This window comes from Vicia villosa, linkage group LG1, assembly GCF_029867415.1.
Source record: "Vicia villosa cultivar HV-30 ecotype Madison, WI linkage group LG1, Vvil1.0, whole genome shotgun sequence".
NCBI lineage: Eukaryota > Viridiplantae > Streptophyta > Magnoliopsida > Fabales > Fabaceae > Vicia > Vicia villosa.
In genome coordinates this window covers 42465375-42537463 of record NC_081180.1, presented here as the reverse complement: position 1 = coordinate 42537463, position 72089 = coordinate 42465375, and the positions used below count along the sequence as shown (strand labels likewise).

At 33.8% G+C, this 72089-nt stretch overlaps 5 protein-coding genes across 8 annotated transcripts; 4 read left to right on the top strand and 1 right to left on the bottom strand.

The window, feature by feature from the left end:
* Positions 1-23869: 23869 nt before the first annotated feature.
* On the top strand, positions 23870-27046 carry LOC131635590 (protein NRT1/ PTR FAMILY 4.6-like). The gene is made up of 5 exons (XM_058906227.1): positions 23870-23956; positions 24042-24147; positions 24287-24504; positions 25259-25705; positions 25853-27046. The coding sequence occupies exons 1-5, from the start codon at positions 23954-23956 to the stop codon at positions 26822-26824; spliced, it is 1746 nt and encodes a 581-aa protein (XP_058762210.1). The 5' UTR covers positions 23870-23953; the 3' UTR covers positions 26825-27046.
* Positions 27047-32801: 5755 nt separating this feature from the next.
* Positions 32802-35306, top strand: LOC131604985 (hypersensitive-induced reaction 1 protein). 2 transcript variants are annotated; one of them, XM_058877402.1, is made up of 6 exons: positions 32802-32929; positions 33779-33809; positions 33980-34289; positions 34389-34480; positions 34557-34653; positions 34819-35306. In XM_058877402.1, the coding sequence occupies exons 3-6, from the start codon at positions 33980-33982 to the stop codon at positions 35178-35180; spliced, it is 861 nt and encodes a 286-aa protein (XP_058733385.1). In that variant the 5' UTR covers positions 32802-32929; positions 33779-33809; the 3' UTR covers positions 35181-35306. The 2 variants fall into 2 exon arrangements, with proteins under 2 accessions (XP_058733385.1, XP_058733379.1); XM_058877396.1 differs by lacking the exon at positions 32802-32929 and having other exon boundaries at positions 33652-33809.
* A 7691-nt stretch (positions 35307-42997) lies between these two features.
* On the top strand, positions 42998-43738 carry LOC131622295 (uncharacterized). The gene has a single exon (XM_058893353.1). It carries the CDS (start codon positions 42998-43000, stop codon positions 43736-43738), a length of 741 nt encoding a protein of 246 aa, XP_058749336.1.
* A 20130-nt stretch (positions 43739-63868) lies between these two features.
* Positions 63869-66558, top strand: LOC131635564 (hypersensitive-induced response protein-like protein 1). 3 transcript variants are annotated; one of them, XM_058906212.1, is made up of 7 exons: positions 63931-64023; positions 64526-64588; positions 64847-65045; positions 65136-65256; positions 65363-65454; positions 65532-65628; positions 65733-66558. In XM_058906212.1, exons 3-7 carry the CDS (start codon positions 64857-64859, stop codon positions 66092-66094), a joined length of 861 nt encoding a protein of 286 aa, XP_058762195.1. In that variant the 5' UTR covers positions 63931-64023; positions 64526-64588; positions 64847-64856; the 3' UTR covers positions 66095-66558. The 3 variants fall into 3 exon arrangements, with proteins under 3 accessions (XP_058762179.1, XP_058762195.1, XP_058762188.1); XM_058906205.1 differs by having other exon boundaries at positions 63950-64023; positions 64510-64588; XM_058906196.1 differs by lacking the exon at positions 64526-64588 and having other exon boundaries at positions 63869-64023.
* A 41-nt stretch (positions 66559-66599) lies between these two features.
* On the bottom strand, positions 66600-68422 carry LOC131635581 (mitochondrial outer membrane protein porin of 34 kDa-like). The gene is made up of 5 exons (XM_058906217.1): positions 68295-68422; positions 68114-68200; positions 67743-67804; positions 67417-67643; positions 66600-67317 (listed from the first exon to the last, which is right to left on the bottom strand). The coding sequence occupies exons 1-5, from the start codon at positions 68341-68343 to the stop codon at positions 67011-67013; spliced, it is 732 nt and encodes a 243-aa protein (XP_058762200.1). The 5' UTR covers positions 68344-68422; the 3' UTR covers positions 66600-67010.
* Positions 68423-72089: the final 3667 nt, after the last annotated feature.

Sequence of the window (72089 nt, the reverse complement as noted above, 5' to 3'; positions counted from 1 at the left end):
GGTCAATTTTTTTAAAAATATTTTTTTTATATGGAGGGATGTGATGTGACCGTTTAAAAATAACACAATCAAATTTTTAAAGGGTGTAAAGACCCAAGATATCTGATTTTTTGAAAAAATTGATAAAACATTTAATTCACACAAAATATTTTAAATTATTCAAAAAGAATAAATACCTTATTTTTTAATGAATTATCGGATTTTTAGAGACTAAGAATTTTTTAATAAAATTTGATTAATTAAAAAATTAAGAAAATATATTTATTATGAAGATACGTGAGATGCCCAATATAATAAAGGGGTGCCAAATAAATTTCTCATGATGTCAACATTTTCCACAATGGTCCATAATGCCCACATCATCTATCTTGGCACAACAAGATAGGTTTGCTAAATACACCCGAATACTTCCCTTTTGGTATTATTTACTAAAGAAAATTCATTGCATTTAACTGTAAATATATTAATAAAAATGTAAAAGGAATTGTAAAAAAAAAAGTAATATTTTGGCATAGTAGAAGCCTAACCAAGGATTTGAAAACAATATTAGTATATACTCACAAAAGAAACCTTGCTAGCGAGGGACAAATTTAAAAAGTTACTCCACTATGTTTGCAGGGTCGAATAAAAGTAATATATATTTTTAAGTTAAATATTTTTTATTTATTAAATTGTGATTGAAATAATAATACTCCACTATGTTGCAATTTGTAAGGATAAATTTTATATGAAATATCTTTACGAAAATGGATATCTTATTCATTAAAATAATCTCTATAAAGTAGAAATAGGGACTATAAAAAGTAATAAAACTTTTTTGGAAAAGTAGAAATAATTTTAATGAATAAGATATCCATATGACATTATAAAAAGTTCTTGATTTAATAGGTGTTTTATATGGCATTTTTCTATCTCAAACTATTTGTTATTTTATAATATTAATGCAACATTTAATATTTTGTTTACTAATCTACTCTTATAATTTATCTATTAAATTTTAATTCTACTAATTATTATTAATAAAATTATTATTTTTAAACTGACTATCATTTATTTGATTATTTGAATCAACACATTTAATAGTTATTTAAAAATTATGTAAAATTCCAAAAGACATATAATTTCAATATAAGAAGTATGAGTGGAAGATGAGGCATATGTCATTGTTTGCCTCTGTGTAGGGCAGGTAATATCGTCAGACGATTTTGATTTAAATGATGACAACTCTTTTAATAGTTTTTAATGATGACACTAAACAAGAAAGAGATGTCAAATATATTACCAATCAAACGTGTCAAGTTCTAGTTGAACGTGCTAGACAATCATTCATCAAGCAAAATAATTTGAAATCTTGAAGTTATGAAGTTGTGAATTTGAAGATCTAAAAGTGTGAAAGTTTGTCTGATCATGCGCTTAACAATTTAGTTTTGAAGAGTTAATTATAAATGAAGAAAGAGTAAGTCCTTAGGTACTAAGAAAATACACACACACACTCACAAAGTATCTAAAACTTCTCTTGTCTTTTGATAAAACTTCTTAAAAACTAATCCGACCTAGTGCTTAATAGATTCGAAGCTAGTTCAATCATTTAGGAAGGTAAAATACAGGTTAATTGATTATGAGTTTTTTCTAATCTTTTAAATCAAAGTGTAATGCCTTATAATCGGTTAAGGAGGCTGGTAATCAATTAAGTAACATCAAATATTCGTATTTTAGATTGGCTGATCGATTAGTACATTATTTTAATCTATTAAGTCAATAAAAATATCCATGAGTTGATTATTTAGCCATTTTTTTCTCTATATATTGGAGGATTCTCCTCATTTCTAAATGCATCAGTTTTCTGAATAGAAACTTTCTTCTATCTTTCTTCTCCCATTATTTTAAAAAGTTATTTTTTACTATAGTTTCCTTAGTGCCAAGAGAGTGAAAAGTTTCATCTAAGAGTTGCATCATCAATAAAAAGCTTTAGTAGACTTATATAAAACGCCATGACCTATTTAATACATGACTATAATGACTACATATACCTCTCAAAAATGAGATTTTTAGCTATACTCACTCATCATAGTTGTATCAGTAATCTCGCAAAGCTGAGGTTAAAAGTTTATCTCCCCTATCACTTGAGAAACACTTCCTCCTTCAAGTTTCCTCGATTATTCTTATATTATAGACCAAGATGAACCTACTTCAATTTTTAATACCTCACTTTTCCAAAACTCCATTTGAATTGAGCTGGAAGCCTTTATTTATATGTGTGGATTCAGGGCCCTTGCTAGGCGCACGACCATTGCGCTTATCGAGCTTGCTTTCTTTTGGGTTAAGCAATGCTAATTGTATGACAGGTGGACCTAGCCGCATTCCCTTGCTAGACGCATCGCCTTTGTGCCTAGCTCATAAACCCTTGCTTCACTATGAAGTACTTTAACCTAGAAGTGCCATTTGTCCTCTTGGGCTCGCCTATGCTCTTAGCCTTACGAGCCTTGTTTTTCAAAGTTTTTCTCTGACTTGGTATTTGCATGTTGAATTGTGATTTTTTAGTCCTTTTTACCTGTTTTAGTTAATGCAAGCTATGAAAGTCTAAACAAGTGTTTTGTCACTTTTCATAGACAGGTTCGGGGATTTTTATATTGATTAATTGTAAACTTAGTAAATAAGTTCCTACGTATTTTACATAAATTTGGAATTTATCATTATTACTAGAGGAAAAATATTGTTGGTGATTTCCCTAATATTTTTTCTATCCCGAAATACGAGGATTGGCCTTTCCGATTTTGCGATTGAAGTATTTCCTTCCTTCTTGTTCACATCCATTAGTTCAACGATCTTTCTTTTCATTTTGCCCTTGGATTGGTTTCTTACCCTCGGGGCACCTACCATGATGGAAGCGATGTACTAACACTTACCCCTTTGTCCTTTGTCCTCCCCTCTACTCACTTTTTCCCATAGACATGGCCTATATGGCTTTCTTTGGGGTCTCATTCTTCTTGGGGGAGTATTCGAGGCCTCTTTTGTCTTCCTTAGTATATTTAGATAACCGCCTTTTCTTGATCAGTTCCTCAATAAGATTCTCCAGTTGGATACATTCATTGGTATTATGGACACGACTTTTATGGAAACAACAATATTTGAACTTGTCAGTCAGCGCAGAATCTATGACTGTATATGGGTTCCTTATCTCGACCTCCTTCATTCCATATTATCACACCCTTCAAAATCCTTTCCCATGAAGTGCTCAATGGAGTATATGAGTCAAACCTTGAGCGGGGTGTGTGTTCGCTTTCTTCTTGTAACCTCCCAAAATCCATCTTGAATGGCCAGCTGGAACCTCCATTTCCTGGAACCTGGATTCCTCCTTCATCCAGGATCATTTCTCCATAGTTGATGTATGATTGGACCCTACTCAATAAATCATTCAAGTTATGGACTTCTTTGCTCCCTAATTTTTACCGCAACGCATAGTCATACCTAAGGCCCTTTTCAATGAGCCAATTCAAATACTGCTACCTCAGTGAAGCGTTCAATATACGCATTTAAGGTCTCCTTACCCTAAGTTTCTATGTTAAGGATGACCATGGTAGTTGGTTGTCTTTTCTTGGCAGTTAAATGGACGGTGAAAGCATGCATAGATCAGACCACAAATTTATGCTTATATCCAAAAGGGACTTATATCAGGCTAGAGTTGACTCGATAAGGTTAAGTGCAAAGAGGTTGTACTTTACATCTTTGGCGGCATGATAGTAATTGATCAGTGCATTTTTATGCACGTCCTTTCATGTTTGTACTCAAGCGTTTCCTTGGTTTGTTTTGATTATTTTTATGTTTTAATGTGTTTTTATATTTTATTTTATTTTTAGCTTTATTTAATTTTCGCACTTTATTTTTCAGCTTTGGCAGCTTTCACGGAAACGATCATAACTGAAGTTCTAGGAAACCGATTGAGGCGTTCTAATAATCACCGGAAAGCTAAGAGAGAGAGCTACGACTTTTATGTTGGAGTCGAAGTCAGATTCGGAACCTATAATTCTCAGATTTGCGTTTGAAGCTGCAGCACTATTTTATTTTCAGTTTTTGGGTCGTTAAGTAGTGGGCCTGGGTTTTGTAATTTGACCCAGTTGGGTCATAAACCATTTGGGGTTGTTCTCTCTATTACCTAGCATCCGTGGTACTGTTCATGTTAGACAATATTCACGAAGAAAAACTTTTGCTTTTACGATTTTTTGCAATGGAGAACTAATCCAAAGGGGCAATCTACCGAATTCGAATTCCACAAAACTTTGAGGTTATTATTACTTTTAATTTAGTTCCTTTCCAATTTGTTCTATAATTTCGTTTGCTTAATTCGTTCTTATAGAATGTATTGGATTTAATTCGATTGATGCGTGTTCCTTACTTTAATCGCGCTTAAACTTAGCTTCTTCGTTAATTCGCGCTATCGATAACCGTTTGCTTAATTCGGTGAACCGTTTGCTTAATTTGGTGATTAGGATCATAACTCGTGTAGTATTGTCGACGCTTGTTTCATCAATATTACAATCGAATAGGAATTGGTACTGCTTAGGGGAATTGAAATTGTAATAACCGATGATAAGTTGGAAGTAGAACCGGTAGATTAACCGGTTAAAATCACTTATTTCAATAATCACTTATTTCGACTTTTGTCAATTTGATTCTAAACCAACCAACCCCCCGTAAATTTATTTTGTTCAGTTAATATAACACAAGAATCCTTGCGATACGATACTTGAGTCACTTGTCGCTATCTCCGGTCTTTTCAAAATAACTCGTTTTTTATCCGCACGCGACAGCGGATCAGTAATCTTATTGGTCATCCATGTGCTTGGTGTGTTCATTTAGGTCTTTAGTCTAGATGTAATTATGAAACTTTAAAGGTTTCTCCAGTGACTTTAGGATCCTACTTTCCAAAATGCATACGTAGTAAGGACTCTTCTTCCACGGATGGACGGTATCATCTTATTCATGGATTCATGTCTTAGATAGATAATTCGTCCACTTTCGTCAATTTTATGCAGCTATAAAGATAAGAATTTCCAAGACACTTTCTTCGTCTCGTACTCAGCTGTCTAGAATTCTGCTACCAGGTACCAAAACATACCCTTATAGTGTATGATTGATACCTGAATTATATTTACTTTCATCAAAGACATGCTTTAAAAATTCAGAGTTTTAAATAATTACTAGCTTAGTTTCTCATAGTAAATGATAGAGGGTTTAATTTGAGATATGTCACGAGAATTGAGAAATTCCTCATGACCCTCTTATTAATGGCAATGCAAATCGGGCAGTGATCTGAAATATCCCTCTTATAAATTAGTTGACCAACAACACCCTAACTATCAATCAAAGCATCGACAAAAGAAAGTGATAGACTCTGCTCATAGATTTTTCATCACCACTAAACCCGTTGAACTTGTTTCCTCTACAAGGGATATCTATAATATTGCAATCTTAAATAAACCCCGAGAACTTCCTCATCTCAGCTTCCCTGCCAACTAGATACCTACCCCTTCTTTCCCTGATATTGGTAATATAGTTGAAATCGCTTCCCAAAACCCATTCCCTGTCTGTGTATCATGATTTAAACTCCAACAACTCCTGCCATAAAATTCTTTTAGATTTCAAAGAACAAGGCAAATAAATATTTATCTCATAATAGAACCTCTTTCTCCACTTCAACTTCAGACCTAGAAAGCCTCCCCCTTGAAACAGAAAATTTCTTCAAAAACTCCCTCCTTCCACAACGTGATTAAACCACCAGATTGACCTGCAAATTTAGAATAAGACCAACCCACGTTTTCCTTACTCCACACACTACTAACAATTGCAACATCAACTCTAGATATTTTGGACTCTTGGGTAAGAAAGATATATGCTTTGCCATGACATATTATATGATTAATTCTTTTTCTCTTCACCAAGTTATTCCCCATCTGATGTTAAGAGAACCTATTATCATTTGACCGACTTAATTGACACCTTCAAAACCTATTTTTTCTCTTTATCACATTTCTCCATCTCTTTAATCTTCTTCTTGTAATCTTTTCCTACGCCAGAAGAGAATATACCAAGATCTAAAATCGCCTTCCAAACTTTTCCGCCAACATTAGATTCAATGTTCTCCCAAAACCTAAAATTGCACTAGACCACATCCGAGTCTATTGTCTGGTCACAACAGAGAACCGCCCCTGTAGAGGAAATACCCTTCCAATGAAACCACAAAAGTAGTTGCACAATTAGGATGAGACAAACCTGGATTGTTGGTGACATGAATGGATGAAAACGGGCTTCGCAAGATGACTGAGTTGAAACTAGATCACACACTCTAAAAGAAATTTTCTTGGGCTGGCGTTTCTTAACTGAAAAGGCCTGCCGACCTCATAAATCATTTTGACTTTCTTATCCTTACTCGAATTAATATTGATATTATTGCCTTTATCTTTATTCTTGAAAAAAGTGTCGACAGAATAATTATCCTTTGAGACCGGTAAAGAGGGAAAAAGAATGATACCCTTTGAGGACCCGCCATCTCTTAACCTCTGAATAAAATCCTCCTTTAGTGCCTTTCTAGCTGCGTCAAAACTTCCACCTACACTGCTATTACCCAATTTACCTACAAACTTTGACCCAGCTTCACTAGAAAACTACTTCCCCACGCCAACAGATGTGACAAGCTCATCTTTCTTTGGACACTCACCTGTTTCTAAGCTTGAATCTGAGTTCTTGGATGAGAACTCCATAACCTCATCATCACCATTTGACGAATCCTAATTGAACTAGCCCTTTTAGAATCTGAAGAGGAAGATTATGAAGAAGAAAGCATTATCTTATTTTTTATTCAACATAATGTGCATACGAACATGATAATCTTCTGACAATTTAATCCTGTAAAGAACTCTATCAATCTTTACATTCATTGTCTCATTCAGAATTCAGGTGCGGGATGTTCTAACCATGATCCTTGCAATGTCCATGTTCTCCACCTTCAAGGTAACATCATTGGAGCAATCATAATTCCCGACTATGTTAGCTAATAAAACGAAAAAAAATCGACATTCCACTTATGGAAAGGGATTCCATAAGCCCTTAACCAAGTGACTCTCTCATTGTAGACATCATCTACCCTTCATTCCCTAATCTCGGAAAACCACTTATTCCACCAACTCCTTTATTCTCTAATCAAATCTCTAATTTCACCCTCTTCGGCTTCTTCTAACAGGCATATATTTGCTCCAAGAGCCATCACTTTGATTGAAAAATACCCATCAGTCTCGGAACACGATTAAATATTATAAGCCATTCCTGGATTGATAACAATACCCACAAAATTCGTCTTACATCTCAATAAGTATTCCTCTTTGGATTCATAACTCATATGGCATGAAGAATTCGTAACAACTGAATTTATCTGTTTCACTGTGTTGTTCACCCCCTCAACAAAAGATCTGCTTCCTATCTTGCTTCCCACCTTTCCTTCACCACTAAGATTGTTCCATTGATAAGATCCTGGTGATTTAAGAGGAACAACTCTGGGTCTGACTCCTAAGCCTCCCTTACTTGATACTCCACCACTCCTAGTGAACTGATGAACATTTACATGTATCTTCTTCCCTTCGATTAACACAATATCCAACTTCACAACAAGGATTCTTGCATCTTCAACTTCTTTAAATATCTCAAAATCGAATCTCTTCCCTATCTTGTTTCTTTTGGGCGGGATCACCGCCTCCATGATTTACCAAATGCAACTGAACAACTCAAACACACCCTTAACTATTGTCTTATCTAGAATTTATGAGAAAAAATGATAGAAATATTCTCTTCTCCTCTCCTTCTTGGACCTTCCTCCCCGTCGGATAAAAATCTCATTTTATAAATAAATTCCTAAACCCTTTCCTTTTAACTTTGTTGCATTCCATAGTGCCAACTAAAGAAAACCTGTGGAAAAATAATCTGTTTTATCCCTACACATGAGATTGTCGCCACTTGCGTAATTTTTCTTTCTGGTGTATCTTAATTTATATCTAAAGTGCATAAATTCAAATTTATTTTAAGGAGAATGTTGTTGTATTATAATGACTTTCTAGAGTCCACAAGCACTTTCCATGATCCAATTTAGGCAATTTATTTTTACACCCATGTACTTTCTTACAGACCCGTCGTAAAATCCCTAAAATACTTCTATATTTCGGATGTGCATATCCGAAGAATTTATTTCTAAAAAAATGGGATAATTTCGGATGTGTATATCCGAAGACACATTTTTTTAAGAAAAAAGTTGACTTCGGATATGCATATTCGAAGTCATCATTTTTTTTTGAAAAAGGGGTATCTTATGAGATGAATATATGAAATATTCTAATTTTTGGTGTTGAAATTTTTCGGATATGCATATCCGAAATAACTTAATATTTATTAGTAAAAAATTAAAATCAACACATTATTTTGGGTGTCTTCGGATATGCATATATCCGAATTAATCAAAATTCTAAATTTTTGTAAAGTGTCTATGCATATCCAAGGATATTTTGAAAATATTATGGATGTTTTTTATCCTATATGACTGCATAAAAAAATTGCCTCCAGTTTAAGTCGCAATTTCCCTGGTTCTAGATGCATCATCGGTACAAATAGAACACTAGGCCCATGTCCAGCAAAATTTAGTACTAGGTTACACGTTATGGGCTTCAAAAGTCAAGTCCATTGCTACTTTCGTACAAAACATAATTCAACAAACGAATGTGGTATGTGCAAATGCAATAGAGGAAATGGAGAACAAAAATATAACTTTGTCATCAGCGTGGGTGCATGTTTGGATTTATAGTAAATTTGACAAAGTTGTTACCAATTATGGTGATTTTGTCAAATCATCAGTGATTTTAATCAGAATTTGAATCCCATATGTTCATAAATCACACATTCCCATTCTGTCTTTTTGTCATTATCTCTATCAAATTTCATTTCCCTCTAAATACTGTAGAGTCATGCTAAGAACTTATTTGATCCAGCTTCTTTTAAGTCTTAAAATTTTTTTTAAAGTTAAAGTTAAAAATAAGAATTTTTAAAATAAAGTTAAAATTATTTGGTTATGACAATAATGATTTTTAATAATAATATTATTAATTTCTTAATAATATATATATATATATATATATATATATATATATATATATATATATATATATATATATATATATATAGGGGACGACTCAAGTGAGAACACTTGGTTATTATGAGAAATGAGAACAATGAATCACGACCATTAAATTTTGATTTTGTTGATTTTAATGGACTGGATGGATTTCTCTTTCTATGATCCTTAGTATTTATTTTAAATCAACATAGAAAGAGAAATCCATCCAGTCCATTAAAATCAACAAAATCAAAATTTAATGGTCATGATTCATTGTTCTCATTTCTCATAATAACCAAGTGTTCTCACTTGAGTCGTCCCCTATATATATATATATATATATATATATATATATATATATATATATATATATATATATATATATATATATATATATATATATATATATATATATATATATATATATATATATATATATATATATATATATATATATATATATATATATATATATATATATATATATATATATATATGACATATCATATGAGAATGTCTTCGAAAATGTGAGAATGAATCTGAATCATTAGATTTTAAAATAAATGGTGGAGATAGTATTCTTATATGAGAATGTGAAAATGAATATTTTTTTCTCCTAGATCATTTATTTTAATAATGGAGGAGAGATAAAAAAAAATTCACACATAATTTCCAGTATTTATTTTAAAATCTAATGATTCAGATTTATTCTCATTCTTATATAAAGAATGCATTCTCATATGATATGTATTCTTACTTCAAGAATAAGTTATCAAGACTTACTCCACATCTTGGCCATTAATTCATCTTAATCTAATTGTTAAAATTAATAAGTAATTAAATATATAGAGAGAAAAATCAATACTCATTCATTTTAACCATTAGATTGAGATGAATTAATGGTTAAGATGTGAAGTAAATCTTCTTAACTTACTCTTGGAATAAAAATATCTCTTCTCAAATATATATATTTTAGAGTCGTTAGATACGTTTTCCGTGAGTGTTGTGGAGTGATGGAACATAGCATATCAGAATTCAATAGAATTTAACTCAAATTTTAGATTAATGTGAGGAGTTCATTTGCTAGAAATAAAATATTTTTTAGGATTTAATGAAAATACATCGACAGTGTAAAACAATTTTACACTGTCAATAAAATTCAAACTAAAATATTTTTTAGGATTTAATGTAGATACACCGACAGTGTAAAGCAGTTTTACACTGTCAATAAAATTCAAACTGTTAATTTTTGTAAACGTTTAAATTTTTCTTTAAATCATACATAAAGTATTTATTTTTAAAAATTGTGATGCACTGAGTGTGTAAAAAAATTTACAATGACCGTGCACTATTTTAAAGTGAACACAACAACAACATATTTTAGATGATAAAATATATATACATATTCGACTATTTAAAAATTGCAGTTAGTATTATTTAAAATTCTAATTAATCTTGTTAAACTGATAATTAATAAGTTGGGATGCCTTATTGTATAAAGTATAAACTTTTTGTATAGAAATTTAAATTATATATGCAACATCAAACTTACTTAATAGAAAGAAATATTTTCACATAGAGAAAATTATTAGAAAACAAATAAATAGTAAATTAGCATAAAATATGTCTGCGTGTGTTCATCACAAGTAAAAAAAAAATCAAAATTGGTTGAAGCAAAATAATTGATGTAGTTTATTTTAAGAAAAACTAGTTCTTCATCATAGATTTTTGTTTTTAACAGTATTGATGTACTTGTTTTTCCGCATTATTTTGATTATCCATTGGAGTTGTATTATTTTGATTATTTATTGGAGTTGTATTGTCGAAGGTATTTTTTTAAATTGTGGTGTATTTGTTTTAGACTTTTTTTTTTAATAGGACTATTTTTAATCAAGATATTGTTTAAGCCTTAAGGAGATTATAAGAGTCAAATTTTAAACCCTCTTTTTAAATAATATTTTTTTTGACATAAATTAATGTTAGAACTAGTTAAAATAAAAAGACTAGTTAAAGTAAATAAAATAATTTTCTATATAAAATTGATTTTTTTTAAAAACTGGTTTTAAATTTTTTTTTTATATAAAAATACTGGATTTATGAGAAACCAATTAAAACTGGTTTTTGTGAATAACCAATTTTTATAAAAAACCGGTTTAAAATTAAATTGATCCACATGAAAACCGATTTCAAAAAAATAAATTGATTTTAATAAAACAGTTTTAAGATCCAAACCAAATCATATATATAATTCAATTTGATTTGGTTATAGATCGATACACACCCCCTAAAAACAACTTACGAAATACCGAAAGACGATTATATTGGTCAACATAGAGGAACTATTACATAGTACACCAATAAATAGAGTTGGGTAAGTGGCAGCATGTGCCAGTTGGAAATGCTGGATCCTAGCCACCCAACTTTGAGATGCACAGCTCAAACGTTAATCCATCCACAAATTTTTTGTGATCAAGAATGGAAGGGCTCACAGGTGGTCCAGAAATATATACTCTAACCAGCAGGGAATACTATTCATTACGTAATTGATATAATGAAATGGGTACTATGTTACTGTTTGATGATCCAATAGATGAATATTTGAGAACTTCAGTCCTCTTCAACTTGAAAGCTTTGTAAAGAAATTTTAATGGGACAAATAAAATTCACATGGCATGGTTAGATAGCTACAGTAGTAGTCAACATCGACTTTAGATAGCCAATTGTAAGCATTAGTTTAGATTGAAAATATGAGGTTTGTTTTAAAAATGGTCCACTTTTGTTGTGTTCGTCTCTCGTACGGAAGGATCAAATACAAGGTTCTTTTTAGAGGAATGGTATCCCTAAACCCAAAGGTTACAACTATACCGTATAATTATACGGTTTAGTTTTTTTTAATTATTTTTATAATTAATGTTCGCTTTTTTCAACATAAAACAACACATGTCTTGTTGTATTTTTTATGGTATATGTACATGGTGTAGGAATTTTAGTGTAAACATAGCAACTCTCTTCTTACGCAAAATACAAAGATATAAGAAGTTTTTATGATATTTTTTGGTTACTACTGTATATAACTACTTTCGACTAGATTTAGATTTATTAAGAAAATTAAATAATACACATGCTTTGTATTGGAATTAGAATAAGAGATAGATGTACACTTGCAATGTTAGTACTCTAACTCCTAAGTTATTGAATGAGTGATAAAATAATTTGAGTGTGTTAGTGAATGGATATTTGAAATATTGCGAGTTGTGCCTTATATAGGACTAACACTTAAAATCGTCTTCATAAGATATGATGTCTTATGCGAGTGACCGTTCGATCAGATCCAACAATGAGAAGTGTGCTGGAGGAAGGAATCACGTGCGCTTTTGGGGTGAAGTCAAATTTGTTTTGCGCGTTGTTCTGCACGCATTATTGCGTGATGCGCATTTGGGTTTTTATTGTGGGTCTTGTGAGTGGTTCAAAAGAGTTTCCCTCAAGCCCTAATTCACACTAATCGAGTTTGATGTGTGTGTCTTTAGTCCGACTTGTAGTAGAAGGAAGTGGAAGAGATTCGATGGGACGTTAGTAACATTGACAACAAGCGCATTAAATATCTTCACCATTGAATAACAATCTAGTAGGGGAACCTTGACGCCTGACCCTATACTTGACAAAAATGATTCCTTCTTGTATTAGAGTATTATAGTGTTCTCACCAACAAGGTCGTCTCAACTCTTAGGCCAGTAAAGCCCTTGCTTTAGGCCCTAAAATATTGATTTTTTTAACTAGTGTATATATATATATATATATATATATATATATATATATATATATATATATATATATATATATATATATATATATATATATACTATATATAAATAAGATGTTTGATTGAAACTAGCGAAGTTAACGACGAATCTAAAATAAAGAGTGAAGTTGAATGTTTAGCAACTTACGAGCTTAAAATTTTAAGTTTTTGTTAGGAATGACTATTTGGTATGAGATATTGTTTGCAATTAATTGAGTTAGTAAAAATTTTCAATCTAAGTATATATGTATTGATGTTGCTATAGAATAATTGAAAGGTCTAGTTACATTTAAAAAAAAATAGGGACATGGTTTTGAAATTGTTCTCATTTCTACTAAAGAAATTGCTTTTGAAATGAATATAGAACCCAAATTTCCTGAAAAACAAAATATTCGTATAAAAAAATAATTTGATGAGAATATCGTTAATAAAGTTGTTAAATCTCCTGAAGAATTATTTAAAACCAGTTATTTTTTATACATATTAGATAAAACAATTACTTTATTTCGAAATAGGCTTGAAGTTTGAACAATTAAAATTGTGTAATGATATTTTTTAATTTCTTTTTAACATTGAGAAAATATGGTCATTAGATACTGAAAAATTAAAAGAATATTGTCTTAATCTTGAACATTCATTAAAACATAATCAAAACACAGATATTGATGGATTGATTTTATTTATAGAGCTAAACATATTTTAAAAGTTATACATGTAGAAAATGGTACACCAATTGAGATATTTAATTATGTAAAAAGAATTGATTCTTTCCCAAATGCACATATTGCTTTTAGAGTAATATTAACAATTCTTGTAAATGTTGCTTCTGCGGAACGTAGTATTTTAAAATTAAAATTAATAAAATCCTATCTAAGATGAAAAATGTCTCAACAAATATTAAATGGGTTGACTTTGTTATCTGTTGAAAAATAAATTTTACAAAAAAAATTGATTATGATAATTTAATAAACATTTTTCATCTCAACAAACTCGAAATATAAAACTTAATAAATTATTGATGTAAAAAGAATAGTTTTATAAAGGACAAGTTCTTAGAGTCCGCTTTAGGCCTCAAAATTGGTTGAGATAGCCCTCTTGACCAATCTGAAGTACACTCTCAACCGTTGGTGTTGCGATTCGAGCTTTCTAATATATACTTTTGTGGATTGTACGATCACTTTAGTTGTAAGATTTATGGAGAGCCCTTGACTTACCATCTCCTTTTTCGTTGCTCTTGGATCTCGAAGGCTCTTCTTTTATGTTTACAGTTTCTTTCATCTTCGTTAACATCATTCAGTCGTTTATTGCTTCAAACCATTTGTGCGCCTTTTCTTGAGGAGTGTTTAACGTGCAAGCTTTCAAATTTATCTCTTTCAAGGTAACACCTCAAAACCTTCCTCTCTACTCATTTGTTAGATCTGGTAGGGTTTCCGGAGAAGGGAAATTTTGAAGGAGAAACTAACCATAAGGTGGAACATTAGGTGGTGATATCTAGTTTAGGAATATGTTAGGGTTTATGTCATTTACGAAATTCTTAGTTATTAATGACTTATGATAAGAATGGAAAACTTAATTTTATATCAGCTCTGTGATTTTACTTATGGTCGTTTCTTTTTGTATGTTGACAAAACTTTTAAATGGATAACTTTTCTCTAGGAAACCATGACAGTATAAAAGATAACTCAGTCAAGTGGGTCAATCAAGAGACATTGGATAATTGTCACCGTCTTCACCGACAAGGGTGGTATGGATCATGCCTTCAGCGTCGTGGGTCCTTCCTCAAGCTATAGAGTGCTTCCCCAAGAAGGGAATAAGAAAGTATGCAACAAGTATGGTGGGTATTTCATCCCTTTCTATAATTGCATATTTTCTTTGATAGGTTTATGCCATCCTTTCAATAACTTTGAGTTGGGTGTTATAAATCACCCTACAATGGCTCATTCACAACTGCACCTGGTGAGATGGGCTTATGTTAAAGTATTCCAGTATTGGTGTGAGTATAATAAGAGTGTGCCAACCTTGACACTATTTATTCATCTAATTAAAGTCCAACATAGTTCCTTTGAATTAGCACGGGGTCAAGGCCTTGAATTAGCACGGGGTGGAACATAGGTTTGATTTCTTTTAGGCAAAATTGTAAGATGTTCGAGTTTTGCTACGAGAGCGTGAAGAGCTTCAAGGATAGGTATTACCTAGTGTTGAAAGTATTTTGGGTAAATATTTTCTAATATATCGTATCCACAGAGACTGAGTCAATAGTACTGCCATTCTATAGTCAAATTATAATGAGTGGTAAAAAGCATTGGTTTTGATTATTTAGTCTAAAAGTGCGTATAAGAAAGTAATAATTAATTGACTGAAAGCTTAAAGAATGAGTAACAATGGTGATGAATATGTTGAGTTCTAGGATTCATCAACCTATTCGTATGCAATGATCAATTAATCCACAAGTGAACCATTATATAAGCTATTATCTTCATTCATCCTCAAAACAGATATTATGTCTAAGATCAATTTAGAGCCACCTCTACCGGTATGATATTCGATCTCTCAGAATAACTATAAAGATAAAGGGAATTAAACACAATGATTTATGAAAACTTATTCACAATCCCATCTCGGAAAAATTAAGAACAAGTCAATATAAAAACCTAGGGCAAAAGTATGAACCCTATCTCTCGATTGATAGTTCAACAATGATATAAAATAAAAGCATGGTTCTTTATTGATAAAAAAACTTAAACAATTGTTCACAGGAATTAATCAAAGTTATTGCATCTTCATAGGTTAACTACTACCTTAAACTCAACACAATGGGGTTTAGCTCTCCATATACATGAAGAACACACAAAACATCATAGAGGGATTCATCTTACTCAAGGGAATATCTTCGATTGATGTTGAATTCTCCGTCGAATGTTGTTTTCAGCTCTGAATATAAATGCTCTCTGAATTTCGCTCACCAAAGATATCTCACTTATGAGGATTAGGGCTTCTATTTATAGCCCTATTTCATTTTACGAAGCAAGCGCGGCGCAACACGGAGTAGCGAGGCGCGTACTGAGACCAGAAGGTTTGGCGCGTCTCGCCCAATTCTGCTACGGCCCGGCCTCTGTTTTATCCTACTTCTTTGTGATTTTGCGTCTCCAGTGTCCCTACGCCTTCATGTTTCCTCATCCTTACTTTTCAGCTTTAATACCTGCACCAATAACACCCAAAGTGATTCCATTTGCTCTACAATCAGAATCAAACTTTTATAGTTCAATTCTAACCATAAAATCACTAAAATCATACAATAAGCTCGACTTCAGATCAAAAGGTAGTTATTTTAACACATGAAAATACTAATAATTCACTCCTAACACCTAGTAGCACCCTTTACCAATATGGCTCATGCTAGCTTATGAAACATAGAGTCCTAGTCGTCTTTCTAATATTCAGGAAAAATTCTCCAAGCTCTGGCATCACAATCATTTCTTGGCAGACATCGGGTTCGGGTCCTATTTTTATAACTCTGATAATTTGTCCTTGGAAGAAACTTAACTGAAGAGGAAATATGTGGCTTTCTTTGATGTCTTGGGTTTTATTGAATATGTTGCTCCTTCTAGGTTGGCGCCAAAGAAACAAAAGAAACGATACGTAAAAATGCGTCTGCTAGTGGAAATTGCCACCAAAGAGGAGAGGCGTGTCATCTTTGGTGATTAACATAAGAAATTTCCCATTCTCTTTGTTGCTCTCCTGACCATCACTTCCTTATCTTGCTTATATTTTGGTATGTAGATAAGATGACACGTCATCAGACGAAGCTACAAATGAAGATGACTCCTAAACGTTAAACAAATGACTTCAAATACAAGAGGGAGTGAATTGTTTTATTTAGAAAGCAAAATTATTTTTAAAGAATTATTTCTAAAAAAGGGATTATTGCTAGATCAACAAATATAACACAACGAGAAGAAGAAAAATAAAATAAAAGTAAATGACTAAAATTAATGATATAGAGTTATAGAGAATGCATCCTAGATTTATACTTGTACGACCATCCACTTGGCCTACTCATGTCCGCAAGAGTTTCCTATTGATTATTCCATTAAAAATGAGTTAAGTTTTTAAGTATATGCCCACAAACCTTTTAAGACAATAAAATATTTAAACTGGCTGATCCCGAAACTAAATGGAGCTTTTAGCAAGCTGAACCCACAAACTAAATAGATATTTTAACTGGATGATCTTAAGAACCAAATAGAGATTTTAATCGGTTGATCTCAAGAACCAAATAGAAATTTTAATCGGTTGATCTCAAGAACCAAACAAATATTTTTACATGCTAATCTTAAAAAAATAGAATAATATATACTTTGACGTCGTTTTCACCACAGTTGTGTGAAGGACCGTTGCGATATCTTAAAAATTAGGCACCTTTATTTTATTTATTTTTAAATTAAAAATAATTTATATTTTACCACAGATGGATGTAGTAACAGTAGGAAAATCTTATAATGGTCATGGGTTAAAATCTCACGCCTACAAATTTGTGATTTATTTAATATTATAGTGGCACATTTGTTTTTAATTTTTTAAAACTAAATACATGCCACTTTTTTTCACGGTTGGAATTCTCAACTGTGGTGAAATGTTTGCCCTTTTTTAATTTTTAAATTGTTAAAAAATTGATGTTTTGCTCAAATTAAAATAAATTAATAAATAGGACTTCACCATGATTGTATTTTCTCTTTCCTAACAATGAAATCACGCAAGTATTGAAGATCCATTGTGCTATGCTTTTTTTCTTCTTTGAGTCATTGTATTTTTGTTGTTTTTAGGTACACCTTTATAAGCAGCCTAATCTGAATATTCAAGGCATAGAGGTTGATTGTTAGTTGAGTTGTAATTTAACATCTTTAATTTGTTGAAAGCATTTATCACTAGGGTTAGTTATTGAGAGAAAGTGAAAGAGGTTCTCATATTTAGGAGGGCCATAAATAGAAAGACACAGATACTATTAGGAAGAAGGTATTGAACAAGGATTGTTCATCTAAGCCTAATTGTACTAATACTATTGAGAATGGATTTTATTTCTTGGGTTGGAAGTCCCCCAGATGTAGGTGACGTTGCACCGGACTAGGTTACCAATTCTCTTGTGTTATTTATTGCTTTATAATTTATTATTATGTTTCTATTGTCTATCAATTATGGTTTAAGATAATAAACATATTGTCCTAGACATCATGTCCAACATTTGCCCTTGTGCTAGAACAAAATTTCAATTGGTAACAAAGCAGGCAGTCTGTTCTATTTGGGTGAGCTCCAAGGAAAGTATATTATGTTCAAATGGACAACACTAAGGATGTAGGATCGGTCAATAGAACACTTGTCTTGGATGAAACCAACTATGATTATTGGAAAGCTAAAATGGTTTCCTTTCTTAAATCCATGGACAACAAAACATGGAAGGCTGTTATAAAAGGTTGGAAACACCTTGTGACTTCCTCTGAAGATGGAACATCAATCTTAAAGCCTAAAGCTGATTGGACAAATGTTGAAGATGATAAAGCTCTTGGAAAATCCAAGGCTTTAAGTTTTATTTTCAATGGTGTGGAGAAGGACATGTTTAGATTAATCAACGCAAATACTAAAGCCATAGAAGCATGAGAGATTCTCAAAACTGCACATGAATGCACATCCAAAGTTCGTATGTCAAGGTTGGAGATCCTTACAACAAATTTTGAGAATATGAGAATGAATAAAAATGAATCCATATATGACTTCAACATCATAAGAAAAGCTGACCAGAAAAATCCTCAGATCACTACCTAAGAAGTTTGATATGAAGGTTACATTTATTGAAGAAGCACGAGACTTAAATAACATCAAAGTTGATGAACTCATTGGCTCTCTACTAACCTTTGAGATGGCTATCAATGATAGGTCTGAAAAGAGAAACAAAAGTATATCCTTTGTATTAAACACTAAAGAGGATGAATATCAAGGTGAAAGTGAAAAGGTCTATCAGATGCTATAACTCTTCTTGTTAGGAAGCTTAACAAATCCTTGAAGAAACTGGGCAGAAGATGGAGAACAAATGTCCAAGATAAAGTGTCAGAAAGTGGTCACAGCACAAAAGAAAAGATGATGAAAAATAAAACAAAGGCAAAGGAGCTCAATGTTATGAATGTGAAGGTTTTTGTCACAATAAAGCTGAATGTCCTACTTTTTATAGAACTAGAAGTAAGGTATGTCACTCATTAGTCTGATTTAAATGATGAGAGTGAAGAAGAAACAACTAATAAGGTGATGGCTTTCATTGGAAAATATGATCCATGTAGTGATTCTAGTGATGAAGAAATCATTGATGAAAAGTTGGTTGAAACATACAAACTTTTGTACAGTTAGTGGAAGGAAGCTTGCATGGTAGGAGAGAAACATAAGAGAACTATAAGTGCTCTCCTTCGGGAAAAAGATGAACTTGCTTCAACTATCATTGGTCTGGAAGAGGAAGTTACTCTATTAAACTCCAAGCTTGAAAATATGAGTAAATTTGTTCGTATGTTGAACAATGGTAGTTGAGCCAACTTGAACATTTGCCACTTGGGATAACTTAAGCATTTTCCACTTGGGCCAACTTAAACATTTGCAACTTGGGCCAACTTAAACATGATGCACATCCACACTCACAACTTAACCAACATAAGCAACATAAACAACTTAACCAACTTAAACGACATAACCACATCGGCTAAACAACATCACTAAATGCCAAGGTTCTATGGAAATAACTGTATCATTATCATCATAGTAATTTACCACATCTCAATCACGTCGTTACGGCATACAAGCATACATCACATACAACTTATCAATATTGACCATAGGGTCTACAACAACAACAAATTCCACATACTAGCAACAACGACAACAATTTCGTCATACTAATAACAACATCAACTAATTCATCATGTTAACAACAAACCTCACCAATTTGTCTTATTAACAACAAACATCAACAAGTTCATCATATTAGCAACAAACATCAATAATTCTTCTTATTAACAACAACAACAACAATTCGTCATCTTAACAACAAACATCAACAAATTCATCATGTTAACAACAAACATCAACAAATTCATCATGTTAACAACAAACATCAACAAATTCATCGTATTAACAACAAACATCACATTACACAATTCAAGTAACGACATGACATGATTAGTTCAACTTCTTAATTAAAAGCATATTCATTAATTATTTCATCACAATACATCATTATCTCATCATAAGGAAAGTGCATATCATCATTTCAATAACATTGCATCGTCATAAGAAAAACATACATCAAGTTATACCGCAACATGGTTATGTCAATTCATAGCAAAAAGCATACTTCATATGTTAACACAATATAATTCATCACTTAATCCTAATAAACATAATATGAGACTATATCCTATGAATCATTTTATTGCATCATGGTATAGTTCATTGCGTTAGCTTTCCAGCAATTCAAACGGTGCATCAATCGGAGTCCGAAAACTCAAGTTATGACCTTTACAAAAATCTGTCAAAAATTGGAAGCTGCTCAAGTCGACGCAAACATTTCTCAGGTCAACGCATAGATGAGTTTATCCCCTTCGGGTTTGCTCAGGTCGAACCATGAGTCGACTCATGTTGGTCTTCAGGTCGACGCACACTTTCTTCATGTTGACGCATGCTGAAGAAAACCAGATTTCTGCCTTTTCGGGTTTGCTCAGGTCGACCCTGCCTTATCTATAGGTCGACTCCTGATGCGTAAAAACCCAAAAATCACCATTTTCCTTCCCCAATCTCCTCATACAACAACCACTAACCCTCATACAATTTATGCATCAATTGACAGCAATTTAGCACACATATAAGGTTCCTTAACATAGTTCTAATCATGGGTCATCCATACAACACATTGAACATGAACAAATCACAAAATCTCATTGTGTTATCATAAACCCTAACATTTTCCAAAACTATGAACTTGAGAGATTAAGAGATCATACACAAAGCATACACACAACATTACCCAATTATATAAACCTATAATAATTTGGATTCTAACCCTTACCTTGAATCTCTAGTCCACCTTCTTCAAGAATCTACTTCCCTCTTCTCTCTCTTCTTTCTCTCTCTTTTCCCAAATGAAAGTTATGTCTCTAAAACCCTAGCTCTCTTACTATCCTTATTTTCTTAATTGGGCTTAACCCACAATCCAATCTCATATTCTATATAGGCCCAATTCATTAAATCTCTCTAATAACTCAATTAACCTAAATAGCACAATTACATAATCAAATATTCAAATAATTATTATATCACATAATAACTAAATAAATAAATAATTAAATAGTCACATAACATAAACGAATATTATTCCCAATAATATTCCACAACTACAATTGATCCATAACTTAAATATTACTAACTCGCGATTTGTATTTCTCCGACTAATCCGACTAATAAATCCGACCATAAATTTAACTGCTCAAATCAACATATTAATCCAATTACGCCTTTAGAATAATACCGATAAATCCCGACTTCGACTAATTCCAACGAATAAATCCTTGATTAGTTTAATTAAATAATTAATTAAATTCGGTGCATTACAACTCTCCCCAACTTAGGATATTTTCGTCCTCGAAAATCTATCCGACATAACCATCCTCAACTTCGCTTCTAACTCTCCGATCCTCAGTTGCGTTTGTCAACACTCCGACTACTACAACAATTCAACATGATCTAAATTAACTACACACCTGCTAATCATCCACCACCTTCGCGACATAATCAATACTAACTTATCAATCACTTCAACAATATCGCGATACATCAACATTTAAAGTGGTAACAACCATCACACACTTATACTTGGATATACATCATCACATTATCCTCTTAGCAACACCGGGATGAATACTCTAACCACTTCGATGCCCTTCATCCAAAAATCCCTTCTTCTTTTTTTTTTAATTCGAAACATCAGAAATACAAACTCGATCACGATATCTCATGACACCTTTCTCATCAAAATATTACAAGTAAGCTTCAACATACCGAGCTTAACACATGAAGACGTCTCTTCACAAACCAAACTCAAATTTCGAAATTTTTCCAACAATTTCAATACTATCCTTATAAACTCAACAAGTATTTACGAGAAAACACCATATCTCTGGCACCTCGTCCTCATCTCAACAACCCACTAAATCAGACATGTAGGTCAAGACATACCATTCTTCTAGGCTTCTGATACTTAGTTTTTCACCTCTAACAATCATACATGTATAGCAACTGCACCATATTACGCTTCAACAGCTTCTACTACTGCCTCAATCACTTACCAATAATCCTACAACAAGGTCTACAATAATACTGTACTTAATCACGGATCCAACATCGACATCTTACGCAAGGATGCTCAAACAATAACTTCACAGTCCATCAGCAGCGCTGGAACATCGCAACTTTCTAAATTCCATCTTCTAGAAATAACCATCAACTACGTCTCATCATCTTCCTTCAAGACGCTCCAACTTAATTAACAATCAAAGTCTTAAATACAAGTCACCTTCGATTCGGAAAACAACAAACTCCAACAACACTTGCACTGCCGCCCTCAGCAGCATACTACATCCTACAACCAAACATATCCGAGAAGCATAGCTTCTCCCTCACTTAGCTTCAAACCAACTCCTGCAAACAATTGATCAGAAAAACAACAAGTACTGACAATGTTTCACACACTTGTCGCGTACATGGGAATAAACAACATTAGACAACATTGGCCGGACAGACCGACCTGCTCTGATACCAACTTGTAACACCCCAATTCTACCCCAGTAATTACTAAGAAAATCAGAGTCATAAAATTCTTTTTCGACAAGCAATTGGAGTATTATGATACGACTTAACAACAATATTATGCTATCATAGATACATAACACAAATATAATTGAGCAACATGGATTATAAACTCTCACTAGTGACGACCTTTGCGAAAAAACTGTGTCATATTTAAATCCAATATTTCATTTAAACAATCTCAAAACTCACCTCCCTCTTACATTCACACGACAAATTAATTCATTAGTAGAGCATTGCATGTTATCTAATTAATTGAGTAAATTAATTAATTAGTAGAGCATTAAATTAAGCAACAAAGTATAATAAAGTATAATAGTTATGTTTGAAAATATAGTTAAGGACAAAGTGGACTTTGTAACCACTATGGGTGGTTCTAGCCTTCTAGGAGTATTTGTGGCGTGGGGTGTAGGCCATACTTGACAAAATCTTCTTTTCAATTCTTCCTTCATACTCACGTCATGTCATACAATCCTGACTTTTTGTAAATAATATTTGGTCACTTAATTGCTTCTTTAAATTTGTCTCCTCTTCAGCAATGCCCTACTATCCATTCCTTCTTGCATGCTTTCTTCATGCATATTATGGGTCTCAACAACTCAGGGGCGGAGCCAAGGCCCAGCTAGCCCGGGCAGGCGCCCGGGCTCAACCCCTATTTTCTTTATACTCCCCCCAATTTAATAGTCGATTTTTAGATAAAATCAAGGGTAAATGTAGGGGCAAAATTAGTATAAATAAGGTGTGAAAATTAAAACAGATGAATAATAAATGGTGTAAAAGTTTTGCCCAGGCTATATATATTTTCTGGCTCCGCCACTGCAACAACTAGTGTTTTTTAAATATAAATTACATATTGATTAAGCAACTAAATAAACATAAAACATGTACAACAAGTGGGAAATGAAGAGTGAGGTAATAGTAGAAACATTCAACATCAAATCATTAAATTAAATTTTTGAAAGGTAAAAAAGATTCATGAGTTGCTTTCAAAAACTCTAGACCTTTCTTCTTCTATCACAAATTCCATTTCTCCATCTATAAATTAATGCACTTCTGTTTATCACTTGTGTTCCAACATAACAAAAAGTGCTCTTCATCAAGTTAAAGATATGGTAAACTATACTACATTAATTCTCACTCTTAGTCTATTATTGCATTCATTTCATTCTAACACCAAATATACATTTTTTTCCCTAGGAAGAAGAAGCAAGGGCGCAAGTTTGGGAAGGGTATGTAGATTGGAGGAACAGACCAGCAATCAAAGGACATCATGGTGGAATGCTTGCTGCATCATTTGTTTTGGGTTAGTACAATCCAAATTATACTTTTTTTCTTTTAAACGAAATGATAATAACCGCTAGAAACTCACAGAAACAACCATGAGCACTTGATGCATGTACATATACATATACATAACGTTATTCTAAACTTTTTTTCTATAGCTGTGGAGGTATTGGAGAATCTAGCATATCTTGCAAATGCAAGCAACCTTGTTTTATACCTTTCCAAGTTTATGCATTTCTCACCTTCTGCCTCTGCCAACATTGTCACCAACTTCATGGGAACAGCTTTCCTGCTTGCTATTCTTGGTGGATTTCTTGCTGATGCCTTTTTCACTACTTATTCCATCTACCTTATAAGTGCTGCAATAGAATTCATGGTAAGTTCTTAACCTGTTCAAGCTTATATAATTTTTACTGTGTTTGAAGTTAATACAATTAGCTTTGCAGGAAAATGCTTCAAGACTATCAAATTCATCGGAATACAGAATACTGGCTTGTATATCAATATCAGACACATGACAACTAAAATAAAATTGAAAAATATTAAGCTAAAATAAGTGTTACTAAACAACTTATTAAGTAGCGGTAATTACTAATTACCTTATAGTAAGGTATGGAACATGTTGGAGAGGGTAAATTCTAGAAGAATGAAGCAATAAATATGCGTGTGACATGTTCCACATGGTCAAGGTTTTGATTGACAACCATAAAGTATTGTCAGTAATGCAATCCCCACAAAATGGGACCCTTTTTCAATTCTCTCAACATTACCATAAAACTAAGGATAGAAGAGAAAAAAAGACAAGAAACATGGCCATTTTGATTTCAAACTGTTTTTACTTTAGTTTTTTCTATAACCTATGTTAGAGAACTTGAAAACATTTCATAAACATGTCATAAACAGTTTCCATCAGTTCTGTCAAATAATCGAACAACTTCACAAATGCTTATATATAAGTAAATAAACTCAAATAAGTTAATCTAAGCCTTTAATCATATCATATCAACTTAATAAGTTAATCAAAGAAAACAAAGCATAGGAATAACATTTTCATGATGTTATATCAAAATTATAATTAAGTTCATTGAGAAATCACATGTTTTAAACATGAAACTACACGGTGGGAACAGGGACTACTAATGCTTACAATACAAGCTCACATGCCACCACTCAAACCACCAAATTGTGTTAAGGGATTGGGAAGCACCAACAGTCTATGCCAGACAGTTCAAGGTGGGAAAGAAGCTATGCTATTTGCTGGCCTCTATCTTGTAGCACTTGGAGTAGGTGGAATAAAAGGTTCACTTCCTCCTCATGGAGCTGAGCAGTTTGATGAAACTACTGCAGAAGGAAGGAAGAAAAGGTCTGAGTTTTTTAACTACTTTGTCTTCAGCCTGTCATGCGGTGCATTGTTTGCAGTTACTTTCGTGGTTTGGATTGAAGACAACAAAGGATGGCAGTGGGGTTTAGGTGTATCAACTGCATCGATATTGCTCTCCATTCCGGTTTTTGTTCTCGGTTCACATAAGTATAGAACCAAGATTCCGGCCGGAAGCCCTATCACACCCATGATCAAGGTATGATTTAGTGGATCTTGATTTCCTGCAGTCAGAGAATTGATACACTCGAAAATTTTAACGGATGCTAACAATTTCAAGGAGCAATTTGACTCGACGATCTTGCAAAAATGGCTAACCAATCTGCTTTGAATTCGATGATTACAGGTTCTTGTGGCAGCAATTTGCAACATCTACAAATCCAAAAATTCATCAGCCAAAGCTATCACCAGCATGCCAACAACTCCATCCGACACATCATTGGATCAAGAACAAACCAACAATAGAAAAGAAATTATGACAGATCAAACACCAATAACACAAAGCCTAAAATGTCTCAACAAAGCAGTAACGAAACCAGTTCACCCAAAATTAAAATGCACAGTAAAAGAACTAGAAGAAGTAAAAACTGTACTAAAAATCCTTCCAATATTCATGTCAACCATAATGCTAAACTGTTGTTTAGCACAATTATCAACATTTTCAGTTCAACAATCATCTACAATGAACACAATGCTTGGTTCATTCAAAGTCCCTCCAGCTTCACTACCTGTGTTCCCTGTCCTCTTCATCATGATCCTTGCACCACTCTACAACCATGTCATTCTTCCATTTGCTAGAAAAACAACCAAAACTGAAATGGGAATAACACATCTACAAAGAATAGGGACAGGACTATTTCTATCCATCATAGCTATGGCTGTTGCAGCATTAGTAGAAACCAAAAGAAAGAAAACAGCTTCGAATTTCGGTTTGCTAGACTCAACAAAACCACTTCCTATAACATTCTTATGGGTGGCTTTGCAATATCTTTTTCTAGGTTCAGCTGATCTGTTTACATTGGCTGGTATGATGGAGTTTTTCTTCACAGAGGCACCATGGAGTATGAGGTCTTTAGCAACAGCACTTTCATGGACTTCATTGGCAATGGGGTATTTTCTCAGCACTGTTCTTGTGTCTTTTGTTAATAAGTTGAGTGGAGCATTTGGACAAACACCTTGGCTGCTTGGTGAAAACTTGAATCATTATCATCTTGAGAGGTTTTATTGGTTGATGTGTGTGCTTAGTGGACTTAACTTTGTTCATTATCTCTTTTGGGCCAATTCATACAAATATAGATCTACACCAAACCATGGATAATAGAAAATCATTTATTGAATTGTAACTTAATAATGCCATTTATATATAATGTAGCATGAGAGATATGCATGGACTAATATTAAATTGTTGATGTAGTTACCTTCCACTCTAGGTAATGCTATTGATCACTTGGCAGCTTATTAATTTAATCATTGTACTACTATATTTTATTTTATTGTTTAAATGATTAATGGAAGAGATACATAATATATTGATTTTAAATATATAAAAAAAATGTGAGTTGTGCATATTTCTATTAATTGAAGTTTGAGATTTGATTAGTGGATCATTTTATTCGGATAATATAAAGTTGATAGATATTTGTTAGATACAGATTTTCTAAAACAACTTTTAAGGATTTCAATGTTTATTAACCATAAGTGGAGATGATCCTCATTTTCACTTGGTGACTCATCTTCTAAGATATGTATGATCATTCTCTCTTGTTCGATTTCAAGAAAATCTCTATGAATCATTTCAAGAGTGTCTCATACTTCTTTGGCCGAATTACAATTAAAAACAGAAAGGGAAAGCTTTAGTGCTTAGAGCACTAATCAACAAATACTTAACTTTAAAACCAAATTTAACTTTTATTTTATCTTCTTCTGTCCAAAAATTATCTGGTTTATTCACTAGTTTATTATTAACACCATAAATAGGAATAAACGGGTCATTGATAGCAAAGTTCCACACTTTAAATTTTTTAGCTTTAATAAAAAAATCATTCTAGCTTTTCATAAGTCAAACCTTTCATTGTGAAATGACGGAGATGTATTTATGGGAAGTCCCTTATTAAAAACATCAGAAGTGTTTGAAGTTATTTTCCTACCTCTTAAGACAATTAGTCTTATAAGAGGAGTTAGATTCTGATGCCAATTATTAGACAAATGAACCCGAACATAAGAGGGGGAGGGGGTTTGAATTGTGTATGTTGAAAAACAATATCCAATTGTAAAACCTTTTACTTATAAATATGTTTAAGTTAGAGATAAAACAACACAATAAAATAAGTAAAAGAAAGAAAATCAAAGAGATGATGCCATGAAAATACATCTAAAAGAAATAAATAACTGAAATAAAAGGAGATAAAGTGTTGGTAGTAATGTGATTTACTATAGGCCGATGCAATTATGCGTTAAGCTTGAAACGAGTTAGGGTAGTGCGGAGTGCACGCTCGTAGAGCCAAACGTGCAATTGGATACGAATAATAGAAACGGGGTTCTAAGGGACGGAGCCCCTGGCGGGGTGCGGGGCAGCGCCCCGTCGGGGTCCAAGGGGCAGAGCCCCTGGCTGGGGTGCGGGGCAGCGCCCCGTTCGAATTTTTTTGAATAGTTGTACCCTTTCCCAACCGACATAACCGTTTTTTCTGAACAGGTGTGTCATTTCAGTTTCTGTTGTTGATCTCCTATATAAGGAGTCATTTGGCCTCGGTTTCGGACACGAAAAATAATACATCCTCTCTACATTCCTAATCTGTTCTCTTTTATCAGAAATAAATTGCTCTTCGAGAATTATCCCCACAAAGATTTCGTGAACCCAGGCAAGAATAGGGTCGAAATACTTTGTTCGGAAAGTGTACGAACACGATTCTTCGAAGTTATCCAGGATTATCATACCTATTTTTCTAACATAAAGGAATAGAAAAATGCACTAGAGATTTATACAGGTTCGGCCTAATCAATTGGCCTACTCACATTCCCAAGAATTTATTCTTAAGAGTTTCCACTGTATGAGATGTGAGTTTTTCACAAGTCATGCCCACAAACCTTCTTACAATCAAACAAAATATTTTACACTGACTATTCCTCAATCAAACGAGAGATTTTACACCATAGTAATCTTATAACATAACAAAGCTTTAACAACAAGATGAGCTCAAGAACCACATAAATATTTTATCTAAATAATCTCAAGAATTAATAAAGAGTTTTTCACATTTGAGCTCAAAACCAAATAAATATTTTATTTGGCTAATATCACGAAACAAACTAGAGCTTTCAATTAGTTAAGTTCATAATCTAACAAACAACTTCTTCAAAAGATTTTACACAAGAGACAATATCCACTTAAGTAAATTACAGTAGCACACAACAATTCTCACAAAATATTTCATTCTCAAAGAAATAAGGTAATTTTGTGAAGAATTAAAAAAAATGAAATAATAGAGGGTAGAGGTGAGAAAGAATATATATATATATATATATATATATATATATATATATATATATATATATATATAATCAATTTCTCTATATTTACAAGGTAAAGATTTTTCAAAAAGGAAAAAGATTCATAGGTTTTTTAACGATCTATTCGATACAATCTTAGGGTTAATCAGTTAAGAACTTCAAAAAGTACAACTCTAATCCTAATATGGAAACCGTATAACGGTTATCTTTATTAATCGATTAGGTGTATTTCTAATTGATAAAAGAATATTTTTCCTTGCTATCAGTGATTTTTGTAAGTCCTTAATCAATTAGAAAGTGTACAAATGCTTTTCAAATGACCAGGAACACTGTTGGTCAATTTCACATGCACCTTGATAGTTCTTCCATAAGTTTTAAGGTGTTTTATTAAATTTAGAAAGGTTTAAAAATATTTTCAGGTGTGTGTGAATTGACTTATAATTTGAGAATTACTCTTATACCTTTACAATTAACTAATCATTCAAACACAAGACCAGAAAAGCTTAACAATTCCTTTTTTAACCAACCTTAAAGCTTCAAGATCCCTTGTTATATTCAACATTCATTCAACACTTCATTTTGGATTGGTTCTTCTGACTAATGAGGCTGGATGTAGCTTCTTGATATACACCATTATCAAGGTTACTAGACAAGAGATCATCATGGACTTCAGTGAATGTCATTTGACTTTAGGTGTTGTTTTTTTTTTTAATCAAATCAAGAGATATATTATTAACTAAAAAAAAACAAGTTTAATACAAAGGTGATCATAGATCCAACCATCCAACAAGACATACTAACTATATCATTAAGGTAGCAATACTTTAGGTGTTGTTATGGTTGAATCTCTCTTGATGTCTGGATCTCATAAAGAATATTTAAAATAATGCTTCTTCTTAATAGAAAAATATTTCACGTCATGTCGTTTGACATATAGTGTTGTCATCATCGAAATTATTGTGTACTTATAATGGTTGAAAATAGTTGTACCTAAATCCACACAAATTGTTGAAGAAATGGTTGACAATGTTATTTCATCCTTTCTGTTACATGAAAAAAAAAGTAGTTGTGCTTGGAGGATTAACAAAGAGTTACTTTGCTTCTAGAACCACCCATGGAGCTTAACCAATAATTAAAAGTAGTGTGTTTTCAGGTAAATAATTTTATTCAATCTAATCCTTCCCTTTTTTTCAAATCCCTCTTCTTTCTTCCCCTCCATAAAGAAATTAGTTTTATAAGATCATTTAATGCTTCATATTGTTCTTTATGGACATGCTTCATATATAAATTTTTTTTGAATTGGTTGAATATATTGAACATGTGACTCCGCACACAAGAAAGGGGTGAATTATGGGGGTTTGAAAAGTTACAATTTAAAAAAGGGAAAATCTAACATGTGCCCCAAGGGCACAAGTTAATGAGATATTTATAGAAATTTTTTCTTGAAACTTGTGCATTCAATGTATCGAAACTTTAAATATGACATTATTGCATTTAATTATATTTAACTTTTTCTAATTATAGTATTCTTAACATGTGCCCTAAGGGCACATGTTAGCATGACCCTTTAAAAAAAATTGTTTTCAATTTCAACGTTTAAAAGCAGTTTTAAAAAAATCTTTGAATATTGCAGCGGAAAAACAAGGTAAAGAAAATATGGGAAAAGTAAAAGATAAGGGAGACTAATTTTTTACATTAGGTTGAGCTCACGAACCGAAGAGGAGATTTTTAATTGACTATCTTTAAGAACCCATAAGGAAAGCTTTTTCTTAAGTGGCTTAACTCACCAACCAAAACGACGACATAATACTAAATCCTCCAAACAAAACTTTTAACGGGTTTAAATTTGAACCCAACAAACACATCCAAAGAAGAGATATTCACTCAAGAAAAATATATCTTGGTGAATTTACAAATTTACCCTTTCCGAAACAAGTTTCCTCACTTAAACACAATGACTTTCTCAAAGTTCTATGGCTAAATTAATGTAAGAGAACGTAGAAAAAAATAATATTATAGGCCAAATGTTATATAAAAAAATGAAACAATACATAGCTATTTTAATGGTCCAATCCATTAGGTCCTTATTCCTATTGACTGGGTGACCTTAATAATCGATTATACATGCCCATTTTGGAAATATTTAATAGAGAGGCGTTATCCTTCAATAAGAGATTGTCACAATCAATTATGGACCAAGTTTTCTCTTAGCCAATCGATTGGAAATATGCTTCAATCGATTGGATAGTTCAAAATATGTGTCATAATCATTCTGACAGTTTCCAATTTATCTGGCTAGGCTCCAAAACATTTTTGGGTTATTTTCTTTGATAAATAAAGGATTTAAAAATGATTTTAGTGAGTGTGTTATTTAACCATATTAGTTTACGAAAACACCCTTGTGTTTTTACTGAACATTGATCACTCAGACACGGTCAGACGAGCTTTCACACTTCCTATTTTTAATACTTTGAAACTTCAAGACTTTGTCGAATACACTAATCATATAAGAACTTGCTTTTGTCTTCTTGGAGATGAGGCTTGAAATATCTTCAAGTTGGATATCATTATCAAAGGATATTTACAGAGATCATCAAAACCCTAATTCATCAGCGTGATTCAAAGGAAGAGCTTGGACAAAATGTTTTTTTGCAACTTTGGCCGCTTGACATACTTGTTTGTATTTATGATTTAAGGTTAGATTGTATCTACATAAATTGTCATTAATGTCTCATCAAGGTTAGTTTGCCTCTTCACAAGTTGTCATCGTCAAAACCAAACCATGATAGGCATGACTAACTTTAACTTTGATTACTTCTTAATTAAACTTACAAGCACATAGTTCCACATAATATATTGGTCCAATAAATATTATACATCTTGTCACAAATAATACAACTAATTATAAAGTAGCAGGAATATTTCTATAGGATAAGTATCCTAATGTTTATCGGTCATCATGTGCTGCACATTGTTTAAATTTGGTTTTAGATGACATAAGTTTGTTTATAATCTTGTTGCAAGTCTAGCAAACTGTGCATTATTAATTACAAAGTTTGTTTATTATCATAGATTTCAGTTACCTTGGTTAAGGAAGATGGGAGAATGGAAAAAAATTATACATCCTAGTCTAACTCGATTTGCCATAACCTTCGTCGCATTGAAGAGTATTCCCCAACACCAACACGATAAGCCACGATAAGCCGCAAAAATTTTGTTGAGTATTGATAATACATAGACCCTAATACATAGTCCTAGATTCTATATTTTGAAATGATAATGATATTATTGTCATAATTGTTGCACCACTCATACATCATATTAAGTAAGAATTTGACAGTGTAAAGATTTTTTATGGTGTCAGTAAATCACAACCATTGATAAGTATAAAAGGTTTGACTCTTATTTTAATTTTTTTTAAAATAATACAAATATGACAAATATACTTAAATATTATTTTGTGAGTGAAAATAGGAGAAATTTGCTTATGTGCAATAGGAAATTATATTTATTGTATTTTTCTGAGAAAATAATAATAATCACACCTAAAAAATCTAAGTTTTGTTCAATTTTTATTAGTTTTTTTTATCATCTCAATTGTCAAAACTAAAATTCACAACTTTTAAAACTGTTAATCTCTTAAAAGTCTCCACGAACAACAAAATTTGAATTTGAAATGTATTTTTGTTCGACTCCCATGTTTTGAGTTACTATTATTGCTCAACCAAATCTTTCCTTTTTTTTAGGGATAATCCACCAGCTTTATCCACACTAATCTCCTACTTTCTTGGCAACCCACAATGACTACGGTTTTTTTTCTTGACCTACATATACCTTATGAACCCTACTATATTCAAATTCATAATCTCTAAATTCTTAACTCGTTTCAAGGAACCACACCAAAACCTATCAACAGGTAATAATTCATCATCACCTTACAACAACAAATTTTAGTAGTTTGTTTTCACTGCAAGTTCATGATCTCAATTCCACCAAATAATACATGTCAATGTTAGATTTTACCAATTTTGCTAACTTTTATAGTAATTTTTTTATAGTAATTGTACATATCTATGTCAATGGAATATACGGTTAACCTATGGTTCATAATTAATATCAAGAATACTATGTATTTTTATACTCTTACCATTTGTGAGCTACTTAGCTTATTATCCAAGCTAACTGTGGAAAATTATCATATCTTAGATAATATTTTATTTTCTTTAAAAGTTATACTGCTTGAGATCCGGACGGCTAGGGAGTCGATGAATGCGTGCAGTTAGTGACTCTAGGGAATCTCTGCCCGATAATACTATATCGGGACATAAACACTTAGTATTACTTGCTAGATGGTATAAGACATGTTAATGATTGTATCATGTCAGTAAATGGTTTCTTAGCCCATGGTTTTTGATTTTAGATTGTTCAATAATCTTTTATAGGGTGAGTTTTGTTATTTGGAAACTGTCAAGATTTTTGGATAATGCCCTTGATTTGGAAATGCAAATTTGTTTTCTTGCCTATTTAATGGTGGCCTCCAGTTTTTGGACTATATAGACTCATTAGGATGTTGAGTTATTCTTCATTAATCTTATCAACTAAGTTTTCCTTTTTTGTATGGGTAATCCACTAGTCCTTTTATTCACTGTAATCTCATACTTTCTTCACAAACTACAATAATTAAGAATCTTTTTCAACTCCTTCATTTTGTTCATCCACACCTTCTGAACTCACCTATATTAATAATCTCTCATTTTTTTTGAAGGGACGATTGATTCAGCGAAACCTAACAAGAGGTAATAATTTATCATCCTCTTACATTAACGCCTTTTCTTTTTATTCTTTGCTTTAGTAGTTTGTTTTCAGTGCAAATTCATGATCTGAGTTTTTGTGAATATATCATTCTCAATACAATAGTGCTTATTAGACTTTGTTTGTTGTATATATTTCATTTTCCGTAAAGCAGATGGGAAATCTTTTATGCTGCGTGCAAGTTGACCAATCAAAAGTCGCTATAAAAGAAGGATTTGGAAAGTTTGAAGAGGTGCTTCAACCAGGGTGTCATTGCCTTCCATGGTTCTTCGGAAAACGGATTGCTGGCCATCTTTCCCTTAGGATACAACAACTGGATATCAAATGCGAGACCAAGACAAAGGATAATGTCTTTGTCAATGTTGTTGCTTCCATTCAATTCCGTGCCTTGGCAGAGAGGGCGAATGACGCGTTTTACAAACTTACCAACACAAAAAAACAACTTCAAGCTTATGTGTTTGATGGTATGAACCAAATCCTTGCTCAGAAGTACATAAAAAATTTATAAATAGTTTTAAAATATGCAAATTATCAGCTTTGGTAAAATTCTATTCTCGTTGCAGTGATTAGGGCAAGTGTTCCAAAACTCAACTTGGATGATGCTTTTGAGCAGAAAAACGAAATTGCAAAAGCTGTGGAACAAGAACTCGAGAAGGTTTGTTTGCTGTTACAATTAGTATTTATTGATAAGGTGAATTGAGAATTTATGTAACTTTGAATCGTCTCCACAGGCTATGTCAGCTTATGGATATGAAATTGTTCAAACACTGATTACTGATATAGAGCCAGATGTGCATGTGAAGCGGGCTATGAATGAAATCAACGCTGGTAATTTTTTTAAACCGTACTGATATGTCATCGCAGCATTGTTATTTGTACGAATTTAACTGATTTGTTCAGTTTTGTTTCATAGTTTACTTTATCCCCCAAAATAGGTCAATATGTGTTTAAGAATGCCTACCTTTTCTCATTCTGTTTTCTGTCTTTGATCAGCTGCAAGAATGAGGGTGGCAGCTAATGAGAAGGCAGAGGCAGAGAAGATCTTGCAAATAAAGCGAGCCGAGGGTGAAGCTGAGTCCAAATATCTCTCTGGGATGGGTATTGCTCGCCAACGTCAAGCCATTGTGGATGGTTTGAGAGACAGTGTGATTGGATTTTCGGTTAATGTACCAGGGACAACTGCAAAAGATGTCATGGATATGGTCCTTGTGACACAATACTTTGACACCATGAAAGAAATTGGTGCTACCTCCAAGTCTTCTGCTGTGTTCATTCCACACGGACCTGGTGCTGTTCGTGATGTAGCTAGCCAAATCCGTGATGGACTTCTCCAGGGTTCTGTATCTCATCAGTAGCTTCTATTCCTCGTATTTCGTATCTAATTTGTAGTGCAGTATGGTGACTTTCTATAGTTACTATTATACTTTCAGTTTGCAACTTTATTATAGATATTATGGGGTTTCTACATTATAATTGGCGCATACCTAGAATATCAATTATCCCTATAAAATATACAAGTTATCTAAATTGTGAGAGTTGCATTCATGAAATTTTTTATATTCTGTGAGAGAGTGCTTAAATTAAGTCACTGAATGGTTTTCTGTTAGGAAGTAAATGTTAATTTTTCTTCAATGTAATATACTTGCAATTTCAGTATCACTGATTTTAAGTAATGTGATGTGATTTTGTATTCGAAAGATTCAAACTTAACTACAAAGATAGAAAATAGAATGATTAGAAAAAAAACTTCAAAATTCCAAGGACTAAATCATTTAGTAAGAAATGAAAATATTGGTTTATTCATCTGTATATGAATTAACTGAACCTCAGAAGGACCTGCCGCCGTATTAGTTGATTGACGATGGATAACAATGCCTACATGAATTTAGTTTCCTTAAGCTCTTTGAATAATTAGTGTGACAACTGTCCTTTGTATTGGACTTGTTTGCTCTCATGATCTCTCTAATCTACTGGACCTAGTTATAAAATATAAACAAGTTGTTGAGAGACCTGTGATACATGATATCATGTATCTCTACAAAGATAACAAGTTGTTGAGAGACCTGGTACATGATATCAGGTATCCCTTGGCTTAACTGTATTTTGTTAAAAGACGTATTCATCGGCATTAGTTCCTCATGAGAAGCAACCATCATAGCTCCAAAAACAGTAGGAAAAGACATGATCATTGAAATCCTAACTGATTATGAAGGTTCATCCGATCCTTGTTAGCCTAACCTTCTTGTAGATGATGGTGATGGTTGATTAATGTTGTTAAGACTCTTTCTTGACTGCAGAAGCATACACCAAACATAGTCATGACTTGGTGATTCATAATTATTTGTGGTATTGCATGTAGCGCCCTGCTAGCCATACCAAATTTGTTTTCGTATTTACATAGGAATCTATCATAGTGGCCATATCATCCTGACTCATGGAAAATGTTGTCTCATTTAACTATTTACTTATGTAGTACATGAGTGCTCTCTCTATTTTAGGATATATGGTGCCCACATTTGGCTTGATGCCTTCTACTTCTCAAAGTGTTCTATTGACTCCACCCATGTGTTCGTGTTTGTGTGTTGTGTGTGTGTCTAGCTTACCCAACTCGTAGTTTCACAATCTTCACCATATTCTGTTAATAGTGTTATAAACACCGGACATATGGCCATAAAATTTAAGTATTTGGTCTTACTATATTTTGACTAAGTCTAAAATCCATGATATCACGATAGATCTCTGTAAAATTGAGAAAGATTTGGTTGAACCACGTTAGACTGTGTTTGTATTCGTCTAATCATGCCTCGGCTAATTAACCTTTTGCTAATTCTTAAATTGACAGTTTGTCGATTTTGACTGACATTTTAATCATTTTTATTGTAAACAAGAGTATAAAAAAATGAGTGATGACTACGCTGCATCAACAATTACAATCATTTCATATTCATTAATTACAATCAGACGGAAGAACGTGAAATCACTAGATCAAATGATCTTTATCGTGTGCTATAAAGAAATGGTCACGCCATTGCATCATTTTTAAACGAATCCACAAACACACACGTATGTGGCATATATCACATATATCACGAGAACATGCAAACCAAAACATGATAATTCAACAAAAAATTTAGCCTTTAACCTCAAGTTAAAGCTACAAGTCTTGGGGGACCATAAATACCGCATTGGTTGATACTATACCTCAAATCGAGAAAGTCTTATCTTGGAAAATTTTCCATTTTTCAAACTTCAATTTTTTTTAAACCTATTACTTATTAAAGCTTTGGTTGGATTGATGGAATCGGATGAAGCGGAGTGGAAACGGATGAAGCAGAGCGGAATCGGATGGAGCGGAGCAGAATGAGGTAAAATGATATTTCGTTGTTTAGATGATTTAAAAACGGGTGGAGCGGAGCGGAATAGAGTGGTATAGATTTCATTCAATTCCATCTCTTACCACCATATTTCTTCCCCTCTAATTTAGGCGGAATGAACAACTTGTCTAATTCCGTCATAAAATTTCCAAACAATAGAATGATATTATCGTTCCGCTCCACTCTATTCCGCTCCAACTCATTCCGCTTCGCTCCATTCCGCTCCGTTCATTTCGTGATATCCAAACATAATCTATATAATGACACGGCCCTAAGCAGTCAAATCCATTATGGAACATCCTCAAACAAATTGCACATCTTAAAGAACATAATAGACCCAAAGTCATATGAACTAAGGTGTTCAACTCGGAATAACGAGATGCCAATACGATAATTTTTCGTGTGGTTTTTCTTGAGAACTAATGTATCTTTTCATATTGCATCTAGAAGTATCGACACACTCACATCGTTTTAAGCTATGTGGAACATGTTATATATTAGTGATTGTAATTTTAACAATTGTACTAACGGTCCGTTTGTTTTGATTTTTTTTAAAAATGATTTTTATAATGTAATATAATTTGTGTAAAAAAAATTTACAAAGAAACTTTTCATCAAAGCTTTAAATAAAAATTTGGTTTGAATAGTTATTCTTAAAATGTTATTTTAGGTATTTCATATTTTTATTGAAATTTTTTTTGAATATCAAAATTTTAAAAAATCACTTAATTTTGAAGTTATTTCAAATAGATTTTTATAAAAATCATTTTTGAAATACCACTTTTTAAAAAAATTGCAATTCTAACTATATTTTGTTCTTCAATAATGTTTGTTTATGTTATAGAATGTCAAAAATAATCTTTCAATTTAAAAAAAAACGAATATAAAAAAACTTGTAAAATTTATAATATTTTTAAAAAAAATTGTAAAATTTTATTTTTAAAAATACAAATAAAAAATCCATTTTCTTAAAGCTAAAACAAATTGGCACTAAATCCTTATAAGTTATAATTATCAGTAAGGCTATTGAGTGTCGAGTCAAAGATGGATAATATTTATTCAACTTAATCTCAATATTTCTATTGAACAAAATGTTCTGGTTTTTAAGTTGTTTGGTAGAAAATAAAAGGGAATTAAAAGATGAAGTGAAAGTTATCTACCATATAAGAAAAGTTATAGGTGTGGAAAAGCCTTTTCTAACCTTTGTTCATTTTGTAACACATACTTATTTTCTTGGTTATTAGGTCTTTGTGCATCGAATTGACTCATTATATTATTAAACAATTCTACCCCTCTTATTATATCTTTCTTTCACACATTTTGACTTAATTTTCCCTACTTTTTCTCTCTCATTCTTTTTCTTTTTCTCATTTTCTTCGCCGTTTCTCGCTCTGTTAATTGCTTTCCCGTTCATTTTGCATGTCGTTGTTGAGTTTGAACATTGTTGTTGAACGTTTGATGAACACGGTTTGTTGTGTTGAGCGCTGAGGACGATGATGAACACGATGATGGTGATGTTGATATTGATGTTGCTGGGTTCGTGATGAACGGTGTTGAATGATTTTGGACGAATGAGTTTAGTTGGTTGAAGATCTATGAAGATGATGACAAAAGCTGCGATTCTGAATCTCGGATGAGGTATTTCTGGTTTTTGTTCTTGATCTATCTTCCTCTCTCACGATTCTGAATGGTTTTGATTTTAAGGAAAATGATAAAGAAATTGTTTGAAGATGCATAAAGATGATGACGAAAGCTGCGATTCTGAATCTCGGGTGAGGTATTTCTGGTTTTTGTTCTTGATCTATCTTCCTCTCTCACGATTCTGAATGGTTTTGATTTTAAGGAAAATGATAAAGAAATTGTTTGAAGATCTATGAAGATGATGTTGAAAAAATGCTACTACTGTAAAATCATAAGCTTTATCACAGGAAATGTTTTTCTTTTAGAGAATTGAGAGCTTTAACAGGTGCGGGAAAGTTCGGCTACCAGAAGATTTACCGGTGGGCTACAAAATACTATTATCAATTTCATTACTTCAGGAGAAGCTAATAGGTTGAAGAATTCCTTTTCAGATGTTACAGATAATGACTTTCTCAGTGAGACAACATTTGATTGGATAAGTCTTTCGTCGGTACGTCTTCAGTGCCCGCAGATAATTGTTGGTACGTCTGATTCGGTAAGTCAATCGTCGGTACGTCTGATTGGGAACATTTTTTATATGACAACATGTTCTGTGTTTCTTTTTTATATGTGGCATAATTGTTTCTTTTAGTTAAACACTTTATAAACATGAACAGGCAAATGTTGATTTGATTTTTATTGTGTTCCGTAGCAGAAAGAAATTTAGTTGTATATTTTAATTAATTATTCTATTATTAATTAATACAAATTTATAAAATCAAACTACATGTGGTTAGAAATTTAATTGTATATTTCAATTTCATGAAGCTTATTCAAAATTTCTGAATTATTTTCAATTATTTATCCAACTACAACAATGCATAAAGGTGAGATTTACCAGACTCCAAAATATAAACATGTTTTCAATTATTATGGTTTATGGTTTTCTGGCTTCTTTCAAGTCACCATAAATTCCATTATTTATTACATTTCACCTTTCCACTTTATTTCCTTATTATAGCACATTCCAAGGTATAATCATTGGATAATGCAATTGTCATTAATTGTGACCTTTCCACTTTCCAAATCCTATAGCCTTAAAACACTACCATTATATATACATGCTGGATGTCAATTCGTTTTTACACTATCCTCAGACAAACCCTTATCACATACTTCACATTCCACCTATTACCAGAATGGAGCACATGCAAAACCCTCATGTCAATGTAACTGTTAACCGCGTCGAAGGTACTAGGAATGTGAAAGTTTACGTTCCTGAAAGTTCAAATGAAAATGTAGTTGTTCAGCCTGATGTGAAGCCAGCGGAAATTGGTCATCTCTTACATGGAGTCGCGGTGGCTGCTCAAAGTAGGAGAAATAGGAAGAGGAGGAGACAGAGATCTAAGAGAGTGTTTGTTTCACATCCAATCTTTGCTTCTTCTGATGAAGATGAAGCACTGTGGGATTGGTCAAACTTCATGTCGGCCAGGGCCTATCGATTTGATGCTTAGGGTGGTGTATCAGATTATATTTCATTTTCATTGTAATGGCCGTAGTATTTTGATTGATAAAACTTCTTTTATGTGTTAAAACTTAAGTTTTGTGTGGCCCTATTTGTTTGGGTCTGTTGTTACTATTTTGACAGACTATGGCTTAACTCATTTTCTATTGAAACGGTTAAAGAAGCTTCTGCTGGAGTTACAAAGTTATATGACTTATGAATATTATTTATAGGTTATCTTATAATTATATTGTTCTACTAATTATTTCTGTTTTATAGGTTATACATGTATGATCAATTCAAGTCCCTATGAGCCTTAGAATTAATGAACTGATTTTCTATTCTGTTCATACAAAATATTTTTTCGATTTTTTAACTTAATACTATGTATATTTGATAAACACGGTCCAACCCACACCAGAACCCGTGCGGACGCACGGGGTTCCTGCTAGTAGTATAAGAAATCAATGTTATGAAAAATGCCAATGATGAGATTGATATTATTTTTCTCAAGTGTTTTAAATAAACCTTATTAATGGAGTTTTTTATTCTGTATGATTACTGTTTTCCTGAAGTATTTATCCCTAATGTCTTATTAAATAAACCTTTAGTTTTTGTTTTTTCAATTCCTAATCTTTGCAGTGAATCATAAACAAATCTAAGTGTGTACAGAATTTAACACGGTTTAAGGTTCATCTCTATCTCTATGTGACGAAGACAAGAATATAAGTTATCAAATCATTTACGTTGAACTCTTGCTATAATAGAAATTGTAAACCATTTTAAAGGTGATCAATAAATAGAAGTTATTAAACACAAATAATAATAAATCGTACATTAAATATGTCGGGGAGTCCGGAAGAGTTAGGAGCATCAATGAATCAATATTGAGGGACACACCACATCTCAACCAAAAACTTTAAGGTGTTAGATAAATGGATCATAGGCAATATGAGACTTTAACCACTCCCGCCAAGCTAAACCACAACTCTGATACCATTGTTGGGGAGTCTGAGAGAGTCGGGAACACCAATAAGACCAATGCTCCAGGACCACAAGAGAGGGAGACACCACATCTCAACTCAAAACCTTAAGGTGTTAGGTAAATATGTCATCTTTCTTATAAATTCAACATTTCACTCACACTTGCACTCAACAATATATTCAATAAAAAAATTACGCATCATAATTGAAGCTTGATTCGAATCATAACTTCAGATTATTCGAATCAAACTTAAAATTGATTTTTTATTAGAATTTTGGTGTTGTTAAAATAATTCGAATCAAGGATGTGTTTGATGTTAGTGGAAGTCCCAGAGTTCAATAGTTTTATATTAAACTTGTTACTTGGATCAAATTATCTATTAATAATAATAAGGCATTTCTTGATTATGTTTGTTCCCTAGAATAGCTAGTGTGTTAAATAAAACATTAAATATGACTTAATCATGATATCTGATTAAACATAAGGACATTACTATGTAAGTATCTGTAGTCACTATTTATTGTGAAGTAGGATAACATTAAAGCATTGAGACTATTATGTGAATAGAATCATGATCACATCTCATAGATAAAGATTTATTAAGTCTACACACACACACACACATGTTACCCAAAGATTTCGACTTTCTACTTTTGAGCATGTCATTATAATTGGCGAAGAGGTTTGAAACTTTAGTCGAAGACGTTCGACTCAGTATAGCGGGTCATCGACTGGAAGAGCCTTTGAAATACTTAGCGAAATAAAAGACTTAAGTTATTTTAGAAAAACTGGGTTTGAGGTCGAAAGTTCTTTAGGTTTAAAATAGATGGTTTTTGGGCAGTTTCTCGTCAGAAACACGTGGAGTTTTCTCAAGGACAGGGTTGCATGGATGGGACATGTGTCGACGTGTGATTAGTCGACAGTTAAGACAGTTTATTTTTAGAATTTCTATTTAAGCAAGTTAATGTTAGTATTTTAAGGGTCGCATTTCTACATTACAAAAGACAAAACTCAATCTCCGCACACAAAATGAGAAACGAGGTAATTTTTAGGGAATGTATGTATGCGTACCAGATTAATTATTATGCAATCATTTTAACATTCCAGTTTTTTCTTTACATACATTTACTGCTTTCTTTTAATGCCTTTATTTAAGTGAAGCTTTAAAATTTTGTATTGTTTTCTTCATTTACATTCAAGTTTTCTGCATCTGATATGAGTCAAAGTTACACAAAACAAGAACATAGCAATAAGTCCTGGAATTTACTAGTTGATTCCGCAAAGTAACCTTCAAAAAGAAACTAGCATTTGTTTACCAAATTTCTGGGTAAACAAATTGGCACAGCCGGTGAGACACGTTGGTTGCTAATAGTTTCTTGCTTTCTAATCATTATCGAAAGTATGAATGAGATTAAGGAGTGGTAGACAATTGAATGGAATGTCTAATTATAATACGAACACTTCTGATCCTTCTAGAAATCATATAGATGTCATTCCGACTGAAACAGTATCACAGAGTGCGACAATTCTTCTCCAGTTGGGACATCAAGCAGTGCTGGGTCAACGACAGCCATAGTGTCGTCGCCAGTAAATCCACCACGGTCGCCTATGAATCTGGCAAGACCGTTATTTTAAGGAGGAATAGTCCCTCCGCTAGGATTCCCTCAATATGGGATGCCTACGTCGATGATGGTGGATTTGCATACTAACCTATCTGTGTATTTCGACAGCATGATGGCCACAGGTACATCTTTTAATCCAGGAAGTCGACCAACAGGGGTAGGATATATTCCCCAAGCGTCACCATCACTAAATACTACGTCTATGTTGTCTATTAGACAACAAATAGACGAAAGTAACCATGATATGGTGAATGCCCTAACACAACAAATTGGGACTATTTTTACTCCCATGATAAATAACACAAACCATAGTTATGAAATGTTGGTTGGTCAAATGGCTAGAATAGCAGACTTTTTTGGGACACCATCGATTCCACCTCGACCCACTCCCTTAGTGTCGAATGTAAGAGTAGTTGAAACACCAGGAAATGGAGTTAGAATAGAAACTCAACGACAAGTCCCAGAGCGAGACGAAGAGGAACATATTGATCAAAATATCCCAAGAGTTGTACAACGAAATCAAGATGCAGATCAAGTTTTAAGACATGTCCAGCAAAATGCTCATATTGGCCACAATAATATTTCAAATGTAGTGGAACAAATATTAGTTCAAAATGGGATAAATGTAGGACTTCATAGGCCTAATTTTGTGTCTCCCTTGTCAGAATATGTTAGGAAAACTGAGTTACCTAGGGGGTGGAAAGTCCCAAAGTTTACTAAGTTCGCTGGCGAAACTGGTGAGTCGACAGTTGAACATGTCGCTAGATTTCAGACTGAAGTGGTGATCTTGCCAATAATGAGAACTTGAAAATGAAGTATTTCCCAAGTTCTTTAACAAAAATGCTTTCACTTGGTTCACAACCTTACCTCCACAATCCGTATTTTCTTGGAACCAATTAGAAAGATTGTTTCATGAACAATTTTATATGGGACACTCGAAAATTAGTTTGAAAGAGTTAGAAGGAGTAAGGCGAAAGGTAGCTGAGTCGATAGATGATTATCTAAATCGCTTTAAGTTGTTAAAAGCTAGATGTTTCACCCAAGTCCCAGAACATGAGTTGGTTGAAATGGCCACTAGGGGTTTAGACTACTCTATCAGAAAAAAGCTAGATACCCAGTATCTGAGGGATATGGCACAGTTGGCTGATAGAGTTCGTCAGGTCGAACGGTTAAAAGCTGAAAAGGCTAGGGCTAGTAAATATCACAAAAAAGAGAAAGTTGCATATATTGCAACTAATGATATCGACTCCGATGTCGATAGTAATCATGACGGAAGTGAGGTAAATGTGGTTGAGTTAAAGCCAGGACCTCCCTATGTTTGCAAACTGCTCAAGCCTTCAAATGGGAAAAATCCCATTGAAAATAATAAAAATGAAAAGTTTGTTAATAAAACTTATACGTTCGATATAACGAAATGTGACGAGATATTTGATTTGTTAGTTACTGATGGGCAAATCATAGTGCCTGAAGGACTTAAAAATCCTCCTTTAGAACAGATAAAGAAAAGAGGATTTTGTAAGTTTCATAATTTTTTGGGGCATAAAACATCTCAATGTGTACTTTTCAGGGATCTGGTACAAAAGGCTTTGAAGGAAGGCTTTTGCAATTTGGAGAGATCCAGGGCAAAACAGATAGTATGATAACCAGTAGGTGAGGGTTAGGTCGGAAGGGTTAGGTCGAAGACTTCCCCTAGAGGCGAAAGCCCTGTAATAGCAGTCACGTCAAAGAGAGTGCGAGTCATCATTCCACAAGGGAAGTGGAAGGTGTTGGTCGAACCCTCCCAGAAGAAGATTGAGGCGAGCAGCATGCTAGGGTTTATCCTATAAGCAGTCCTTGATAGTTGGATGGCGTTGAAGATCCCCAATTCCTCCCACCTTTGGTGTTTCTTTGCTTGAACTTTGTCAAGCCAAGCTAGAAAATCCTTGTTGCCTGGAGGAGGAGTCGAACGGAAAACCATCATAGAAGGATCCATGAATTTCAGGTCCAGTTGATGATTCTTTTCAAATGCCACAGGCATGATGGATGAAAAAGCAGGAAAGAATTTTTGAACCGTTCTAGGATGCGAACGATGATCTGGGTATGGGCCCGAAAATTCCAAGAATTTGTCAGCAGCTTGAAACAGGATTAGCATTCGGTTTTTCCAAATGGTAACTTTGGCCTCATTAATATAAGGTTGGGGAACTCTTTCTAGGCCTTTTTCTGTGTCTTCGCGGGAGATAATGGCAGCCAATGGGTTGTGTCATACCCCAAAATTTGCCCATCTCATTCCCCTTGTTCAAACTCAGATCAAGGTACAATAACTCAGAGACATCCCTCCTAAATAATGGTCCAAGAAACTAGGGTTTTTGTTGTTCTGAAGAAAATCAATGGATTAAAAGCTCCAAGGCATCTCATATGGTTGATGATATTCCAACTTACCTCCATGACAAAATTCAGGCCTCAATTCATATGATTGGTCACTCAGTTGCTCAGAAAGTCAACAGTCGACCGATTTGACCTAAAGTCAACTGTGGTCAAAGTACAGTCAAAACTCCTGATTTTTTGTCAACATCCTTATTTTGAAGTATCATTCACCATTTGATCAAATATTGATCATGGTTCACCAAGAAAAGATCAGAAATCAACAAATTCAAAAGTTTCTAAATTAGGATTTTCATAGGAGAAAGTCAACTGAACTTTGACCAGCCATAACTCCCACATGGAACATCAAAAATTTTCCATTCAAAGCTCATTTTGAAGGAAGAAATTGAATTATAATTTTGTCTCTCACATGCCAAGTATAAAAATGCTTCATTTGAGAAGAAATCATAAATCCCCAGCTGATCATCTTCAAAACAAGATCAGACATTAAAATCACAAAGACATATAGACTTATTTTCTCAATCGAGATACTCCAAATAGCATAAATCATGTTCATACATCATGTATCATAGTAAATTCATACATAACATACATACACCTCATTGCATAACACTCCCATTCATGTCAAAAATAAACACTACAATACATGCATCACGACATTGCATAAAATGAATGTTCCTTTTTCAGTCTATTTCTACAATCAAATAAACATTGTCTTCTAGATATAGTGCAGAGATAACCAAGTCAACAATTTAATTCTGACGCTCATTCAAGACAGAGATTTAGTTCTGATACTTAATTTTGGATATCTTCCAGAGATAGTTCAGAGATAATCAAGACAGAGATTTAGTTCTGATACTTAATTTTGGATATCTTCCAAAGATAGTTCAGAGATAATCAAGACCAAGATTTAATTCTGATACTTAGTTCCGGGTATTCTCCAGAGATAATGCAGAAATGATCAAGACCAAGATTTAATTCTGATACTTAGTTCCGGGTATTCTCCAGAGAAAGTGCAGAAATGATCAAAACCAAGATTTAATTCTGATACTTAATTTTGGATATCTTCCAAAGATAGTTCAGAGATAATCAAGACAGAGATTTAGTTATGACACTTAATTTTAGATATCTTCCAAAGATGGTTCAGAGATAATCAAGACAGAGATTTAGTTCTGACACTTAATTTTGGATATCTTCCAAAGATGGTTCAGAGATAATCAAGACAGAGATTTAGTTCTGACACTTAATTTTGGATATCTTCCAAAGATGGTTCAGAGATAATCAAGACAGAGATTTAATTTTGACAATTATTTCTGGGTATTCTCCGAAGATAGTTCAGAGATAATCAAGACAATGATTTAGTCCTGATACTTAGTTTCGAGTATCCTCCATGAATAGTTCAAAGATACTCAAAAGACTTAGATCTAATTCAGTTACTACGAACGGTGCTGACACGATCAATCTCCAATAAACTTTCTCTCAAGGCCTAGATGGCACCTTTAAGCCCATCTCCGACAACACTCTGCCTAGATGGAATCTTCAATCCCATCTCCGACAAAAGTCCCTACTGTCATACCCCAAAATTTGCCCGCCCTATTTCTAACAGTTAAATTATCTTAAACTTTGGATTTCTTTATACTAACATTTTAACACTAATTAAATGTTTGCTTATATGCAATAGCTTATCTTAAGTTATTTTGTTGATAAATATTTGTTTGACCTTCATATGCTTCGAGTGCATTTTTATTTTCAATAAATAATATAGCACGAATGGCTAAGGAGTGTGTAAGGAAATATAAGTGAAATGTCTTGGGTTCAAATCCCACAATCATCACTTTTTGCATTTTTTTTTTATTTTTTAAACATTCTTTTTCGTCTTTTGCTTTATTTTCATTATTAACCAAAAAAAAATCACTAAATAAATAAATAAATATATATATATATATATATATGGGTCATGCTAACATGTGCCCTAAGGGCACATGTTAAGGATACTATAATTAGAAAAAGTTAAATGTAATTAAATACAATAAAGTCATATTTAAAGTTTCGATACATTGAATGCACGCGTTCTAAGAAAATAATTCTATAAATATCTCATTATCTTGAACATATCTCATATATATATATATGGCAATTTGTTATTTAACCTTTAAAACAAGATATTTTTTATTGAACATTTGAATTTGATTTTTTTAAATTTATTTTTAGTAAAAAAAAATTATTAACAAATCATTCTTATAATAATATTGTTAAATGAGGTTTAATGACAAATTGTTTTATTCTTTTTGGTGAGACCTAATTGGTTAGCATAAAAGAAATCTCACGTACAGGAAAGAAGGAGATTTTTTTCGGCTGCAAGAGACCTTACACAAGTTGAAAAAACGGTGCAGTGGAGAGAGGGAGCAGCCCAGAATTTTGATCGATTGAAGCCAAATAAAAGGTTCCAAGACCTTCCTCGATCTTCTCTGAATCGTCCCAAGCATCTCGGATCATTACAAGGCTGAAAGCTCCAACATTGTTAGGGTTCTAAATCTTCAATTTGGGGCTGCACGGATCCAAGTTAAATTGACAGAAATTGATGGTGTTTTCATGCTTAAGGGACGGATTATATTTTTTCTGAGCTGTTATTTGGTTTTGTTTGGCAATAATTGGCAGGGTGTGGAGTATAAGGCCTATAGCAACATCCTAAAAACTGTGGCAAAAAAAAAGGTGTTCTGTTTTTAAGAAAAATAAATGGAGAAGAAGACCCCCCAGCTAGGGGTGATCAAAACAAAACCAACCCAATAGAAAACCGCAAACCAAACCAAACCAAACCGAAACCGCAAAAAACCGCATTTGGTTCGGATTAGTTTGGGTCAGTTTTTACAAAACCGCACGGTTCGGTTCGGTTTGCGGTTTGTATTTTGTAAACCGAACCAAACCGAATCAAACCGCACTATGTTACAACCTAAATTTTACTAACTCACATCCAACCCAAACTTAAATTTATTATACATTAGCATTATGATTACGAACAATTTTATCATCCTTACACATATAATTTCAGTCCCGATGTTCTAAAATCTCTAATAACATTATCGCACCTTTTTTGCCACATACATCTTCCCTCTTCTTCTATAATCTCTACTCTCTTATATTCATTCTTTTTCACCTTCTCATTTTTATGTAAATGTTCCGTATTTCAGTTTCGTTTTTATCGCATATCATCTTCTCTAATCTCTCAACACTTTTTTTCTTTTTCACTTTCACTAATCTTTCGTCTCTTCTATTTTTTTGTTTCGTTATAATAATTTTTATATTGTTTTATGCTATTATTTTATGTTTAATATTCCACTTTTGTCTAATTTAATTTTTACATATTAAATGGAAAATTTTTGTCAAAATATGACGAGTTTTGTTATTATTTGATAGTGTATGAATGTATAAATACAAAATTATGTTATCATATATATGTGTATGTATGGCTCAATAAAATATTTGTAAAAAACCGAACCAACCGCACCGAACCAAACCGCATTAGTTTGGTTTGGTTTGGTTCGGATTTTTTTTAAAAGCCAACCGAACCAAACCAAACCGCACTATTTTTTCTCTTGCGGTTCGGATGATTTTTTTCGTCAAAACCGCCCAAACCGCACCGCGAGCACCCCTACCCCCAGCGGCGTGCGTTGTTTTTAATTGTTGTATAATGCTTTAAATTCTTATAATAATATATGAATGCAGCTCAATAACACAATTAAGAAGTGGCGCAATTGGCGAGATGGTTTTGACTGGTGAGGGAGTGAACTGGGGTTCGAACCCCATACGCGACGCAAAATTTTTAATGATTTGCATGTTTTCAGTTTCATACAGATCCAGTGGTTCTCTCTGGCGCGCGCCTATAATACACCCCAGTCATCAACCATTGGATCATCAGTCTTTTGGATTTAACGCATCTGAAGAGGGAGGTGTACCACGGACCTATGCAAGGGAGCCACACCCAATTAAATCCTGGTTTTTCCACCTCTTTTATTTAATTATTTGTTTTCTAGTTTTTTTCCACCTCTTTTATTTAATTGTTTGTTTTCTAGTTTTTTCTATTAAAATCAAATGGAAAGCCTTGCTTTGTATATAATCTTTTTTTATGATAATAAAAAGCGACAATGTAAATTAGGATTTAGGTTGATAATTTCGATTAATTGATTTAGTCAATTAATAATCAGGTGAATGATATAATAAATTAAGTGTTTAATTCAGGATGAATATTTAGATTTTAATTTGGATTAAATTAATTTAATCTAGCCAATTAGGTTTTGCCCGATCCCATTGCCCATTTGGCGAAACATTAACCTTCGACTAATTCTCTCCTCGACCCGACTAAACCTATTAGTCGCATTAGACGAGAGATAAAAAAATACACAAAATAAAATACATTTTAATTTGCTGCCTGCGACGATCAATCTATTGATTTGAGTAACCAGCAATGCCCCTTAATCCGTTAGCTATACTAACCAAATCTATTGGTCATCGCATCTAACGGTGCCATATCAAATCAGGGTTGTACGCCCAAACCTTCAAAACACACTAAACCACGACACTACGGATTTTTATCCTAGGCAATTCAAAATGCCTTTCAGATCAAATTCAAACTACGATAGGCCATTCAAAAAGCCTTCAAACCCCTTCATATCAAATTCAAAGGCGTACAATCCTGTGCCCGAACTACGTTGACTCTGATTCTCCATAAGGAGATACTTAGGCACTTGGATAACCAAGGCGAGTCCCCCTCCCTAAAATCTCAATTTTCCCCTATTCAATTCCTTAGCTCTTAATCCCTATAATTTTAGCCATAAAACTTGACCTTTAGATTCAAAGCCAATAGGAAAGGGTTGAGGGTGCCTAACACCTTCCCTCGACCTGATTATAATAACTTACCCCGATCTCTAAACTGCGTAGGGTTTTCTATTCGCCCTTCAGAATAGGTGGCGACTCTAAAAGTCTAATTTTTAGGGCAGGTTGCTACACCTACTTCAGCTAGGGCAAATTCCTGGGTATTCTAGTGTTCAATCCTCTCCTACCTTCAGATTCCGACAGTGGCATTCGAAGTGGTAAGATTCAAGTGGCTACATCCTCAGGTGCTACAAAGAAGCATTTCAATGGGAAGTCAGATTCCAATACTGTGTATGGGCAGAAAAGGAGAAACCATGACCAATCTATTAGGGCAGTTCTGATCTCCACACCGGCGCCTCAATAAGGTCGTCAAAACAAACAAAACACACCCAGTCGTCAATTCACAAAGATCAATATGCCTCTAGCTCAAGCCTTACAACATCTGCTAAAGGCAAACCTGGTTACCCTGAGGGATCCCCCCTAAGAATCCTAACACCTTTGCTCCTATCTACAAACCCAATGCGAGGTGCGTATATCATTCTAATAATCCCGGACACGACACAGAGAATTGTTGGCCGTTGAAGAATAAGATCCAAGATATGATCGACGCAGGCGAAATTGAGTTCGACCCTCCTGCAACTCCTAATGTGATCACTGCTCCCATGCCTAATCACGACAAGATTGCTAATGCTGTGGATGGCTAGAAAGATGGACTTTTAGATCATTAGATTTACTTTCATTTGCAATTTCTTTTCTGTTTGTTTAAACATTCGACTTATGATAGACATTATTTGTTTTAATAATCATCATCAGTGCATTGCATATGTTTGTCTTGAATAAATTATTTTGCTATCACTCGTTTTAAACTGTATTTTTACTTTGCATATGTTTTGTGTTTATTCAACTCCTGCTAAGCTGTAAGCCTTTTGAGGGAGGATGACGAAAATGATACCACAACCTCATACAGTATGCTTTTGAACGGACTATGCTGACGATGTACATGCATTGTTTCAATTCCTAAACAGTGGAGATATGAGGATGATAATCCCTCGTCAACCCCTTTTGAGCCTAAGGAGTAGAAGTTTTCTTTCATGTGCAAATTGAACCCTTAATCATAACCCAGGGCAGGGTAGATTCTCAGTTAACTCAATTATACCAGTTGGTATACACAAGTGATGATGGATTCCCGTAATTCTCAAGTCAGGCAGTCAATATCCATAAAAAATAGAAAGAAAAAAAGAGAAAAAATGTTAAGTCAAAACCTATGAAGGGGACTTATCAAGAATTAAAACATCCCGCTGACTGTAATCTCAAAATAAACAGTTCAGGCAAAAGTTAGGGATAGCAAAGTCAAAAAAGAAGTTGCTAAAAGATCCTCGACAAAAGAAAACATTTCAAAAGAGGTCACCATAAATCCTCGACAAAAAGAAAGTATTATTGAAAAGGATGGCTGCCTGTCCAAATGAACTCCCGTTGCTTTAACCATCATCAAATGTCAAAGTTACGACTCCAAGCTCTGCTAGAGCTTAAACGCAAAGTTAACTGAGCATAGGATCGAAGAACATCATGAAGATTGGGATGGGTACAAATAGACTTTGATCAGCCATTATCCTTTGTTTCTTAAACCGTGAACCAAGCCACGTTACAACCCTTAAAAGTCCTAACTGAAGCATGGTTAGTTCGAAAGCATACTGTCACCAAAAAGGTATCCTAACTCCTTAAGGTTTACCAAAAATGCTGAGTTGATATTTCGTTTTTACAAACATCACGTTTTTACAAACATCATGCTTTTACATCTCCTATTTTAATGTTTTTAAAAAAATCAAGACAGACATATGCATTGCATCTCATGAATTCATTATTAAACATATTCTGCTACCTAATATCAAGTGTTAGCATCAGAAAGAATTTGCACAGGGTACAACTAATGACTAAAAGTTATCCCGACAGACAAAACCACTTCAGAAGCAATGTCTCTTATGTATACAAGGGGCATGACACAGTTTATCCAGTCGATCTGGGGCAATCAAGTCAAGATTCCGAGAATCTTTCAAGGATGCCAAAACAATCAGGGGCATGCATCCAAGTAGGTCTGAAACTACTTCCCAATCAACATGGGACATGGTCCTATGATTACTAGGGGCATGTCAGCCAGAGTACACATCTCATAAGGTCCTCGCGAGGCGAATCTTTCCAAAGTCTCTACTAGCAGGAGAAAATTTATGCAAGTCCAGTTTAACATCTTGATCAATACTCAGTGGTGTGTCCTAATCAATACAAACCCAGGAATGGCAGTTACTATAATACTGGGGGCAAAGTTCAAGACATCCATGCTTTCCCACAAAGTCGGTTTCACAGGATCATATCCCCACAGAGTAATCATCTCCAAATATTCTCATCCCACAAAGACTTAGTTCCTCAACTGAGTCTACATCTTCGACACTGCCGGTTCTCCGATACTATTCTCTTCTCCAAACAGGGTTATTCATCTCTCTTATCCCAAGTCAAGGTGCATCAAGGATCATTCATACAAATGGCTCTCATCCCCAAGAAGAAATCATAAATCCCCAGCTGATCATCTTCAAATCAAGACCAGACATCAAAATCACAGAGACATATAGATTTATTTTCTCAATCGAGATACTCCAAATAGCATAAATCATGTTCATACATCATGTATCGTAGTAAATTCATACATAACATACATACGCCTCATTGCATAACACTCTCATTCATGTCAAAAATAAACACTACAATACATGCATCACGACATTGCATAAAATGAATGTTCCTTTTTCAGTCTATTTCTACAATCAAATAAACATTGTCCTCTAGATATAGTGCAGAGATAACCAAGTCAACGATTTAATTCTGACGCTCATTCAAGATAGAGATTTAGTTCTGATACTTAATTTTGGATATCTTCCAGAGATAGTTCAGAGATAATCAAGACAGAGATTTAGTTCTGATACTTAATTTTGGATATCTTCCAAAGATAGTTCAGAGATAATCAAGACCAAGATTTAATTCTGATACTTAGTTCCGGGTATTCTCCAGAGATAGTGCAGAAATGATCAAGACCAAGATTTAATTCTGATACTTAGTTCCGGGTATTCTCCAGAGAAAGTGCAGAAATTGTAACGACCGTTTTTCTTTAATTATTTATTTATGTGAATTAATTGTGCATTATGTGTTAATTATATGTTTAATTGATTTTATGTTGTTTTATTTGGGGATTATTAGTAATAATATAAGATAGTAAGTGTTGTTGATAATTGGGCCTAAGTCGGTATTAGTAAGTGAGGGGTGTTAGTTAGAGCCCATTAGTAATTTAAGATAGTAAGGGTTTAACTAAAACAATGGTTTTAGAGGAAATAGAAATTAGAAGTTCATTTTGGGGTTTTTGGTGAAAGAAGAGAAGAGTAGAGTGAAGAGAAAGAGGGGAATCTCAATATTGAAGCTAGAGTTGTCTTCAATCCAAACCTAAGGTAAGGATGGGATTCTTTCATGCTAAAGGGATGTATGATGATGTTTTGGGTGGGATTTAATTGTATGTTGCATCCATGGAAGTTGTGTGTAGAGATGTTAAGGTCCATGAACAAATGCTTGATTTGATGATTTGAAATGTGTTTAAATTGATGTTATGATGTTATAAGACCCATAATATGTGTTGTATTTGTGTTTATACCATGTATCCTGTGGTTGTTCGTGATGTTTGATGTTTTCCAACTTGATTGGGTTGAGTTTAGGGGTTTTGGGATGAGTTTCGTATGTTGTTTTCTGTGTTTGGGGTTTTCTGAAAATCGCCAATTCGCGCCGCGAACCCTTGTGCGCGCCGCGAACCCCTTGGCAGAAACTTTGGAAGTTCTGGATCAACTCAGTTCGCGCCGCGACCCCTTGTTGGCTCCGCGAACTGCTTGGCAGAAAGTTGGGGATTTTTGGATTCGCTCAGTTCGCGCCGCGACCCCTTGTTGGCGCCGCGAACTGCTTGGCAGAACCTTAGGAAATATTTGATTCACTCAGTTCGCGTCGCGAACCCTGTTGGCGCCGCGAACCCTGTTTTGCAGAACTTTTCCTAAACTTTGAAATGATGTAACTTTTGAACCGTAACTCCTTTTTTAAGTGCCGTTTAAACCTACGTGAAGCCCTAATTGATGTCTTTCCGTAAAATATGCTTAGTATAACTTTGAATACTCTTGGAATCTTCTTGAATTAGATTTTGTTGACATTGGATATCTGGAATTGATTATGCCGTTTAAGTTGATCATGTCGTTTACGTGGACTGTGTTGTTCGAGTCGATTATGTCGTTAAGTGTGATTGTGAATGTGCATCATTGAGTCACATTCATTGCATTGTTTGAGACGACCCTAGTGGCAAATGTTTGAGACGGCCCTTGTGGCGAATGTTTGAGACGGCCCAATGGCAATTGTTTGAGACGGGAGTTTTACTCCAATGGTACCACATGCATTTGCATTGTTTGAGTTGCATAAGTAAAGTCGTGTGATGAGTCGTATTTGAATATTTGTGTGCACATAACATGAATGTTATCTTGTGTCAATTTGATGGTTGTTTCGTTGAGCATATGTGATAAATGACTATGAATGCCTTAATTGAGATTGATATCATTGTTGTCGGTAAGATGTTGAATGTTGTGAACAGTAGCAAGTGATATATGATGAGAAGTGGTGACCGATGTATGATTATTTCTCCGCTTTGAGTATTATCATACGCTTCTTTATTATGAATGATATCTCACCCTTTCTGTTTGAATGTTACCCTCCGTTGGTAACGTGCAGGTAATGACGCGGAGTAGTCTTGTACCTATAGCTCGAGTCGCTGTGTGTCGACGCTCTGATACGTAGCACTCGGGGAATGTTGGATTACTTGTTTATGTTTTGGTTTCTTGTGTTTATACTTGTTAAACCTTGTCCTTAGATTATGCTGAGACTTTTTAGATGTATCGTGCCGTGTTTGGCCGTGATATTATGAGTTGTATTGTTGTTGACATATGATTTTCCGCTGCGATGCAAGTACTTGATTGGCTAACAATGATTAATGATTTAGATATTGTTCTCCTACATGTGTGTTATGTGTCTAATTGATTGAGCATGATATACGTATGTGATTTTGTTGTTTAAAATGTGATGCTCCGAATCGTTATGTTCTATTTGCTTGAAATTTTGTACTCTGATATTCCTGTTTATTGCGGGGTAGATTTGGGGTGTTACAGAAATGATCAAAACCAAGATTTAATTCTGATACTTAATTTTGGATATCTTCCAAAGATAGTTCAGAGATAATCAAGACAAAGATTTAGTTCTGACACTTAATTTTGGATATCTTCCAAAGATGGTTCAGAGATAATCAAGACAGAGATTTAGTTCTGACACTTAATTTTGGATATCTTCCAAAGATGGTTCAGAGATAATCAAGACAGAGATTTAGTTCTGACACTTAATTTTGGATATCTTCCAAAGATGGTTCAGAGATAATCAAGACAGAGATTTAATTTTGACAATTATTTCTGGGTATTCTCCGAAGATAGTTCAGAGATAATCAAGACAATGATTTAGTCCTGATACTTAGTTTCGGGTATCCTCCATGAATAGTTCAAAGATAATCAAAAGACTTAGATCTAATTCAGTTACTACGAACGGTGCTGACACGATCAATCTCCAATAAACTTTCTCTCAAGGCCTAGATGGCACCTTTAAGCCCATCTCCGACAACACTCTGCCTAGATGGAATCTTCAATCCCATCTCCGACAAAAGTCCCTACTTCAGCTAGGGCAAATTCCTGGGTATTCTAGTGTTCAATCCTCTCTTACCTTCAGATTCCGACAGGCGCACATGCCCGTCTATATCTTCATATATAAGAAAATTGAACAGGGGCAGCTGTCATACCCCAAAATTTGCCCATCTCATTCCCCTTGTTCAAACTCAGATCAAGGTACAATAACTTAGAGTCCTAAACAATGGTCCAAGAAACTAGGGTTTTTGTTGTTCTGAAGAAAATCAATGGATTAAAAGATCCAAGAAATCTCATATGGTTCATGATATTCCAACTTACCTCCATGACAAAATTCAGGCCTCAATTAAAAGGATTGGTCACTCAGTTGCTCATAAAGTCAACAGTCGACCGATTTGACCTAAAGTCAATTGTGGTCAAAGTACAGTCAAAACTCCTGATTTTTTGTCAACATCCTTATTTTGAAGTATCATTCACCATTTGATCAAATATTGATCATGGTTTACCAAGAAAAGATTAGAAATCAACAAATTCAAAAGTTTCTAAATTAGGATTTTCATAGGAGAAAGTCAACTAAACTTTGACCAGCCATAACTCCCACATGGAACATCATAAATTTTCCATCCATAGCTCATTTTGAAGGAAATTGAATTCTCTACAATTTTGTCTCTCACGTGCCAAGTCTAAAAATGCTTCATTTGAGAGATATGGAGCAAACAATTATAGGTCCTTTTTGAAAGTCAACCAAAAGCAGTTTTTTGTCAAAGCCAATAACATCAAGATAAATTCTTCAAATAAAAAAATCTTCCAAAGCGGCTTGTAGAGGACATCTTGAGGTTTCCAAAAAGTACTAGAACTCCTCCATATCTTAAAAATTGAGGGAGTTATGCCTTGTCAAAGTTGGACAATTTCAAGGAGAAAAATGTGAAAGTAAAGGCTTCAAAATGGACTTTCTTGCAAAGAGACCCAATCTTTTTTGGCCCAATCTTGTTCCACAAGTTATCCAAGAGTCCAAAATCCAATTGCCACGAATTTTGATGTTTATTTGATTTTTTATGAATTATTAGTCAATTAAAAGTGATAAATAATTCACATAAATTATGTAAAATCAAAAATTTGATTGGGAAGCATATAAAAATCAAATTGGATCACCATTTAAGCCAGGTTGCCAATATAATTTCGTGCATAGAGGTAATTGGATCATTTGAGGCACAAATTAGAAAGATTTAAAGGAAAATTCAATCAAATCTCCATGCTTACAAATCAATGATTCAAAGGAGATTACTTCTGGGTTTTTTTTGACCTAATGCATCCCTATAAATGCACAAACGTATTCAGAAGCAAAGGATTCGGTTTTGGCAAGGAGTGGCAGCCTGGTGAACCCCTAACAGAAACAAAAAAAACCGTGAAATCAAGAAGAGTAGCAGAAGAAGATTGAGACAGATTCAGGCCATACAAAGCACGCCTACAAGTTCCTGGGAGTCCTTGGATACGTTCCAGCCAATCTCAAACGAGCAATGCATCTTGAATTGCAAAATCGCAATCCTGGTTTCATAACTTCCTCTTCTTTATTTTTTTTATTCTGTTTTATACATAAACATGTTTTCAATTAGATTTGAACATGTATTCTTGCTCATATTGATGTTTGGATAAGGATTGAATGATTTAATTAGAGTTTTGACGCGAACACGACAATACACCATGGCTAGGGTTCGGTACTTGCGATTTGGGGCCATTGGGTTAGAGACAAAATCAGCCAAAATCAATGGTACCATTGGATTCGTTGGACGATTTCTAGTCGATCCACGGTCTTAATTCTTATTTATAAATTGTTTCTGTTGAGCTTTGATTTGCAGGACTTATGGCAACAAAGGAAAAAACGTTGCCAAAAAGTGTTGTGTTTTTGACAATACCAACGAAGGGGACGAAGGGCCCAGGTGCGGAAATATTTTGAATTTAAAGGCTCGTTTTGTTTTATATAATATTCATCCTCTTTGTTCCATTAGCAGCTAAATGAAAACGGCGCAGCGGAAAGAGTGTGAGTCCAACAAGTTAGTGCAGGGGCGTGGGATCGATTCCCGCTCACTGCATGTATTTGGTTTATTTCCTTTGACAATCCTTGATTGTAGATCCAGTATGGTAAAGATACGCACGCGCAAGGTATACCCTCAACCTTTCACCATTGGATCCACGCGCAAGGTATACCCTCAACCTTTCACCATTGGATCCACACGCAAGGAGATCTGACGGCATGAGAGACGCTCACCCATGGTGGACACCTGGAGATCATCCGCACATGATTCATACGCCCAGCTAAGTCCCTTTTTCTAATTTTTTTATTTTATTTTTTATTTATTCATTTGATTATATAACTTGTTTTTTTGTTTATTTTGTAAATCCTTTTAAAAATCTTTTTAAGGAATAAAACTCCTTTAAAATTTCTCTTTTTTCTTATAAAAAACATAATATATTTATTTGATTGTTTATTATTAAATAATTTTATTTTAATTGTTTTAAACTTGATTTAATTTGTTTATTTAATTAGGTAGATAATTTAGGTTTAGATATTCAATCGAAGCCTGTTTTTTCACTGATTTAATTAATTAGGTTGGAAAACCAATAATTAATTAGTTCGATTTTATTTATTCTATTAACCATGGCTAACTTGTGCCATAATCAAGGTTTACGAAGATCATTCCTACACTGAAAATTTTTGCCTTTTTTCTTTGTGCATTTTTCAGGGTTACTATCAGATTTCCTCCGACTACGAACCATATCAGATCAAAAACTAAGTCCCGATTTAATCCTTATTTAAGTATTTGTTATTTTTTTCCTCTTTTATTTAAAATTAGGGTTTGTCTTCAAATATAATGAACTCCGCCTACACTCACCCCTTTGTGTTTGTTTTTTCCTTTTCCAAACTTTCAGGGTTAGCCAACCGTCAAAGCTCAATTAGTCGGTAACCCTAAAACCTGATTTAATTTATTTTACTTTATTTTTAATTATTACTTATTCCAAACCCTATTGGGGTTTAAATTTATTCCTTCTCTCCCCTTCCCCATAATTTATTATGTAACTGCTTCGAGGTTGTATTGTTTGGCCTTGAAGGCACTTAAAACTGCATTATATTACTGCGTGGTTAGTAATTCTAGGGAGTGTAACCTTGAATTGAATTAGAGTCATTTAATTACAAGATAATTTATTCTGAATCTGATCACGTGATTGATGCACCCACACACCTTTTATGATAACCCCTCTTGTTGCCTGTTGTCTGTTGCCTTGTGTTTTAAATGCAGAATAGCCAAGTCCCTGGAACCAATATCATAGATGGTAGAGTTGGTTGCCATAGTTGAAAGTTGGTGAGTTTTCTGAAGGCTAGAACAAACTTGTATGCAGAGAATGCGTGAAGAAGAATAAGTTGAAAAATGGAGATAAAGGGTTTTTATAAGAAGGAAAATTTGTGCATGACGTCAACAAGAGGGAGTAGTGGAAGTAAACGTCGTTTCAGAAAAAAATGTTCTTGGAAAATGAAACAAGGAAGTGGGAGAAACAGTTAATATCCCACTACCTAGGATTTAGGTAATGACTAATGCATTGGGAATCATAGTGCAATTATGGCATTGGCAGAACTTGGAAAGTCGAAACACTGAAGAATGCAAAACGCCATCTTTCTCCTTCTTTATTTTAGTCGAAAGTGGCCTTTTGGGGGGGCAATTTGTTACCCAAAGATTTCGACTTTCTACTTTTGAGCATGTCATTATAATTGGCGAAGAGGTTTGAAACTTTAGTCGAAGACGTTCGACTCAGTATAGCGGGTCATCAACTGGAAGAGCCTTTGAAATACTTAGGGAAATAAAAGACTTAAGTTATTTCAGAAAAACTGGGTTTGAGGTCAAAAGTTCTTTAGGTTTATAACATAAAGTTTTTGGGCAGTTTCTCGTCAGAAACACGTGGAGTTTTCTCAAGGACAGGGCTGCATGGATGGGACATGTGTCGACATGTGATTAGTCGACCGTTAGGACAGTTTATTTTTAGAATTTCTATTTAAGCAAGTTAATGTTAGTAGTAAGGGTCCGCATTTCTACATTACAAAAGACAAAACTCAATCTCTACACACAAAATGAGAAACGAGTGTAATTTTCTGGGAATGTACGTATGCGTACCAGATTAATTATTATGCAATCATTTTAACATTCCAGTTTGTTCTTTACATACATTTACAACTTTCTTTTAATTCCTTTATTTCAATCAAGCTTTAAAATTTTGTATTGTTTTCTTCATTTACATTCAAGTTTTTTGCATTTGATACGAGTCAAAGTGACACAAAACAAGAACATAGCAATAAGTCCTGGAATTTACTAGTTGATTCCGCAAAGTAACCTTCAAAAAGAAACTAGCGTTTGTTTACCAAATTTCTGGGTAAACACCCACCATGAGAATACTATGTAAAATGTTATTCGAGTGTCATAAGTTATTCTCAGGGTGATACTGGTGGTGTATACCACCCTTCGACCTGAAACCACTATTGACATTATATGTGGAGCCGAGTACTTTATTGTCAATCAAACTCTGTCCGCAACATGATGCTCATAAATATGGTTGGTGAATACTCCATAAATCATATTGAGGTACATGAGTAACCTAGATGAAATTTTCCCATCATGTGTAATAGGATATATGTCAAAGGACCCAATATTGAATTGGACAAGAGAGACGCGGTATATGCACTGTGTTCCAATATAGACTCGAGTGAAAAAGGGAAATTATACACATACACATTATCACAGAAAGATTTTGTTAGATCACATGACATATTCGTGACTTGGGTAACAATGATGCATTGCTAGATATTGCTCATTGTTTATATTAAATATATAACTTAATATAATTGCCAACGGCGTGAGAATCTATAGGGCCACCCACATATAAGCAATAATCAATGAGAGAACAAATAAATAAGTGAAGCTTATTCAATTATGCGGTCTTGTGAAACACTGACACTAATTATAGAAATATGGTACATCGTAAGGTACAATGAGCTTAAGTGAATTGTGGCATACGGTAAGGTACATTTCACTTAAGTGGAATATGGAACACCGTAAGGTAGAGTGTACTTAAGTGGAATATAGAACATCGTAAGGTATGATACACTTAAGTGGAATACAGTACACCATAAGGTACAATGCATTTAATTATGCTTGCTTAGCTTGCATCTCACACAAGTGGTTCTATAAATATAACCCTTGTGATGAAGTTTTCTTACTTGATGTAATTCAATTTGTCAAACCCTATCCGTAATCTCTCTCTAAGCCTTCATTCGTAGCACTTAACATAGATATTGAAGGCACTATGTTCGTGTGGACTAAGTAGAGGAATTGTTGTTCAGCGTTCTTGACCGTTCTTTTGATTCTGCACCAATAGTTAATCACCACAAGAGGTAACCAATCTATCAATGATCATGCTCGTGTGTAAGGATTAGCTAAGGGAAATTTACGTTTTTCGCTGCATTTTATATCTCAATTTCCCTTCAATGGTATTAGAGTTATTTTCGAAACCATATATCGAATAAATGTTTATTTGATATAGTTTTGTATTAATTCGACGAAAACACAAAATGAATTAAATAATAATAAAAAATTAAATATTGGCATCATGTTTTGTATAATTTGGATGTGTGTTGTTGACTATACTTTAGAATTCAAATGTTTGTATAATGAATTAACGATACAATATACACCATGACCATGGTGTCAGGAAAGTTCTCTATTACGCTAAGATGCCTAGAGGAATATGAAGCCACCCTAGTTCTTGCTTAAGTGCACTAGGGAGCTTGTGGTAGTCACATTGGTGCATGGGCCTTGGCCCATAAACTGCTAAGGGCGGGCTATTATTGGCCACTTCTGATGAAGGACAGTGTGGCATTCGTTAGGAAATGCGACAAATGCCAACAACATGCTAATCTGTATCATGCGCCAGCTGTACAACTTCATTCCGTCATTACGCCTTGGTCGTTTTATTAGTGAGGTGTGGACATTATGAACCATTTCCCACTAGCATATAAACAACTAAATTTTTTGATAATTGGAACAGGCTATTTTACAAAATGGATAGAAGTTGGAGTCGTCTCCAAGATCATAGTAAAAAGAGGTTGTCGTTTCTATTGGAAAAAAGTCATGCGCATGTTTGGCTTGCTAGGGGTTATCATTTTAGATAATGGAACTTAGTTCGCCAGCTTTACTGTGGTCGATTTCTATCACGACCTAGGTGTGCAAACGAAGTTTATTTCTGTTGTTCATCCGCAGACAAACAAGCAAGTTGAATCAGTTAACAAGGTGATATTAAAGGGGATAAAGAAGAAATAAGGTGACTCCAAAGGACTTTGGGCTGAACAACTTCATAAAGTATTGTGATCATGGACAACGTGCTACCTGTTGAAATTGACATGCCCACTTATTGGTGCTCTCAATTCAATGTGAAAGAGAACAATGAAGGGCTAAGATGTGCATCCAACCTAATTGACGAGATAACAGATGTCGTCCACATTAGGAAATTTGTCGCCAAGCAAAGGGTGACCTTAAGGTACAACTCGAAGGTGGTTTCTAGAGAAATGTGGAAGGGAGACTTTGTACTTATACAGGTTGTCGTATCGGCCCAACAGGGGAAACTACAATCCAGATAGGAAGGATCATACGACATATATCAAAAATTATTTCACGGGGCCTACAAGCTGAACGAGTTGGATGGACAACTCATCCCTAGAACATGGAACTCAATTAACTTGAGATATTACTATTGTTAATTATTTTTCAATTATGTGTAGGGGTGTGCACGGTTGGTTAATTTCAAAAACCAAACCATAACCATTTTAAAACCATTTAAATAGTTTGGACTTATAACCATAACCACATTTTAATCAAAACTGGTTATAAAACCGATTATAAATTTGGTTATGATTATACAACCAGTTTTTTAAAAAAATCCAGTTTTGAAAATTATTTTTTCCGAAAATATTTTTTTTCAAAAAAAAATTAATATTTTGAGAATTAAAATATTTGGATTTGGATAATAACCGGATTATAACCGAATCCAAAATAATTTAGCCGGTTAATAACCATTTAATTATATCCGGATTATATGAATGGATAATCAAACCATTAATAACTAAACTGGTTAATAACCATTCAATTATATCTGGATATTTAAAAGTGGTTTAGGTTTGGTTATGGATTTGGACATCAAAACCGGATATTTTGCACACCCCTAATTATGTGTTTAAGGCGAAAGGTGATTGGCCTGCCAATATACGAATCTCTTTTGAAATTTTTTATTGTTATTAACAACATATTATTTTGCGCCTCAGTCGATCCAAATGCTGGACTTCCACGCGAAGATCCTTTTCGCCTTAAAAGGCAATCTAATTGTTGGACTTCCACTGAAAAATCCTTGCAACACTTAAGGGACATTACAAGTGATGGACTTCCATTGAAAGATCCTTGCCACCCCAAGGTTAATATAAATACTAAACTTCAATGGAAGCATCCTCTGTATAGCATAAACCACCAACATAGAGTTTCGCTCGAGAGACTTAACAGAGTCTTATTTGGGGGATTCAACATAAAATCTCTCCTTAAATACTCAACATAAAACCTCACCAGAAAAATTTTACATAAAATTTCGTCTTAAAACTTAACATAGAGTTGTCATGTATTATACTTTTAGCTAATGGAGATATGATTTTGCAATATATAGTTTGTTGGGTCCATAATCCATATAAAGGAAAAAGTCCTTTATCAAAACAAAAACAAACATAAATGAAAAAGTACAAAATTTATTGTTTTGGTCAATGAACCAAAACACTAGTATCCACACACAACCGGGTTTGAATCCTATGTTGAGTTATTATTCGTTAATGTCATTATCGACGATTCTTTCCTTTTTTTTCCTACTAGTTATCCACTAGTCTTATCCATTGTAATCACTTACTTTCTTGGCAAACGATAATGACTTGGGATTATTTTCAACTCCTTTTTTTTTCTTCACCCATCATATTAATAATAATACAGTTCTTAGCTTGTTTTCAAGGAACGATTCATTCACCAAAACCTAAAAACAGGTACTATTTCATCATCATCCCCTTACAACAACAACAACGCGTTTTCTTTTTAATTTGTTTTTGTTTTTGTTTTAGTAGTTTGTTTTCACTGCAAATTCATGATCCCAATTCCATCCAATCATATAACTTTCAGTATTAGATTTTACCAATTTGCCTATTTTTTAGTATTTTTGAATTAAACTAAGAGAATCTGTAGCTTGTAATTCTCACTATAAACATATTTATAATTGTATATATCTATGTCAATGGAATATACTATTAAAATATGCTTAATAATTAATAGTGGCGATTAATATCAAGAATACAATCTATTTTTATACTCATTGCTCAACTACTTAGCTTATTATTCAAGCTAACTCTGAAAGAAAGAACTTTTCCAAGTCAGCTTTGAGTTTTAAATACTAACTTTAGTTTCATCTGTCATTCGGATTTTCTATGAAATTTCTTGTATCATTCGAATAATTGATTTTGTCGATCAATATATAGCTGGTTTGTTTTCAAGGTGGTACCAACTTCAACTCGCTTTCTTCTTAAAGATAAAGTTTGTAGCTTTTCCGAAACTGAGGTAATATCTCAGACAAATTTTGATTTTTAGTAAATGGTATGAGATATTTTAAGGATTGTATCATTTTTGTAAATGGTTTCATAGCCAATGATGTTTGATTCTAGGTTGTTAATCTTTTAAGGATTGAATTTTGTTACTTGGAAACTGAGGAACTCCTATAGTAGAGGTTAATAAGAATTGTATTGGTGTGAAAATTTGAGCTCTCGTTGATATAATTCTCGTCCTCATATACTTTGTATTGTCTATCGATATGTGCAGATAAAAGAAAATGGGGAATCTTTTGTGTTGCGTGCAAGTTGACCAGTCTACGGTGGCTATGAAAGAAGGTTTTGGAAAATTTGAAAAGGTGCTTCAGCCGGGATGCCATTGCCTGCCATGGATCCTTGGAAAGCGAATTGCTGGTCATCTGTCTCTTCGGCTGCAACAATTGGATATCAAATGCGAGACCAAGACAAAGGTTTGTTCCTGTCTAAGACTTCAATTAAGCCAAATCTTCATGAATACTTTCTCTTTGGCTAGGAATTTTTTAACTTTTATTTACTTGCAGGATAATGTCTTTGTGAATGTTGTTGCTTCGATTCAATACCGTGCCTTGGCTAACAGTGCTAATGACGCATTTTACAAACTTAGCAACACAAGGTCCCAAATCCAAGCTTATGTTTTTGATGGTATAAAGCATAACCCATAACCCTGCTTAGTAATACATAAACATGCTAAAAGTGATTTAAAAATATGTAAATTATCAGCTAAGGTAAAGTTCTATTCTCATTGCAGTAATTAGGGCGAGTGTTCCAAAGCTCAACTTAGATGATGCTTTTGAGCAGAAAAATGAAATCGCAAAAGCTGTGGAAGAAGAACTTGAGAAGGTTTTTTTTGTCGTTACAATTAGTATTTATTGATAAGGTAAACTGTGGATTTGTGTAACTTTGAGTCGTCTCTGCAGGCTATGTCAGCTTATGGATATGAAATCGTTCAAACACTGATTACTGACATAGAGCCAGATGAGCATGTGAAGCGAGCTATGAATGAAATCAATGCTGGTAATTTTTTGTCCCCACAGCATTTGTATTGTATGAATATAACTTATATCTCCTTTGTTCATGGAGTGCCATATTTTCTTAAATTGTCTTGTGTCTTTGAACAGCTCAAAGATTGAGGATGGCAGCAAATGAGAAGGCAGAGGCAGAGAAAATCTTGCAAATCAAGCGAGCTGAGGGTGAGGCTGAGTCCAAATACCTCAATGGAATGGGTATTGCTCGCCAACGTCAAGCCATTGTGGATGGTCTCAGAGACAGTGTGATTGGATTTTCGGTTAATGTACCAGGGACAACAGCAAAAGATGTCATGGATATGGTTCTTATCACTCAATACTTTGACACAATGAAAGAAATTGGGGCTACCTCCAAGACCTCTGCTGTGTTCATTCCACATGGACCTGGTGTTGTTCGCGATGTAGCTAGCCAAATCCGTGATGGACTTCTCCAAGGTTCTGTAGCTCATGTGTAGCTTCTATCCCTCCTACTTTGTATCTAATTTGTAATGGAGTGTGGTGATTTTTTAATGCTTTTTGTTTTAATGCTTCGGTTTGTTATATAATTTTCTATCAAAGTAAACTGCTAAACTGATCCTCCAAATATACGGCATCACTATATCAGTCTTGCAAAGATATTTTTTATAATCAATTTGATCCTTCAATGATTTAAAGCCTTGTCACATTTTCTCTTAAGGACAATGGTGACAAAAACACCAATTTGGTAATTGTCTTGTATCTTTGTGGGATTGATTTGGTGATAAAGTCTTTGGAGGACAATTTAACGGAATTACTCTTGTTTTATACTTTCAGTTTGCAGCTCTTATTATAGATAAGAGTTTTCTGCATTATAATTGACGCATATCTAGAATATCAACTATCCCTGTATATACAAGTTTTATAAATTGTGAAAGTTGCATCTATGAAATGTTTATATCAACTATGGTTTCTACCTCACAAGAAAAAATGTCTGCTTCTGTCTTTATCTCCAATAATAAATAAATAATAATATCTGAGAGGAGGGTACATTACAATTTTGTCCCTCAGAATCTGAAGGCTTGCATTTCAGTGTTCTTTTTAACTGAGAAACATAAACTTGCTCCCCCCTTTATGAATAATAGAATTTCCCAAAACAGAGTAGATAACGGAAGTAGCATGAAGCTGCCGGTAAATCTGAGAAAAGAAAATATGTCTAGAGCTATTTTCAGAGACTAATGTTCTATATGAATAAGCATGAATCATTTTAAATTTTTGCAGTAGAAGTGATAAATAGATATCTAATACTAGTGCTGTTGCGGGATATAGAAGAAGTTTTGCGTCATTGTTTGAAAGTCTCCTCAAGCAACAACCTCTCAGTTTAACATGAATGCCTATCTCCTTGGCATACATAGACTAGGGTCTCAGAGCCATAGAAACTCCGAACTTCGGAGTCTTATCTTCGGCCCCGAAATCAATTTCACCAGCCATAGTTACAAAAAACTTCTGCCAAAACCCTTGTTGAATGAGAGTACCTGCCTTGCCAGAGCTGTCAAATCGAGCCTTAAACAGCGTTTCCGGAAAAAATGCATGCTGAACACCAATGTTGACACCAGTTTCCTTGAGTGACAAGCTATGCTTCACCTGTGTTGCAATGGCCGTCTGGGTTAGGGGATTTACTTGATGATAAAACGTCGCTTTTAGTGTGTCGAAGCTGTCATGCCTGCATAACACAGAACTTCAGCATTAAACAGGAGTGTAGAACTCTAAGTACTAATGGTTAATCATCAAGTTAGTCTAGTTTTTCCTGGATATATCTTACAAGGTCAATGAAGCTTCGAGGAAGGCACTGTTGAAGCCGAAACCAGCATTGAGCTTGGTTATCGATCTTGTTGGTATGTGGAATGCAACATTGGCTCCCAGGGACAGAATGCTTGTTCCTAGAAGGCCGGAGAAGTTTAAAACAGGTTCGTATTGTCCTTCTTCGCTTCCTAATAATCCAATGCATCCACTAATCCCAGTGAATCTATTCACATACTGTAGTTCTACCTGTGATTTCATAGTGCAATGAAAATTAATTTAACACTAAAAATGGTTAAAGATGATACTAAATATAGTAGTTTATAGGTAAACAAAAAGTAATTTCACCTTCCCGGAATCTGGTATGGTACATTTGAAAACTGTCCGGAATCCAGGTACAATTTCTATAACTGTAATTGATAAAGCAGCAAAAACACTCCAGTCAGACATGGCTTATGTAATGTCATGTTTTTTTAGGGTTATAAGAAGTTCGAACCCGGGTCAGTCACTGACTGCATGCATTCATGCAGTCAGGGGATTCGTGACCATCCAGTCCATATTAGACAATCCAAAAAATAAGCAGATTTGAGATCTAGACCGTCCGATCCCCTTTCTTTAAAAACTAAAATTATCGAGGTGGAGATCGAATGGATCGTTGATTCACTGACTGCGTGAATGCGTGCAGTACTATAGAGTTAAATTTATATTATTCATAATACCTTTACAAGCAAAGCCTGCATTCCAATCCATGAATTTGTAGTGAAAGTGAATCGGCGATTGTTGAGCATAGTCCTTGTAAAGAACATCTAATAAAAAATATATGAACAAATTTATGTCAATATAACAATAGTAAAAAAGCTTAAAGATCAAGTGCAGAAAAAGAAGAGGAACTGATAAAACCTTTGGCTTTATCACCAATACTTGAATATACACCAGGACCCTTGCTCATTTTGCCAAAATGAATGCAATAGTTTAACCATTTTGAGATTTGATGGTATGAGAATATATTAAGAGGGAAAGGGAGGGTCAAAGGAAGTTTCCTAATGTACAAAATGGTTCATTTCATTTGGCTGTACTATGCATAAAATGAAATTTCCATTAATCAAATGTAGCTAGTGTTTAGTACATTGAAAAGGACATCTCATTCTCATGCTGGTGACTAGTGAAACAAACAAAGAGTATGATTTAAGAAAGCCTTAGATTACCGTTAGGGCACAATGCAAATAAATATGTAGTCATATATGTTTCATTTTGTAATGTAATGAAATAAGTATTGCTTTAGGCTTAAGCTTTTTTATTCTAATTATTAGAGGTTTATACATTTTGGAAGCATTTATTTAACTATATGTTTATGTTGTCATTATTTAACAACCGTATGAAAATTAAACTCAGGAGTATCATCATAGTACAGCTTACAAAATGAATCCTTAATCTGAACTCTGAAGATTATACTATTTTATATGTTATCAACAGATACTGCAAATTGGATCCTTATTAATGACAAACCTTATATTTAGGTTGCTCCAATGATATAACTAACTACATTTTTTTAATGAATAACAGAATTAACCACCAGCTAACTAACTCCATCCATAAACCTCATAAAGACCTGAGCTACAAGCAACAAATCCAAAGGATCAATTATCTCAAACAAATGGAATTGTACAAAAAAAAAAAATACTTAACACGATCAACATGAAAATAATAAAGTAGCTTATATAATGTAGTTATACATATCACGATATCACTATGAGAGCAAGGGTGAATAAAAGAATAGAAAAGAAATATTTGGCACTAGTTCAATCATAAAATTTCATAGCAAGTAAACCCTCGAGCAATCAATGTAATCAAACACCCTCCAAAGCTTCATCAATCTTGTTATGGACCGTCTGCAAGACTTATGAAAAAGGTCCAATGACAAGCGTTGAAGAGAAAGACACACAAAACATGTGGACTTTTATTCCTACCAAATACACACAATTACACCCTTCACCACATCTCTCACCGTCGAATCTAATCGAACGACAACCTGCACAAGGCTTAAATTATAGACGGGTGGTTTTAACTGTCCATACTATATAGAGACTAAAGTGTGCCACTTCATGTATTCAGTTTATTCTCACTTTCAAATTACTTTTTTTCCAGTCATTGATTTGGGCGTTAGAGTGATAACCTTACATGTCCATCCATTCTCCGTCGTACCAGAACATGCTCCACCACACTGATGCTTTATTCCATTACTTCACCATACATTTTTAGTTCTTTGATGGAACAATGACGCTGTTTATGGAGTCAACTCTTGATTTCTGCCATATTTCCATGAAAACGAACATCTTTTCGCTGAAGGCACATATCATTGATCTTTTTCCCATAAAACGCCAATCTCTTTCTTGAAAAGATTAGATAACAAACTCTTAAAGCCATGGTGACATCAAGATTTCCCAATCTACCACTCCACGTCACGTACGTGTTGCGGCCACTGAAGCTAACAAAGCTCCACCACCTCCTCCAGTAGAAATTGATCTACCTCTAGTGACCTCTCAATTTGTTCCTGCATAATAAGTTATGAACATAAAATAATTGATTATCATTTAAAGACATAATTAAGAAATTATTTATTTTGAAATCAACTTCAAACTTTTTCTTTTCCTTAATAGTCCAAACAAAATCTGGTTTATCTACTACTTCTCCATTTATGTGGTGAGTAGGGATAAACAAATCATTGATTATAGTTTCCCTCAATTCATTATCAAGATTGTTAGATCCGTGATTTTGGGATTGACAGGATTTTGCTAAAATATGGTGCTCGAAAGATGTTAAGCAAGATGTCATAACATCTTGATCTCTTGATACATTTGAGTATGAGCTTACATTGAAAACCAGATGTCCTGACTGATGTCGTGACATTCTGACCCAGAACACAAACACATGCTGTTTGGAATCTTGACAGATTTGATTTGTTTTTAAATTGATTATGTGATATTTCTTTTGGATGTACTCAGTGATTTACGCAGGTCAAGAAGATATAATTTGGAACAAGAGAATCAAATCTCCATCAGAATTAAACTTTCTAAAATTGGATGATTGAGACAATATTTGTTTCAAGATTCTAAAAGATTTCTCTGTAGATTTGTTGCAACTCTCAACTTGTGGATCAAGTAAAGTGTTTCGAAGCCCATGGACTGCTAAAAACTATTTAAAGAGATCCCTAGACCTAATGTAACTAAGTCTTTCACAATTGTAAAAATTAGGGTAAGGTTAGAAATCTTAGATTTTGAGAGTCTTTTGTGTTTCAAGTCACCCACGTATATTTTGGTACTGTGTGGTTGACTGTTTGTTGCTTTACTATTTGTCAAGTTGTTGTTCTCACTATTAAAGCCTTTAAGCATTGAGTTGAGTATTGTTCTTGGTTGAAGCTTTTAAGAAAGATCAAGTATTTTTTATTTGAAGTGTGATCTTCTAAATTGGGTTTATCTTGATACAGTCACTAGGATTGAGACTGTAGATATCACTGAGGTGATTTAGGAAGTGAGATGGCGGTTTCTCATATCTTCATGTCGATTTTTACGTAGAAGTGGTACTAGGTAGTGATTAAATGAGAAGTTGTAAACTGGGATAGTTTATCTTTGAATTGATACTACTAATAGTGGACTTGCTTCTTGACCTGGTATCCCCCAGAGTAGGTGATGTTGCACTTAACTGGGTTAACAATTATCTGTGTTGTTTATCATTCTGCAATTTTATTTCAGTATCAATTTCAGTCTGATATGTCTGGTCTGTTTCCATATGTCATAACATTTGTCTTGACATCATGTGTTGCTAAGACAGTCGTGTTAGTGTGTGTTTCCTGTACCAAAAATTTCAAATATTTTGAATGAAAATATTAAATCTAACTTATTAGAGTTCAAACATATCACCATGAAATGGTAGGTGTGTATTTAGGAAATATCTCTTGTTAAGATTGGTGTTGGAAGTCATCCTCCTCTCAAGACGATTAGTCTTTGAACAGGAGTTAGGTTGTGATGCCACTTGTTGAACATGTGACTCCATACACAAGAGGGGGAGGGGAGTGAATTGTGGGGGTTTTAAAACCATTTTCAAGAAAATGTTTGAATAAGAAGCGAAAAACAAAGTAAAGAAATTAAGCACCAAGTAAAGAGATAAGAGAAGAGATAACAACACCAAGAACTTGTAGAGGTTTAGTCTAAATAAATGACCTAGTCCTCTCCCCAAGAACTGATCTTGAGAGTTTCCATTAATTCTTGAGAGCTTTTAGAAGATAAAGCCCACAAACCCCCTTATACAAGGAAAAGTAAGTTTCATGTTGATTTCTAACCAAACAATAAACAATGGAATGAAGGAGTTAGTCTTCATGCCAAACACAAACAAAGCTTTGAGCGTTTAGTCTCTCAGCCAAACAAAGATTTTGTACAGAGTTATCTTGAACTAAGGCAGAGTTTTGAACTAAAGATCCTCCTAACCAAAAGGAGGTTTTATAACGGGCTGACCACGAACCAACCGAGATTTTACAACATGATAATCTCGAATAAAATGAGATTATATATTAGGCTAAGTTCAAGAACCGATAAGAATATTTTTCACTAGTAATCTTCAAGAACCCAAAAGGAGAGTTTTTCCTTAACTGGCCGAACTTATGAACCAAACAGGGACTGAACACTAAATCCCCCAAAAGAG

What these genes read in the sequence shown, in the direction of transcription:
- LOC131635590 (XM_058906227.1), top strand. An exon ending in TGCTGCATCATTTGTTTTGG is followed by an intron (nt 24,148 to 24,286) that starts GTTAGTACAATC and finishes TTTTTTCTATAG; the next exon opens with CTGTGGAGGTATTGGAGAAT. An exon ending in GTGCTGCAATAGAATTCATG is followed by an intron (nt 24,505 to 25,258) that starts GTAAGTTCTTAA and finishes CGGTGGGAACAG; the next exon opens with GGACTACTAATGCTTACAAT.
- LOC131604985 (XM_058877402.1), top strand. Translation starts at nt 33,980, where the DNA reads ATGGGAAATCTTTTATGCTGCGTGCAAGTTGACCAATCAAAAGTCGCT. An exon ending in TCAAGCTTATGTGTTTGATG is followed by an intron (nt 34,290 to 34,388) that starts GTATGAACCAAA and finishes TTCTCGTTGCAG; the next exon opens with TGATTAGGGCAAGTGTTCCA. An exon ending in TGGAACAAGAACTCGAGAAG is followed by an intron (nt 34,481 to 34,556) that starts GTTTGTTTGCTG and finishes TCGTCTCCACAG; the next exon opens with GCTATGTCAGCTTATGGATA.
- LOC131622295 (XM_058893353.1), top strand. Translation starts at nt 42,998, where the DNA reads ATGGTGGATTTGCATACTAACCTATCTGTGTATTTCGACAGCATGATG.
- LOC131635564 (XM_058906196.1), top strand. Translation starts at nt 64,857, where the DNA reads ATGGGGAATCTTTTGTGTTGCGTGCAAGTTGACCAGTCTACGGTGGCT. An exon ending in CCAAGCTTATGTTTTTGATG is followed by an intron (nt 65,257 to 65,362) that starts GTATAAAGCATA and finishes TTCTCATTGCAG; the next exon opens with TAATTAGGGCGAGTGTTCCA. An exon ending in TATGAATGAAATCAATGCTG is followed by an intron (nt 65,629 to 65,732) that starts GTAATTTTTTGT and finishes GTCTTTGAACAG; the next exon opens with CTCAAAGATTGAGGATGGCA.
- LOC131635581 (XM_058906217.1), bottom strand. Translation starts at nt 68,343, where the DNA reads ATGAGCAAGGGTCCTGGTGTATATTCAAGTATTGGTGATAAAGCCAAA. An exon ending in TGCAGGCTTTGCTTGTAAAG is followed by an intron (nt 67,805 to 68,113) that starts GTATTATGAATA and finishes TATCAATTACAG; the next exon opens with TTATAGAAATTGTACCTGGA. An exon ending in CCATACCAGATTCCGGGAAG is followed by an intron (nt 67,644 to 67,742) that starts GTGAAATTACTT and finishes ATGAAATCACAG; the next exon opens with GTAGAACTACAGTATGTGAA.